The 69,175-nt window shown below is 46.4% G+C and overlaps 2 protein-coding genes across 4 annotated transcripts in view; one reads left to right on the forward strand and one right to left on the reverse strand.

Annotated features, from left to right (window-relative positions):
* The window catches only part of ak3 (adenylate kinase 3), a 21,123-nt gene extending 1,544 nt beyond the window's left edge, over positions 1-19,579 (reverse strand). Inside the window, exons 1-5 of the mRNA XM_078431635.1 lie at positions 18,954-19,579; positions 8,630-8,749; positions 6,283-6,455; positions 4,563-4,681; positions 1-1,446 (exon numbers count right to left, since the gene is read on the reverse strand). The exon at positions 1-1,446 is cut by the window's left edge and continues 1,544 nt beyond it. Coding sequence (XP_078287761.1) covers positions 1,347-1,446; positions 4,563-4,681; positions 6,283-6,455; positions 8,630-8,749; positions 18,954-19,107 — 666 coding nt within the window. The 5' untranslated portion in view covers positions 19,108-19,579 and the 3' untranslated portion in view covers positions 1-1,346. The remainder of the gene's footprint in view (positions 1,447-4,562; positions 4,682-6,282; positions 6,456-8,629; positions 8,750-18,953) is intronic.
* A 6,554-nt stretch (positions 19,580-26,133) lies between these two features.
* On the forward strand, positions 26,134-60,670 carry rcl1 (RNA terminal phosphate cyclase-like 1). Of its 3 annotated transcripts, none has more exons than XM_078431648.1 (9): positions 26,134-26,293; positions 33,750-33,821; positions 39,248-39,423; positions 42,608-42,682; positions 44,291-44,415; positions 47,404-47,529; positions 48,717-48,873; positions 49,956-50,059; positions 54,679-60,670. In XM_078431648.1, the coding sequence occupies exons 1-9, from the start codon at positions 26,275-26,277 to the stop codon at positions 54,824-54,826; spliced, it is 1,002 nt and encodes a 333-aa protein (XP_078287774.1). In that variant the 5' UTR covers positions 26,134-26,274; the 3' UTR covers positions 54,827-60,670. The 3 variants fall into 3 exon arrangements, with proteins under 3 accessions (XP_078287774.1, XP_078287770.1, XP_078287783.1); XM_078431644.1 differs by lacking the exon at positions 26,134-26,293 and adding an exon at positions 26,562-26,729; XM_078431657.1 differs by lacking the exons at positions 26,134-26,293; positions 54,679-60,670 and adding exons at positions 26,562-26,729; positions 54,360-54,626.
* The last annotated feature ends 8,505 nt before the right edge of the window (positions 60,671-69,175 follow it).

Genomic DNA, 69,175 nt, shown 5'->3' on the forward strand with positions numbered 1-69,175 from the left:
CTGTCTTAAAAAATAGGAGCAATGTGCAGCCTCTTGTAAACAGGCAACGAAGAATCGGCGAGTAAAATTACACATGTTCTGATGAAAAAGTGACCTGGAACATAAATTCTGCCTTCCTATCAATGGATTCTACTTAACTGCCTGAATATTTCCAACCTTTCCTATTTGCAATTGCTGGTTCTGATTTTATTCCCAGTTCTCGTTTCTCCTGACGTTCCCTTTTCCAGCATTCCAGCCTTTAATTTGTTTCTTTATCTTTTCCCTGCATCTGCACATCCTTAAAACCTGTTGTATCTCTTTTTCTCCCCAGTTCAGAGCAAAGGTCATCAACTTTTGCAGTGTTAACATTTCTGATTTTAATACTGTGTTTTACTGCCCAACCAAGGGTGTGGGTGCCATAAATTATATCTAAACACCCTCCGACATTCTTTGCTTCAAAAGCTGCGAACAGATCCAAGAACCAGTTTCCATTCCCATTTGACTTCTTTGTCAGGCTGGTGACAATGTTTCAGAGCAGGTCTTCCACATGTCCAGTCTTTCAACCACTCCAGGAAGCCATACTAATCAACATGATTGGGGACACTTCAGAAATCAGTCATCGTACATCTTCCTCTGCGCCTACTGTGTCAGTGACAGGAATCATTGGTCAGTTACTGAAGGACTCAGCTTGGTGTCAACCAGCCGACCAACATGCAGTTCCTGAGCACCAACACTTATGGCCTCAGAGACACGAGGAATTGCAGATGCTGGTTTGCAAAGAAAAACACACAATGTCCTGGAGTAACTCAGCGGGTCAGGCAGCAACTCTGGAGAACATAGGCAGCGGACATTTCGTGTTGGGACCCTTGTTCAGACTGAAGAGTCCTAACCCAAAACGTCACCAATCCATGTTTTCCAGACTTGCTGCCTGACCTGTTGTGTTACTCCAGCACTTTGTCTTTTTTTAAACCACGTATAACCAGTTCTATCCTCATTCGTTTGAAAAAACGCCTCATCCTATCTTTTGTAATAGCCCGTGATAGCGCCCTCGTTCAACTGCACATCACTACAAATTATTGGTCAGTGTGAAATAATTAATACTAGTGCAACACATTGTCAACCTTGTAAACAAAACAGGGATTTTTGTTAGTTCTCAATGCTAACTTTTGTCGTTTAATTAGTTACGAACAACATTTTAAAAATGTTTCCCTAAAATTTCCGCTAAAAATACATAGAAAAATCTATATCAATTCTGTTTAAAATATCAAAAGATAATTTTCACAGCTTTCCCCCTTCTATTAGTTATGCAATCAGCACCAAAGTCATTTTAGGAGTTTGCTTTCTGTCCTGTTGTCAAATTTCTCCAGTTAACACAGCACTGGCAGCTTCCTACTGAGGAAGGCATGGACATGAGGCCAGATCTTGTTGGTTTCTGTTCCCGAGAAGACTTCTAAAACACCTTTCTTCCTATTTAAAAAAAAGCACAAATAGCAGACTTAGAATCACAGAGTAATACAGCACAGAAACACACTCTTAGTCCCATTTGGCCATGTTGGGCTCGTGTCCCTCCAAACCTTCCCTATCCACAAACTTGTCTGTGTCTATTAAATGTTGTAATTGTATCCATTTTCACCACCACCCCTGGCAGCTCGTTCCATATATGCACCATCATCTGTGTTAAAATGAGTTGCCCCTCAGATCTATTTTATATCTTTCCTTTCCTACTTCAAACCGACTGTATGTCCTCTAGTTTTTGATTCCCCTTCCCTGTGTGCGTGTGTGTACATTCATCTCATCTATGCCCCTCATCTATATACTAAAACTCTTGTTTGTTTGTTCCTAAACCACAGCCAAAACTGTACAAGACAGCTCGACAATTTTAGGCCCACCTTATTCACCGTCGTCCCTTTTTGGTGCTAATGGAAGAAGTTTCATTGAAATCGGTGTTATATTTTAAAAGTTATTCACATTTTGAAGTTTAAATCTATCTCTTTGGGAGGGGGGTTGAGGGGCATGGAGGGGAGTGGGGGAGGAGAGGGTGTTGCACCAATGCAGGAGAGGTTTGGGCCCAACGGGTCCACTTGGTCTAGTGATTTTATAAACCTTTATCGGGTCACCCCTCAGTCTCCTACATTCCAAGAAATAAAGTCATATATTCCAACTCGCCCATGTAGACCATGATGTCCATCTAAGCTAGTCCCATTTATCTGCATTTGACCAATATCTCCAAACCATTCCTATCCATGTAGCTGTCCAAATTTAGGCACCTGCCTCAACCACTTCCTCTGGCAGCTTGTTCCATACAAGTACCACGCTGTGCGAAGACACTCTTGTACTGTTAGATGCCTCTGCTCTACAACACTCCCCAAGGCCCTACCGTTTACTGTGAAAGTGCTACCCTGGTTTGACTTCCCAAATGCAACAGCCGGCAATCATGCCTCCTACATTCTCATCCAAACGTTGATTTGGATGACAAATACCAATAGTCCCAGCCTGGCACCAGAGTCCCAGCCTGGCACCAGTAGCCACAGGCCTCCAGTCTGTAAAACACTTTCCACCACCACCACCCTCTAGTTTCCCACCATTAAGCCGATTCTGTATGCAGTATTTCCCCCCACCCCACCCCCACTCCCACTCACCACAATCAGTCTGAAGAAGTGACCTGACCTGAAACGTCACCTACCTATGTTCTGCACAGATGCTGCCTCACCTGCTATGTCAAGACTTGGTGCCGTTCCTGTATACAGTTAGCTAGCTCTCCCTGGATTCCATGTGATCTCGCCTTTCAGTGCAGCCTACCAACTAATCAAAGGCTTGCTGAAGTCCATACAGACCACAATTTGGTAATTTTATGACAGATTTATTTAATTACGTGAATTTAAACTTCCCCACTGTCTAAGATGGTATTCTGGATCAATAATCCAGGCATCGGATTCTTAGTTCTGTAACTTTCACCACTCAGGCTTCAAGTTATTCATCTGTAATTACATCCAGAGAATTAAATTGTTTACTTCCAATTATAGACAATAGGTGCAGGAGTAGGCCATTCGGCCCTTCAAGCCAGCACCACCATTCAATGTGATCATGGCTGATCATTCTCAATCAGTAGCCCGTTCCTGCCTTCTCCCCATACCCCCTGACTCCGCTATCCTTAAGAGCTCTATCTAGCTCTCCCTTGAATGCAATTTGCATTGAAATAATTCTGAATTATTCTCCATTTTACTGCACTTTCCATAAATTGACCCCTCATCTTTTAAGTGTTGTGGAATACTGTAGCTCTAATGTCACCCTCCCCTGGTTCCATCGTAGCATCAAACCCGGCCCCTTCCCCAGTTTTCATCGCTCATAAGACGATATAGTTTGGCACGGTCAATATTATTTAGTCCTCCCATAATGCTGAACAGGGCAATCAGTTCATGTCTTGACCTTTTCTGCAGATAGAACAGGCCATTCGACCCACCCGCTCCATGCCTACCATCGATCACCCATTCACACCAGAGATATTTATTCACAAAATGCTGGAGTAACTCAGCAGGTCAGGCAGCATCTCAGGAGAGAAGGAATGGGTGACGTTTCGGGTCGAGACCCTTCTTCAGACCCTTCTTATCAAGGTATACCCATTCACACCAGTTCTATATTATACTACTTTCGCATCCACTGCCTATACAAGAGAGGACAATTTACAGAGGTCAATTAACCCACAAACCCGCACGTCCTGGGGATGTGAGAGGAAACCAGAGCACACGGAGGAAGCCCAAGTAGTGATGGGGAAAACATGAAAACTCCACACTGACAGCACCTGCCATATTTCACAACATGCACAACCTCTTTAAAAGCTGTTTGGTTAAACTCTAATGTAGTTTGTTGCGAGATACAGCGTAGTCAAGTCAAGTTTATTTGTCACATACACATACAAGATGTGCAGTGAAAGGAAAGGTCACCCACAGTCCAGCAATAGAGCAATAAAAATAAACAATTTCACACACAATCACAAACCAACACAAAACACAAAAAAAAGAAACATCCATCACTGTGAGTCTCCTCCAGTCACCACCTCACTGTGATGGAAGGCCAGAATGTCTTTTCGCTTCCCCTGCCGTCTTCTCCCGCGGTCACGCTGTTGAAGTTGCCACGTTCCAGGCCGCGCCGGACGGTGAAATGTCCGCAGCGGGTCGACCCCAAGCCCCGCGATCCGGGGCGGGCGAAGACGCCACCGCTTCAGTCCACGCCGACCAACGATCACCGATACACTAGTTCCAGCCGACATGCTAGGGGCAATTTGCAGAAGCCAATGAACCAACAAGCCTGCACGTCTTTGGAGTGTGGGGGGAAACCGGAGCACCCGGAGAAAACCCAGTTGGTGACAGGGAGAACGTGCAAACTCCGTACAGGCAGTGCCCGAGGTCAGGAATGAACCAGGGCCTCATCACTTGTGTCATGTGATAATCCAGTCACAACACCACCCGGACCATCTGACCCAAAACAAAATATTTTTGTCAAATATGTTGATTCCATATAAAACCCAATTCAATAAACAGAATTTGCCATTACCAACACTTTAACGCCACTGTTTCTTCACTTACCGATAGTATTCCAGAACTGGCTGGGTTAGTTCTTCATAGGCCTGGAGCCTTAAGGTCACCGTCTCTGGCTTGTCGTCGTCACGCTGAACCAGAGGTTCTCCTGTGAGATCATCAGTCCCCTTGGTTCAGATCAATTCAGAGAATAAAATCAGTGAAGAAAACTAGGTTTCACCACCACCCCCACCATAAGACATCGAGATAGAATTGGGCCATTCGGCCCATTGAGTCACGGATAGGAAAGGTTTGGAGTGATATGGACCAAATACTGGCAGGTGGGACAAGTGTAGCTGGGACATGTTGGCCAGTATGGGCAAGTTGGGCTGAAGGGCCTGTTTCCACACTGCATCACTCTATGACTCTGAGTCTACTCTGCCATTCAAACATGGCTGATCTATTTTTCCCCTCAACCCCATGCCTTCTCCCCATAACCTTTGAGGTCCTTAGTAATCAAGAACCTATCAATCTCACTTACAAATACCCAATGACATGGCCTCCACAGCCACAGATTCACCACCCTCTGGCTACAGAAAATCCTCCTCATCTTCATTCTAAAGGTACGTCCTTTCATTCTGAGCCCTCTGGTTCTGGAGTCTCCCATACTGGAAGCATCATTTCTACGTCCACTCTATCCGGGGTTTTTTTAAAACTGTAAATTAGAGGGATTAAAAACAGGAAACAATACCATATTTCCATTTAAATAAATTTAAGTAACTATTTCCAAACATGAAAACACTCTTAATGACAAGGTTCTGGAATGGAAACAAGCCTCCATGGGTGTATTTTTAGTTTTTAAATGCAGTTTTAAACACCAATTCCTCTACTACCTCAGTAGGATTAGTAAGTTCGGCACTTTCACCGTCCGGCGCGGCCTGGAACGTGGCAACTCCAACAGCCTGACCGCGGGAGAAGACGGCAGGGGAAGAGAAAAGACATTCTGGCCTTCCATCACAGTGAGGAGGGGACTGGAGGAGACGCGCTGTGATGGATGTTTCTTTTTTGTGTGTTGGTTGTGGTTGTGGTTGTGTAATTGCTTATTTTATTGCTCTTATTGTTGGACTGTGGGTGACGAAATCTCGTCCAAAAGACTTGTTTTTTGGATGACAAATAAAGGTAATTCTGATTCTGAATTCTGATTCTGATTACTAAGCCTGCTAAGGTAGTAGAGGCATTGGTCCCCAACAACCCTCACCAACTTCTCAAGCATTTTATCACAGCTTGGTTTGGGAACAGCTCCATCCAAGACCGCAAGAAATTGCAGAAAATCGTGGACGCAGCACAGACCATCACACAAACCAACCTCCCTTCCATTTACACCTCACGCTGCCTCGGCAAGGCCAGCAGCATAAACAAGGACAAGTCGCATCCCGGTCATTCTGTCTTTGCCCCTCTCCCATCGGGCAAAAGGTACAGAAGTGTGGAAACGCACACCTCCACATTCAGGGACAATTTCTCCCCTGCTATTATCAGGCAACTGAACCACCCTACCAACAACCAGAGAATGGTCCTGGTCTACTATCTACTTCATTAGATAACCTCGGACTAACTCTGATCAGACTTTACTGGCTTGTCTTGCACTAATTATCATTCACGTTAATCCCTGTTTCATGTGTCTGTACACTGTGGACGGCTGGGTTGTAATCATGTATTGTCTTTCCGCTGACTGGTTAGCGCGCAACAAAAAGCTCAAGGCTGATGAAGCCATTAATGTGGGATACTCAACTGCCACTTTGGGAGGATTGAAGTTGGTGTTGTAAACTCTCCCGCTGCCAGGGTGGATCCAGCGGGATGTCAGCCGCTCCTTGATGGTGTCAAAGGGAACCTTCAAATTGATGACGGTGTCCAGCTGGTAAACTTTGTGCAGTTCATCTGCCTGTGGGACCGTTCTGGGGAATCCTGGTAAACAATGGCAAGAAGCAAACAATGTGGTGAATGGCGATAAACCGTTTCAAAGCAACATCAAAGGCTTTCCTTCATAATGTTTAACGGAGTTTAATTTTCTAAAATGCAAACAAAGCTGGATGTCGTGAGTTAAAGATGTTGCCCGAGGCTTGTGCGAATGTAGTTGGTTAATGTACAACGGGCACAAAGCGCTGGAGTAACTCAGCGGGTCAGGCAGCATCTATGGATAAGTGACCTTTCAGGTGGAGAAGGGTCTTGACCCAAACCATCTTCTATCCATGTTCTCCAGAGATACTGCCTGACCTGCTAAATTACTCCAGCACTTGTGTCCTTTTGTGTGAATGTTACTTCTTTTATGGGCAGTATGGGTTTTCCTAATCAGATGTGCAGCACTTTGGTCAACGTGGGTTGTTTTTAAATGTGCTATACAAATAAAATTGACTTGACTTGACAGCGGTAGAGTTGCTGCCTTACAGCTCTTGCAGTGCCAGAGGTCCGGGTTCGATTCCGACTACGGGTGCTGTCTGTGCGGAGTTTGTACGTTCTCCCCGTGCCAGCGTGGGTTTTCTCCGAGATCTTTGGTTTCCTCCCACACTCCAAAGATGTACAGGTTTGTAGGTTAATTGGCTTGGGTTAATATACTTAGTATAAGGGTAAATTGTCCCCAGCATGTGTCGGATTGTGTTCATGTGCGGGGGTCGCTGGTCGGTGTCGACCCGGTGGATCGAAGGGCCTGTTTCCGCGCTGTGTCTCTAAACCAAACTAAAACTACATGCTCCACATTAGCAAGAAAACTATCAGTGAAAAATTGGTCATTACTATCTATCATGTTAATTTGTAGAAGTAAATTTAACAAGTCCTTCTGTAGTCACACATAAAAGCACAAGATTGCAAAAGCAAAAGAAAGGTCTCGACCCAAGACGTAACCTGTTTTTCTCCAGAGATGTTGTCTGACTCGCTGAGTCAGTCCAGCATTTTGCGTCTATAAAGATATTGTTTATGAGGCCACAGGGAGCATTAAGTGTTAATCACAAGTCTTTGACTAATAATTAATCTCACAGTACCTCATGCTACTGGAAACAGTTTCACCTTATTTATCTCCACTCTGACTGGTCCTGTGTCTATCACTAACATTGACCCCCACTTAAAATGAAAGTAATCCAGCTTTATTTAAAATGCAAATACTGACTTAAAGGCTAAATTTGTTTGCGAATAAGCCACGTGTAAAAATGTGGTCAAGATTCAAAATAATTTGTATTCAAGCTGAACAAAAAAATAAATAAAACAGAAGGAGGTTAAATTACTTCTACAAGTTAATATGATTGATAGTAATGAACAATTATGCACAGATAGTTTTCTTGCTAGTGTGAAACATCTAGAAGTAACATTCACACAAAAGGGCACAAAGTGCTGGAGTAATTCAGCAGGTCTGACAGCATCTCTGGAGAACATGGGTAGGCGATGGTTTGGGTCAAGACCCTACTCGGCCTGAAAGGTCACTTATCCATTGACGCTGCCTGACCTGCTGAGTTACTCAACCCGAAACGTCACCCATTCCTTCTCTCCCGAGATGCTGCCTGACCTGCTGAGTTACTCCGGCATTTTGTGAATAAATCGATTTGTACCAGCATCTGCAGTTATTTTCTTATATAACATTCACACAAGCCTCAGGCAATATCATTAACTCACGACACTGAGCAGACAGTAGATAGGACTGTTTGGTGCATTGTAACTCTGTCGGCACCAGGCACGTGACAATACTCGTGTACTGCCGAGGATGTCTGCAAAACAAAGCATTTCACTGTACGTACCTAGGTGCATGTGACAATAAGGATCACTCATTCATTCATTCATTGTCGTAACCTGGGAGCTGCCGGCTCACTGTTTCCAGTCTTATCTCTTACAAGCTGGGCTTTACCGATGCAAGCTAACTAAATAAGGGGTTATCTTTAAGGTGTGAATTTGCTGTGTTGTATTGTGTTCTGCTTAGATGTAAACTTGATCTCAAGTAACCAGCCATGATATCTTGCCTTGACTGCAAGACTTCAAACATCAAGATAAGACTTTACACTTGTGTTACACTGATAAAAATTGGTGAGTCAATTACTTCCAAGTACCACACTTCAGTGCATTGTTAGTGCCCAGCCCGAGGTCCGTCAGTGCCTTACCGTCCAGCAGCCAGCTGTACTGATTTATATTCTTTAATTCTTGCAGTATTAGCCGAGTGATCACGTTATCGGGCACCAGTTTCCCTTTGTCAATAAACGACTTGGCAAGCGATCCAACCTCTGCAACACAGGAAACATCCTACTAATATTGTTACAGACACCCGTTACAAATGTACGGTCCCATTTAAGAGAGAGCTGGATAGAGCTCTTAAGGATAGCGGAGTCAGGGGGTATGGGGAGAAGGCAGGAACGGGGTACTGATTGAGAATGATCAGCCATGATCACATTGAATGGCAGTGCTGGCTCGAAGGGCCGAATGGCCTCCTCCTGCACCTATTGTCTATTAACCACCTTGTCCCTCAGATGTGCTGTCTTATGATAAGAGTGTGTAGGAAGGAACTGCAGATGCTGGTTCTACACCGAAGATAGACACTAAATGCTGGAGTAACTCAGCGGGATTTAAGTGTTACCTTGCAGGTGATGTCTATTACGTTCGGCAAAAAAAAAAGTGGTCCGAAGGGCCCATTCCTGTGCTGTACTGTTCTATGTACTGCGTGATTCTGCAGGTAGTTTACTCCATGGTAAATTTGATTATGAAATCAAACACACACGATGAGTCATTATTTCTGACTCTCAGTCTGAAGAAGGATGTCGACCCAAAGCGTCACCTATTCCTTCTCTCCAGAGGTGCTGCCTGACCCGCTGAGTTACTCCAGCCTTTTGTGTCACCCTGCCGTTTGGCCAGGTTGCCGCACGGAATTGGTGAGGGGTTCTGGGGTGGGGAGAGAGAGGCAAACATCACGTGAGGCCCAAGCATTGGCACATCGCAACACTGACAGACTTGCCCCAACCTGCCTAAAGTGAAACAATTACTCCTCGTGTGTGTTGGAAGGAACTGCAGATGTTGGTTTACACCGAAGATAGATACAAAATGCTGGAGTAACTCAGCGGGACAGGCAGCATCTCTGGAGAGAAGGAATGAGTGACGTTTCAGGTCGACTGAGAGTCTGAGAAACTAGTACTCATCATGTGCGGTTGATTTTGTAATCAAATTTCACTTTTCTTCACAAACTGGGTGCATTTTTTAGTAAAAATCAGAAGGCCCCGAGCAAGACATTAAAAATAATCCACTCTGCTGCAGCTCAGCTCAACGTGGTTCATTGCTGCTGAACTTGGGTCATGTTTATTTATTACTAGACCAAGTGGACCCATTGGACCCAAACCTCTCCTGCATTGGCGCAGCAACCTCTCCTCCCCCACTCCCTCCCTCTCCCTCTCCCTCCCCCCCTTCTTCCTCCCCTTCCCCTTCCCCTTCCCCTTCCCATCCCTCCTCCTCCCCCCTCCCTCCGTCCTTCTTCCCTCTTTCGAGTCAAGACCCTTCTTCAGACACACAAGACTCACACATGTGGATAAAGTGCTGGCCAAGTGCATAACTTCACCAATTTACACGGCACGGATGCCATCAACCTATATTTTCCATAATCCCTTACGTCATAGATGGAGATCGTTCAGCCCAACAAGTCCGTTGGCTCAGGTCACAATCCCATTCTCCCACTGTTAGCTATTCTCTTCACATTCTCATCAATCCCTCCCAGATGGAACCATCCACCTGCACAACAGAGGCATTTTACAGCAGCCATCTGATCTACCAAACCAAAGATAGACACAAAAAGCTGGAGTAATTCAGCGGGTCAGAAAGCATCTCTGGAGAAAGGCAATAGGTAACATTTCGGGTCGAGACCCTTCTTCAGACTGAGAAGGATATGTCACCCTTTTGACAATGGAGGCGGCCGAGGGCAGAAAGGACAGTGTGGGAATGGGAGGGGAAGTTGAAGTGTTTCGCCACCGGGAGACCAGATAAGTTTAGGCGAAACGATCGCCGAGCACACTTTACTGCCACGCGAAGCACCCCAGCTACTACTGTTCACAAAGTGACAGGTCCAAGGTTCAACAAACAAGTGATAAAGTATCATGGTTCCACTTCAACAGCAGGCTTTACCCTGTGAATTAACAACCAGCTTTAGATAAGGTTCAGACAGTTCAGACTGTCTAACCAAGCTTTTCTCCTCAAAGTTAGCAGACAATTCTGCAATTGTTGATATGCGAATAATTGATCGCAGTGCTGCATTTTATAGTCTTTAGACTTAAGGGAAACAGCCCGCCGAGTCCGCGCCGACCAGCGATCACCCCGTACACGAACACTATCCAACACACTCGGGACAATTTACAATTTACAGAAGCCAATTAACCTATAAACCTGTCCATCCCCTGGACTGCAGTGCATCGTCCAGAAGGCTCAAACTCTGGGAAGGGAGACTACAGAAATCTGTGGAAGACACTCACACGGCAATCGATCACTCTGAGAAACTCCCACCAGGTTCCGACCAACCGTGGATAACCTGGCGCCCAGTCTCAACAGACTGCGGACAGGCGTGGGGAGGAGCAAAACAAACATGCTGAAGTGGGGATACATTGAAGATGCGGCAGACTGCGAGTGCAGACGGGGCCTCCAGGCTATTGAACATCTCCTGAGCTGTGACATGCTGCATCACACATGTACTGTCAAGGACCTTGCAGAGGCCAACGACGTGGCACTAAAATGTCCTCGCTATTGGCAAACAGCTGTGTGATGGATGGCACGAATAAATAAATAAATAGATACAAAATGCTAGAATAACAGCGGGGACAGGCCAGGCAGCATCTCTGGATAGAAAGAATGGGTGACGTTTCAGGCCGAGACCCTTCGTCAGACCCGACCCGAAGCCTCATCCATTCCATTACTCCAGCATTTTGATTCGATCTTCGATTTAAACCAAAATCTGCAGCTCATTCATACACAACTGTATGGCTTTGTAGTGTGGGAGGAAACCGGAGCACCTGGAGGAAACCCATGCGGTCACAGGGAGCACGTACAAACTCCGTACAAACAGCACCTGTGGTCAGGATCGAACCCGGGTGTCTGGCGCTGTAAGGCAGCAACTCGACTGCTGTGCCACTATGATGTCACTGCATAATTTGATGGAGTGGGTGCCTTGAATTTACTCTGCAGTTATGAAGGGAGAATTGGCTATGGCAGATTGGGAAACACAATTAAAGGTTTTACCTTCGGGAAATAATGGGAGGCAATTTGAAGAAACACTTAACAATTCACAACAAATAGGTTCCACAAAGAAAGGCAAGCTTCATGGAAAAAGTGACCTGTGGTAATTAACCAAAGGAGGCGAGTAAAATTGCCAGGATTAGTAGTAATCCCAAGGATTAGAAGTAATCCCAAGGATTAGAAACCAGTGGATGTCCAAACATTGGTGAGGTGGGACCCGCTGATATTAAAAGGTAAAAAGGAAGTGAGCAGGTACAGTAAACGCCTATTCCTTGCAGGTAAATCTGAGGAAAAAAAACTGCTATGGGTAATAAACAAATGGCCGAGATATTGAGTAAATATTTCTATCACCGTTTTCCTCCACTGATGCTGCTCAACCCGCTGAGTTCTTCCTGCAGCATTTGTTTTGCTCCAGACGCCAGCATCTATGGATTCCTGTGTCTCCTAGATATGTTATATATCTCTTCTCAGTAGAATGCTCACTGGACAATGCACAATGCATATTTTTAAGGCAAAGACAGATAGATTCTTGATTAGTACGGGTGTCAGGGGTTATGGGGAGAAGGCAGGAGAATGGGGTTTGGAGGGAGGGATAGATCAGCCATGATAGAATTGCGGAGTAGACTTGATGGGCCGAGTGGCCTAATTCTGCTCCTATCACTTATGACCTTGGGAACAACACAGTCCAGTCACAGCGGGGAATCAAGTCTTCAATGCAAGTGAGAAACATACCATAAATTAAACTAGGAAAGGGAAAGTACTGGATAATTAAGGTGACACAAATCTGTGAAATCCCTTCACCCTGGCAGGCTGCATTCCAAGATTGTAGAAGAGGCTACATTGGACAGTTTACAAAATGTACCAGAATGTGGGACAAGCCCACATAGTGAGACAAATACAATTTGAATGATAGACACAAAGAGCGGGAGTAACTCAGTGGATCCAACAGCCCGCTGGTTTCCTCCAGGTTTTGTGTCTATCTTCGCTTTAAACCAGCATTTGCAGTTCCTTCCTACACAATTTGAATGATCATCTATTCTCAACTGAGAGCAAAGCAATTGACTAAAGTCCAATCAAGCAACACATATTAACCAACACTCGTTGTGGTCGGGACCCTTCTTCAGACATTAGACATGCAAGTTGTTGCTGCTGCTCTAATAAAGATTTAAAGACCTGAAGAAGGGTCTCGACCCAAAAGGTCACCTATCCACATTCTCGAGGGACGCAGTGAGATACGATAGAATCCCAGGAGGGAAATTGGTCTGACAACAGTCATAAAACACAAGATACATGAAATTAGTGGAAAGTCCAGGATAGGGGATGTGCAAAGATTTGGGAGGGTGTGAAGGGAAGGGGAGTTAGTCAGTCTACCCCACGACAGAAGGAAGAGTTGGACAGTTTGATAGCCACAGGGAAGAAGGATCTCCTGTGGCGTTCTGTGCTGCATCTTGGTGGAACCAGTCTGTTGCTGAAGGTGCTCCTCAGGTTGGCCAGTGTGTCATCTGACACAGTGACCCGCTGACACTGCCTGACCCGCTGAGTTACTCCAGCACTTTGTGTCCTTTTGTGTCGTAACCAGCGTCTGCAGTTCTTTGCTTCTACTTGTTGTGGCTTTTACGGTACAATATAAAATATCCCGGGTGTGGTGATCATATCATATCATATATATATACAGCCGGAAACAGGCCTTTTCGGCCCTCCAAGTCCGTGCCGCCCAGCGATCCCCGCACATTAACACTATCCTACACCCACTAGGGACAATTTTAACATTTACCCAGCCAATTAACCTACATACCTGCACGTCTTTGGAGTGTGGGAGGAAACCGAAGATCTCGGAGAAAACCCACGCAGGTCACGGGGAGAACGTACAAACTCCTTACAGTGCAGCACCCGTCGTCAGGATCGAACCTGAGTCTCCGGCGCTGCATTCGCTGTAAAGCAGCAACTCTACCGCTGCGCTACCGTGCCGATGATACAAAGCTAGGTGGAAAATTGAGCTGGAAAGACGGCGCGGGCTCTGCAAAGGACTACACGACAGTGGGTAAGAAAGTGGCAGATGGAGTGTAATGTGAGAAAGTAGAATTCTGCATTTTGGCAGGAAAAACACAAACATTTCAAATGCTATTCATCTAGATAATAATAGGCGTTGTCCTACACTATCAAAGTGAACAGACTTCAACAGTGCTTCATTTGGACAGCACAGTGGCGCGACGGTAGAGTTGCTGCCTTACTGCACCAGAGACCCAGGTTTGATTCTGACTACGAGCTCTGTCTGTCCGTGTGAAACGTGTACTTTCTCCCTGTGATCGCGTGGGTTTTCTCCGGGTGCTCCGATTTCTTCCCACATCCCACAGAAGTGCCGGTTTGTAGGTTAGTGAGCTTGTAAATTGTCCCTGTTGTGTAGGATAGAACTGGTGCACGGATGACCAGTGGTCGGCACGGATTCGGTGGGCCGAAGGGCCCGTTTCCATGCTGTATCTCCGAACTAACTTTCTGTGCCACGCTTCAGAATGTCCCCAGATCACTCTGCAATTGAAAACTCATTACTCAGCATTTCATATCAGAAAGCTGCAAGATCAGCGAAACAAATGCAGCCTCAATATAGAGACACGAGACACTGCAGATGCTGGAATCCAGCCAAATCAAACAAAATACTGGACGTACTCTGCAGGTCAGGGTCACGCAACATCTGTCAACGGAAATGTACAAACAACGTCTGAAGAAGGGTCTCGATCCGAAACGTCGCCCATTCCTCTCTCCAGGGATGCTGCCTGTCCCGCTGAGTTACTCCAGCATTTTGTGTCTCACAACGTTTCCAGTTGGGTCCCTTCTTCAGACTTTAGAAATGCAAGTTGTTGCCCCTATAATAATGATTTAAAGATCCGAAGAATAGTCTCGACCCAAAAAGTCATCTATTCAAATGTTCTCCAGAGGTGCTGCCTCACCCGCTGAGTTACTCCGGCACTTTGTGTACTTTTACAGGACCTTGTTTACTTTAGTTTAGAGATACAGCGCGGAAACAGGCCCTTCAGCCCACCGAATCCATGTCGACCAATTACCCTTACACTAATTCTATCCTACACATGAGGGGCAATTTACAGAAGCCAATTAACCTACAAACCCTGGAGTGTGGGAAGAAACCGGAGCACTCGGAGGAAACCCACGTGGTCCCAGGGAGAACACGCAAACTCTGTACAGACAACACCCGGAGTCAGGATCGAGCCCGGGTCTCTGGTGTTGTAAGGCAGCAACTCTACCGCTGCACCACTGTGCCTTGCAAAGATCTAAACATATAGTATATAAACCTACCACAATTCACATCAATTGAACGGACACCCACACTGTATGCCACAAAAGGTTAACTGAACTTTTCAATGCTGCATTGATATGGCAGGTTTATTGTTCTAGATACAAAGACCTACTGTTCAGCCAGTTTATGCCTTTCCTTTCCAGAACTGCTGTGCATGCAAAACAGGCCGTAAAGAAGCTGTGCAAAGAATACTCACACGACATATTTTGCAACCCCATCTTTCACGTGGCAATAAACCTCCCAACCACCTATTACAAAAGTCGCAATTAAACATGCACACATTACCTCCTTCTCAAAGATACTAATTATTGCTATTCTTTATTTAAATATAACCCTTCACGTTTACATCAGTCTTAACTAAATTGAAGAGCAAGACTGACACCAATTCTGGGCACCATGTTATTGGAAAGATATTGTCAAGCTTGAAAGGGTTCAAGGTCAAGGTCAGTTTATTGTCACATGTACCGATTAAAGTACAGTGAAATTCGAGAAGAGAAGATTTACGAGGATGGTCTAGAGGTCAGGACTAGAGGTCTGAGCTATATAGGCAGAGGTTGAGATGGCTGGGACTCCATGGTGCACAGGAGGATGAGGGGTGATCTTATTGAGGTGTGTAAAATCATGAGAGGAATAGATTGGGTAGATGCACAGAATCTCTTGCACAGAGTAGGGAAATCGAGGACCAGAAGACATAGGTTCAAGGTGATGGGGCAAAAATTTAATAGGAATTTGAGGGGTAACTTTTTCACACACAGGGTAGTGGGTGTATGGAACAAGCTGACAGAGGAGGTAGTTGAGGCTGGGACTATCCCAGCGTTTAAGAAACAGTTGGACAGCTACATAGATAGGACAAGTTTGGAGAGATATGGACCAAGCGCAGGCAGGTGGTACTAGTGTAGCTGGGACATGCTAAGTTGGGCCGAAGGGCTTGTTTCCATACTGTATCACTCTATGACCCTAAAAAGCTGTCACTCATTCCTTCTCTCCAGAGATGCTGCCTGTCCCGCTGATGTTACTCCAGCATTTTGTGGCTATCTTCGGGTTAAACCAGCGTCTGCAGTTCCTTCCTACACATTTAAACTAGCGGGGGCAATACTAATATTCTAATCCGCAAGGGGAAGATCTGATCAGTTTCCATGAAAATGTTGAACTTGCAATTATTTGGCACCTTTCATAACTTCACCACAACCAAAGTGCTTTGTCACCAGTGAGGTCCTTCTGCAAAGTAATCAACCACTAATGGCATTCAAGGAATGGGTGACGTTTCGGGTCGAGACCCTTCTACTGAAGAAGGGTCTCGACCCGAAACGTCACCCATTCCTTCTCCCCCGAGATGCTGCCTGACCTGCTGAGTTACTCCAGCATTTTGTGAATAAATCGATTTGTACCAGCATCTGCAGTTATTTTCTTATACTAATGGCAGACGGTCTGAAGAAGGGTCTCGACCCGAAACGTCACCCATTCCTTCTCTCCTGAGATGCTGCCTGACCTGCTGAGTTACTCCAGCATTTTGTGAATAAATACCTTCGATTTGTACCAGCATCTGCAGTTATTTTCTTACACAGGCTATGTAGGCCGAGTCAGTGTGTATATATATTTAAGGCAGAGAAAGATTCTTGATTCGTACAGGTGTCGGGGGTTATGGGGAGAAGGCAGGAGAATGGGGTTAGGAATTGTACCAGCATCTGCAGTTATTTTCTTACACTAATGGCAGACAATCTGCAGAAACACACTGCAGACTGACGATGCTTTTTGTCGGCCTTGGTGAAGATTAACTGCTGCAACGTGAGGCTTCCCATAACAAAAAACACTCCACTGTTCGGTTTTGTGCGCGGGAGGGGAGTCTCTCTCCACTTTTGAAATATACTCGGGTCTCCTAAGTGGAGGTTGAGGCTACACTCTTCGGATTCAAAGGCCACAGTGTAAACAACGCCGGGAGGACTTGACACAATGAAAAGATTAGATAGTGAGGCCAATACACAAAGCGCTGGGGGGACTCGGCGTGTCGGGCAAGATGAGTTCATTGACGGGCGTCTAAGGTCGGGACCCCTTCATCAGTCTGAGCCCCGACCCGCTGAGTTCCTCCAGCAGGTTGCTGTTGTTGTTTTGCTCTATGGCTCCAGCACCCGCAGTCTCTGGGTCTCCAAATGAGGCTGGTCCACCGTTAACTGCTGAACTTGTTCAATGCACGGAATGCAGTTTCCTCGCAATGTGGCAACTTGTCCTCTCAGCCCGGGACTCCTGTCTCAATAAACACACCAAGGGCGCTGCCAGCAAGAGAGGCGGTGCGGGTAGGGGGTGGGATGGATGGAGCAGGGAGGATGGAGCAGGGAGGATATTAGCCCAGGGGCAGGGAGATGGATCCCGGAGCGGGATAGGGGGGTAGGGGGAGATAGATCCTGAGGAATGTGCGGGGATAGAGACATAGAAACATAGCCAATAGGTGCAGGAGTAGGCCATTCGGCCCTTCGAGCCTGCAGCGCCATTCAATATGATCAGGGCTGATCATCCAACTCAGTATCCCGTACCTGCCTTCTCTCCATACCCCCTGATCCCTTTAGCCACAAGGGCCACATCTAACTACCTCTTAAATATAGCCAATGAACTGGCCTCAACTACCTTCTGTGGCAGAGAATTCCACAGATTCACCACTCTCTGTGTGAAAAAAAAACTTTCTCATCTCGGTCCTAAAAGACTTCCCCCTTATCCTTAAACTGTGACCCCTTGTTCTGGACTTCCCCAACACCGGGAACAATCTTCCTGCATCTAGCCTGCCCAACCCCTTATGAATTTTGTAAGTTTCTATAAGATCCCCCCTCAATCTTCTAAATTCCAGACCCCGGGGGTAGGGGCGGGGATTGATAACGGGGGTGAGATCCCGGGGGGAGAGAGTCGGGATGGGGATGGAGGGACACCGGGAGTAGGGGATAGAGCCCGGGGGGAGAGAGTCGGGATGGGGATGGAGAGACACTAGGAGTAGGGGATTGAGCCCGAGAGTGGTGGAGAGAGGGGTAGGTGGGGAATAGAGCCCGGGGATGGGAGGGTGAGGCGGGGACTGAGGGGGGTGGGAAATAGAGCCCGGGGGAGAGGGGGTGGATAGAGATGCTGCTCTCCCCTCCCTTTCCCACCCCTTCCTCGTCTCCCTCCCCATCCCACCCCTCCCCTCCATCCCACCCCCATCCCACCCCTCCCCTCCATCCCACCCCCATCCCCTCCTCCATCCCACCCCTCTCCTCCCCTTCCACCCCCTCCCACGTCACCCATTCCTTCTCTCCCGAGATGCTGCCTGACCTGCTGAGTTACTCCAGCATTTTGTGAATAAATACCTTCGATTTGTACCAGCATCTGCAGTTATTTTCTTATACCCCCTTCCTCCCAATCCCCTCCTCCATCCCCTCCCTCCCCTTCCACCCCATCCCTCACCACCCCTCCCTCCCCACATCCCTCCCCTCCTCCATCCCACCCCTCCCCATCCACGCCTCCTCCATCCCACCCCTCCTCCCCCTCCATCCCACCCCTCCCCTCCCTCCCCATCCACCCCTCCCTCCCTACCCATACCCTCACTTCCCTTCCACCCCCTTTCCCATCCCCTTCTTTCCCTCCCCACCCCTCCTCCCTTCCCCTCCCTCCCATCCCCTTCCAACCCCTCCTCCCATCCTACCCCACCCCTCCCATCTCCCTCCCACCCTCTCCATCCCATCCCATCCCCACCCCTTCCCCATCTCCATCCCACTCCTCCCCATCCCACCCCTTCCCAACCTCCTTCATCCCTCCCCATCCCCTTCCTCCAACCCTCCCCTCATGCATCCCTCCACCCTCCCCATCCCTCCCTTACCCCTCCCCTCCATTGCAACCCACTCCCTCCCCTCCTGCATCCCTCCCCCTCCCACCCTCCCCAGGTGGGCTGCTACTACCTGTGTGGTCGCGGATATTGGTGCGCAGTACCTCCCCGCTGGAGAGCTGCTTCAGCCCGAAGCTCTTGGCGATGCGCTCCGACACTGTCCCCTTCCCAGAGCCGGGAGGGCCCATGATGAGCGCACGGAAGAGCGGGCGGGTGGCCATGGCCATGGCCGGTGCTGGTGCTGGTGCAGGTGGTGGTGCAGTGACTGGGGGTGGTCGCTGTCCCGGCGCCAGCCTCTCTCCCCCCGGCAGCAGCAGCAGCAGCAGTAGCAGTAGCAGCAGTGACTGCCACCACCACCACCACTGCCCGGGACGCGTGCACTTCGCACCCTGCAGGAGCCCGGCATCGGCTCACAGCCGCAGGAAGTGACAGTGGAGCAGGGAGGAGGGGTCGTGGGGCGTGAATGCAGCAGGATTCGCTGTGCAGCGGTGCGAGGAACCTGCAACAGACCGTGCATGGGGATCAGGCAAGTGACGCAGGAGATTAGGCAGGTGATCGTACACTGCTTCCTACTGCACCCCATCTAGGCTTGGCTCCTCTGCAGCACTGCACATCTCCCGCACTGCTTCCTACTGCACCCCATCCAGGCTTGGCTCCTCTGCAGCACTGCACATCTCCCGCACTGCTTCCTACTGCACCCCGTCTAGGCTTGGCTCCTCTGCAGCACTGCACATCTCCCGCACTGCTTCCTACTGCACCCCATCTAGGCTTGGCTCCTCTGCAGCACTGCACATCTCCCGCACTGCACATCTCCCGCACTGCTTCCTACTGCACCATCTAGGCTTGGCTCCTCTGCAGCACTGCACATCTCCTGCACTGCTTCCTACTGCACCCCATCCAGGCTTGGCTCCTCTGCAGCACTGCACATCTCCCGCACTGCTTCCTACTGCACCCCATCCAGGCTTGGCTCCTCTGCAGCACTGCACATCTCCTGCACTGCTTCCTACTGCACCCCATCCAGGCTTGGCTCCTCTGCAGCACTGCACGTTTCCCGCACTGCGTCCCTTTTGCACAATCCATGCATTGCTTGCCTGCTTCCCTGCACAATTCCACTCAGTGATGGATCATCAGGTGTGGGTTGTGCAAGAAACGTGCAGTGCAATAGGGGAGCCGTGCAGGCTTTTTGTGCAGTGCGGCAAGGAAAGTATTGCAGGGATTGTACAGAAGGGAAGCAGTGCGCAGTGCTGCAAGCATCGCATAAATTGTACAGCCAATGCATGCGAGAAATGAGCAGACCAGCGGGGAAACAACGCAGGTATTGTGCAGCACAGCAGGGAGGAAATGCAGGGAATGTCCAGTGCAACAGCAGGGAAAGCAGTGCATGGATTGTGCAGCGGAGAAACAGTGGGAAAAGTGTGCAATGCAACAGGGGGGCAATGCCGGGTCAGTGGAGTCCGGCAGGGAAGCAATGCAAGGTTTGTGCAGTGCAGCAAAGGAGAGTATTGCAGGGATCATGCAGTGCCTGGATTATGCAGGAGGGAAGCAGTGCCAGCATTGTGCAGTGCTGCAAGCATTGCATAAACTGTACAGCCAATGCAAGAAATGAGCAGTCCAACTAGGGAAACAATGCAGGTATCGTGCAGCAGGGCAGGGAAGAAATGCAGGGAATGTTCAATGCAGCAAGGAAAGCATTGCGGGAATTGTGCAGGGAAGCAGGCAAGCAATGCATGGATTGTGCAAAAGGGACGCAGTGCAGGAGATGCAGCAGGGATTATGCAGTGCTGTAGAGGAGCCAAGCCTAGATGGTACGGTAGCGCAGCGGTAGAGTTGCTGCTTTACAGCGAATGCAACGCCGGAGACTCAGGTTCGATCCTGACTACGGGTGCTGCACTGTACGGAGTTTGTACGTTCTCCCCGTGACCTGCGTGGGTTTTCTCCGAGATCTTCGGTTTCCTCCCACACTCCAAAGACGTGCAGGTATGTAGGTTAATTGGCTGGGTAAAATGTAAACATTGTCCCTAGTGGGTGTAGGATGGTGTTAATGTACGGGGATCGCTGGGCGGCACGGACTTGGTGGGCCGAGAAGGCCTGTTTCCGGCTGTATATATATGATATGATATGGTGCAGTAGGAAGCAGTGTGGAGAAAGTGTCGCTGTGAAGTAGTGCAAGGATTGTGCAGCGGCGAAACAGTGAGATGTACAAGGTTCAAGGTCTTTTATTGTCACCTGTGCCAATTCAAGTACAGTGATATTCGATTTACCACACAGCCATACTAAAAAAAAACGAGACACGCAACTACTTAACAGTTAACATAAACATCCACCACAGCGGATTCCCCACATTTCTCACTGTGATGGAAGGCAATAAAGTCCAATCTTCTTCCCTCTTTATTCTCCCGCGTTCGGGGCAGTCGAACCATCCGCAGTCGGGGGATCGAAGCACACGCATCGGGGCGGTCGAAGCTCCTGCGGCCTGGAGCTCCCGGTCGATCTCTAACCAGGGACCGCCAGCTCCACGGTGTTAAAGTCCGCAGGCACCCGTGGTTGGAGCTCCGAGGTCGATCCCCGACAGGGACCGCCAGCTCCACAATGTTAAGTCCCCCCACATAAAACAAGCTAAAGATACACTGAAACATACATTTAACACATACTAAAAAAACAACAAAGGAATGGACGAGACAGACTGTTGGCGAGGCAGCCATTGTTGCCACCACCTGGTGGATGTGTGCAGTGCAATAGGGGAGCAACGCAGGGTTTGTGCGGTGCAGCAATCGTGCAGCACAACGGGGAAGCAATGCATGCATGCATTGTGCAGCACTAAAGCAATGTACAGGGAAGCAATGCATGCATTCATTGTGCAGCACCAAAGCAATGTACAGGGAAGCAATGCATGGAATGTGCAGCTGGGAAGCACTGCAGAATTGTGCAGGTGCAGTGCAGCAGGGAACCACTGTATGGATTCAGCCGTGTGGGGAGGTGGGAGCAATGCAGGGAAATGTGAAATCCATTGGGGATACGATCCGGAACACGTGCCATGCATGAGGTAGTTTAGTTTGGAGATACAGTGCGGAAACAGGCTCTTCGTTCCACCGCGTCCACACTGACCAGCGATCCCCGCACACTGACACTATCCTACACACACTAGGGACAATTTTACATTGACACCAAGTCAATTAACCTACAAACCTGTACGGTTTTGGAGTGTGGGAGGGAACTGAAGATCTCGGAGAAAAACCCAAGCAGGTCACAGGGAGAACGTACAAACTCCGTCCAGACAAGCATGATCGAACCCGGGTCTTTGGTGTTGTAAGGCAGCAACTCTACCACTACAGCACCGTGCCGCCCATATAAATAAAATGTAGCAATCTGACAATGCTATTCTGCAGGGCAATATCCAGATGTTAAATTCTTCCACTACCCCTCCACAGATGCTGCCTGATCCGATGAGTTCCTCCAGCACTTTGAATTTTGTTCAAGATTTCAACATCTGCAGCTCCTTGTGTCTTCATCACACTTTGAAATGTTTTTTTTAAGCTTAGGCATCATTTGAGGCCAATAAAGAAAGTGACCATCTTCAACCGGACAAACATCTTTCGTTTCCCGTTGAGTTACTTCAGCATTTTGAGTCTATCTTCAATGTTCCTATCACTGGGTTGTAAGCTACCCAAGCTGAAGATGAGGTGCCGTTCTTCCAATTTGCATGTGGCTGCACTCTGGCAGTGAGGAGGACTGGGGCAGAAGGGTCGGTATGGGGGGGGGGGGGGGGGGGGGGAAGGGGTCTTAGCTTCCGTGCCCTCAAGGTCATCTGCTGGAGGTGTCCATGGGGAACAAGGGCTGAAGAGGGCCAGGCAGGGAGAGGGACGATGGTTCATGGGACGACCGGAATGGAGGTGATGGCTGCAACAGGCCAACTACAGCTGGGACTGGGAAATGGCCCCAGCACCTGGCCACTCTTGAATATGGACTCAGTGAGCTGTTCTGTACTGACCAGGGTGTTTGTACTTATGTACGAGGATAGTCTTGCGAAGCTGGACCTGACCCTGGTCAGTGCAGAACAGCCCACTGAGGCCATATGCAAGAGGCACCGTGACCCAGTCCCAGCTGTAGTTGGCCACAAAGGCCTGTTGCAGTCGTCGCCTCCATTCCAGTCGTCCTGTGAACCGTCGACCCTCTCCTCGCCCGGCCACCTTCAGCCCTTGTTCCCCAGGGGGCCACCTCCCACAGCCAACCTCGAGGGCACGGAAGGTAAGAAGGTTGGGAGGTTGGAGGAAACCGGGGCACCCGGAGAAAACCAAGTGGTAAAAACCCACAGGGAGAATGTGAAAAAACCCACAAATACAGCACCCGAGGTCCGGATCGAACTCTGGTCTCTGACACTGTGAGGCAGCATGTCTGCAGCTGCATAACTGTGTCACACTAAATCAGTTCACTGGTACTATAGTTGTTACAAAAATCTTAATACCAGGAATGGGGTTCGAACCCACGCGGACATGGGTCCATTGTATCTTAAGTCCAACACCCTAACCACTCAGCCATCCTAGTTGGAGATAGCTATCCTGGTGAGAGGTTCTTAACTGATTGAATTCATTTTCATAGTTTTTTTCTTTAATTCTAATCACACTCGTCAAACTGAAGGCATAGATATGTTAACCACCATGGGCCCAAGCTATGCCTGCCTCTTTGCAGGATACGTAACACAATCCTTCTATTAGTCATCTGCCGCTTCCCTCCCTCAGCATTTTCTCTGGTACATTAACGATTGCATTAGACAGACATAAAATGCTGGACTGAAGATAGACACAAAAAGCTGGAGTAACTCTGCGAGACAGGTTGCACCTCTGGAGAAAAGGAATGGGTGATGTCTACAGACTGAATTGAAATGCAACCTATCACTTTTCTCCAGAGATGATGCCTGACCTGGTCATAGCCTCAGAATTAAAGGGCGCTCTTTTAGAAAGGAAGTGAGGAGGAACCTCTTTAGTCAGACGGTAGTTCATCTGTGGAACATCGTTGCAATTTAGTGGATATTTTTAAGGTAGAGATAGTCAAATTCTTGATTAGAACGGTTGTCAAGGGCTATGGGGAGAAGGCAGGAAAATTAGATTAGGTGGCAGAGATCAGCCATGATTGAATGGCGGAGTGGACTCGATGGACTGAATGGTCTAATTCTACTCCTATAACATGTGACCTGTTGAGTTACTCCAGTATTTTGTGTCTATCTTCGGTTGAAACCAGCATCTGCAGTTCCTTCCTACACAATGATTCCACAATGATTCCATTAGTACTGCTTCTGCTTGCATACGGACATCAAAAGTGTCTTGGAGTTTTCTTCAAGTTCTCCCACTTTTTACTTGATCCAGTCAGGACATTTTTCTTTCTTAACTTTGCTAACTGTAGCTCAGGGGATGGGTTAATGCCTAATATCCACCAGAAACCACTGACATTTTGACTACATCTCCTCTAACCTTGCGCGCCCAGTAAGGACTTAATTCAATTCTCCCCGTTTCTCAGTCTGTAGACACAAGGAACTGTAGATACTGGTTTACAAAAAACCCCACAAAATGATGGAGTAACTTCGCGGGTTGGGCAGCAGCTACTGCTTTCGATGTTCTCCTGTACATCGGCAAGACCAAGCATAGACTATGCAACCATTTCACTGAGCACTTGTGCGCAGTCTGCTAAGGCCTGCTGGATCTACCGGTTGCTAACCATTTTACCGCCCCTCCCCATTTCCATACTGACCTTTCTGTCATGGGCCAAAAAAAGTTAAGCTTTCTAGAGATGCTGACTGATCTGCTGAGTTACTCAAGCATTTTGTGTTCTTTTTGTAAATCAGCATCCACAGTTCCTTGTAGTATAAGAAAATAACTGCAGATGCTGGTACAAATCGAAGGTATTTATTCACAAAATGCTGGAGTAACTCAGCAGGTCAGGCAGCATCTCATGAGAGAAGGAATGGGTGAGGTTTCGGGTCGAGACCCTTCTTCAGACTGTTCCTTGTGTTTCGGGTTTAAAACTGATGGGGGAAGGTGCAATAGATGCGGTTTCAGACAGGTAGGTGGGGCTTGAGACGGTGTTGGAATGAACGGCAGATGCTGGTTTAAACAGAAGATGAGACACAAAATGCTGGAGTAACTCAGCGGGTCAGGCAGCATTTCTGGAGAGAAGGAATTGGTGACGTTTCGGGTCGAGACCCTTCTTCGGACCCGAAACTTCGTCCATTCTTTCTCTCCAGAAATGCTGTGTGTTATTCCAGTATTTTGTGTCTATCGGGGGTTTGAGATGGGCGGGCGATGCCTGAAATCAATAGACATGGTCATAGACCAACGGGCGGTGTCTGAGTGTGATGGATATGGCCTGAATCCAATGGGTTGAATCAGAGATAGACACGAAATGCTGGAGTAACTCAGTGGGTCAGGCAGCGTCTCTGGAGAAAACCTGAAAAGACTGTCTGGGTCCTTGGATGGAGTCGAGGTGGGAGGTAAAGGGACAGGTGTTGCATCTCCTGCGGTTGCAGGGGAAAGAACCTGGGGAGGGGGTGGTTTGGGTGGGAAGGGACGAGTTGACCAGGGAGTTGCGGAGGGAACGGCCTCTGCGGAAAACAGAAAGGGGTGGAGATGGGAAGATGTGGCCAGTAGTGGGATACCGTTGGAGGTGGCGAAAGTGTTGGGCGGATTAGATGCTGTATGCGACAGCTGATGGGGTGGAAGGTGAGGACAAGTGGGACTCTTGTCCTTGTTACGAATGGGGGCAGGGGGAGCAAGAGCGAAGCTGCGGGATATCGAGGAGACCCTAATGAGAGCCTCATCTATAATGGAAGAGGGGATTCCCTGGTCCCTAACGAATGAGGACATATCTGGAGAGAAGAACACTTGGTTGCCTGGTTGGACCAGGGACGTGTGGGCAGGACCTGAACACAATGGGCGTGATCAGACACGTGTGGGCGGGATCTCAACATGATGGACGTGGCTGACGTCCAATGGCGGAGGCCTGTGGGCGGGGCCCTAGCGTGATGCACGTGACGTGCAGCCAATGGCCGCGGCAAGAGGGGGCGGGTTCTGTGTAATTGACCAATGGGCCGGAGGAGAGGCCGATGGGCGGGACATGATCGCGATGGATGCGGCCAGGGACCAAAGGCGGTGGGCGGAGCGGCCGAAGGACGGGCTCGAAGTGCGACAGACGTGTCGTGCACCCCAGCCAGGCGGTGGGCGGGCGGGCCAGGTGCGCGTATTATTGGACGTGTGGTACGTACGTCGGCGGTGGGCCGCAGGAGCGGGTTGTCCGTGTTGCGGACGTGTGGCCGGAGAGCGCTGTGGGCGGGACCGCAGCGTGATGGACGCGGCTCACGTCCAATGGCGGGTGACCAAAGGAGGCGGGACAAGAGGACGTGATGGATGTGGCTTCAGACCAATGGTATGAGCGCACGGTGCGGTGGGCGGGCTCGGTGCAATGGACGTGACGTTCATCCAATGGGAGTCGGGGAGGTGGCTGATGGGGCGGGATTTCCGTGTGATGGGCACGGCATGCAGCCAATGGTGGCGTCCGGAGAGCGGGGGGGGCGGGACGTGTGCGCGATACCAGTGACCGGAAAGGGGTGTGGGACATGCGTGTGATTGACGTGTCGTGCAGCCAATGCCGGGAGCGGGCCCTGTGCCGGATGTCCCATGTGCGGCGACAGCACCAGCAGCCTGCTGCAAGATGGCGAGTGGTCGCGGTCACTGTGGTGGACAGGCATTGCGCTGGGACGGTGCCCGCTTCCTCCGGCCGCGGCTCGTCCTGGCCACCCTCAGCGGCCGCTCCGTGCGGATCACCGGGATCAGGGACTCAGAGCTGGAGCCGGGCCTGCGGGGTGAGTGAGTGGCTGATGGAGCCCACAGCCGGCGGACAGGACAGGACAGCAGGGCCCGGGGGGTCGCTCCCTACCTCCCTGCACTCCGGCTGCGGGGGCGTTGGGCCCCTCGCTCGGTGAGGTACCACTCGCGCCGGCAGCGCCAGTGGCCAGAGCAGGGAGGGAGGGCGTGGAGGTCTTTGGTCCCTGGCCGCGTCCATCGCGCTCATGTCCCGCCCATCGGCCTCTCCTCCGGCCCATTGGTCAATTACACAGCGCCGAGGCCATTGACTGCAAGTTACGTTCATCACGCTAGGATCCCACCCACAGGCCTCCGCCATTGGACGTCAGCCACGTCCATCACGCTCAGATCCCGCCCATCTGTCTCTCCGGCCCATTGGTCTTGGGGGAGATGCTGTGACGTGTCCCTTCACCTGTGCTCCAGCATCGCAGGTGGGATGCGGTAAACTGGACCAACGCTCAGTGCTCGGCATCTCCAGAATGGTCGAGGTTTCGGCTGGACACCCACCCTGAGCGGTTGGCAATGGTTTCTGTCCCTTCACCTGCTGTGCTCCAGCATCTCAGGTGGGATGCGGTAAACTGGACCAACACTCAATGCTCAGCATCTCCGGAATGGTTGAAGTTTCAACTCCACACCCTGCATCAGAGCTGGGCGGTTGGGAATGATTTCTATCCCTTCACCCGAGCCGAGGTCCAGCATTGCGGGTGAAGAGAGGTAAACTGTACCAAAACTCAGCACCTCAGTGCTCAGTATCTCAGGGATGGTCGAGGTTTCGGCTGGACACCCACCCTGAGCGGTTGGCAATGGTTTCTGTCCCTTCACCTGAGATCCAACATCGCAGATGAGTTGCGGTAAACTGTACCAACACTCAGCTATTGAGGGAGTGCAGCGTAGGTTCACGAGGTTAATTCCCGGGATGGTGGGACTGTCATATGATGAAAGAATGGAGCGGCTGGGCTTGTATTCACTGGAATTTAGAAGGATGAGAGGGGATCTTACAGAAACATATACAATTATTAAGGGATTGTAGTCGACACGCTAGATGCAGGAAACATGTTCTCAATAACTGTTGGGGGAGTCCAGAACTTGGGGCCACAGTTTAAGAATAAGGGGTAGGCCATTTAGAACTGAGATGAGGAAAAAACTTTTTCACACAGATTTGTGAAATTCTCTGCCACAGAAGGCAGTGGAGGCCAATTCACCGGATGGCTCGTGGAATCAAGGGATATGGGGAGAAGGCAGGAACAGGGTACTGATTGTGGATGCAGCCATGATCACATTGAATGGTGGTGCTGGCTCGAGGGGCTGAATGGCCTACTCCTGCACCTATTGTCTATGTATCAGCACCTCAACAAATCTGCTGCTGGGACTCTGGTGGGGAAATGAATGGTCCAGCTTTCATCTGAACACCTACCCTGCATCAGGGCTGGGTGGCTGGCAATGGTTTCTGTCGGACATTTCTGATGGGGATAAGATTGCAGATGGTGTGACATTTAGTGGTAGTGTTGGTGGAGGAGGATAGGCTGTGCTATAGATTGACATTGATCTGCTGGTAAATTAGGTAGAACTATGGCAAATTGAGGATAGGAAGGTGATAAGGAGGAATTTCTTTAGTCAGAGGATGTTGAATATGTGGAATTCATTGCCAAGTCAATGGATATTTTTAAGGCAGACATAGATTCTTGTTTAATATGGGTATCACGGGTTGTGGGAAGGCAGGAGAATGGGGTTGAGAGGGAAAGATAGATCAGCCATGACTGAATGGTGGAGTAGACTTGATGGGCTGAATGGCCAGATTCTGCTCCGATCACATGAACTTTATTTAATCCTGATAAATATAAAATGATGAATACAGCAATAATAAGGTAACCCATCAGAAGAATGCAAAATAGAACTAGGCCACTCAAGCTTGCTCTGCCATTCAACATGAATATGGTTGATTGATAAAACAACTCTTGCACCAGTTCCCTGTTGCATTTGATCCACTGATCTTTCAAGAATATTTTTACAAAGGTGTAGGAGGTGCACTGTGAATGATAGGATGTTAGGAAGTATTATGGAACAACGGGACCTAGGTGTACAAGTCTATAAATCCATAAACGTAGCAGCACAATTGAAGCATCAAAGAAGGTATGGAACATGACTTTTATTAAACAGGTATAACAATAATAAGAGTCTGGAGGTATTGGTATGTGGGAGTGTTGTATGGATTTCTGGTCACCTAACCTTTGGAAGGATGTGATTGCACTGGGGAATGTGTTGTGAAAATTCGCCAGAATGTTGTCTGGATGAAATATTTCAGTTATGAGAAGTGATTGGATAGACTGGGGTTGTTTTCCCTGGATTTCCCTAACTTTTTAAAGAAGTAACCAACAAAGTTGACGAGTTCCTTCCTACACATCTGCAGTTTCATCCAACAGAATTGGCTTCATGGAAGGAAGCAGAGGGTGATGGCGAAGGTTGTTGTTCTGACTGGAGGCCTGTGATTATTGATCAGGGATCAGTGCTGGGCCATTGCCTTTTTAGGTTTATAGCAACAATTTAGATGAGAATATGCAAGGCATGATTAGTAAATTTGCAGATGATACTGAAGTGGATGTTATCATCGACAGATGGTTATCAAAATTTACAGCAGGATCTTGATCAGCTGGACCAGTGGGCTGAAGAATGGTTGATGTATTCAATTCAGATGAGGTGTTACATTTTGGGAAGTCAAACCAGAGCCGGAACTTCACCGTGAATGGAAGGGCACTGGGGTGTGTTGAACAGAGGGATCTAGGACTCCAGGTACATACTTCCTTGAAAGTGGTGTCACAGATAGATAAGACGATCAAGAAAACCTTTGGTACATTGGCCTTCATTGGTCAGGGTATTTAGTATAGATGTTGGCATGTTATGTTGCTGTTGTACAAGTGAGTTATGTTGCTGAGGCTGCATTTGGAGTATTGTGTTCTATTTTGGTCACTATAGGAAGGATGTTGTTAAGTTGGAAAGAGTGTAAAGAAGATTTACGAGGCTGTTGCTCGGACATGAGTGACTGAGCTGTAGAGAGGTTCGGCATGCAGGGAGAATGTTCCTTGGAGCACAGGTGGATAAGGGATAAACTTATAGAGGTGTATAACATCATGTGGGGAATAGATAGGTAAATACCCACACTTACCCAGAATAGGGAAATCAAGAACTAGAGGGCATAGGTTTCAGATGAGAGGGGAAAGATTTATTAGAAACCTGAGGAGCAACCTTTTCACTCGGAGGGTGGAATGAAATACTTTATTGTCACATGTGACAAGGCACAGTGACATTCTTTGCTTGTACATCCAAACTATACAAATAGCGGCCACCTACGGTGCTGACAAAGTTACAAAGTATGCCGGGTCCTCCTTTGTTCTCTTCCCCCACAGCGGTTTCCCCATGCTGGGTCCTCTATTGTTCTTCCCCCACCCCACGCTCTCACCGACCACAGGTCAACCCGCGAGGCATCTCTGCCGCTATGAGGCTTCACCATCGAGGCCCCACTGTGTACAGTTCTAATCACCCATCTATAGGAAATATTAAGTTGGAAAAGTGCAAAAGAGATTCACCAGGCTTTTAACTGACCAGGCTGGTCAGACTTATTGACGTGTACAAGATGACAAGGGAGGCTGAGAGGTGACCTTACAGAGGTATACCAGAGAATCAGGAGCATGGATAGAGTGGACACTTTTTCCCAAGGTAGATGGTTCTAAAACTAGAAGGCATAGACTTAGGGTGAGAGGAAAGAGATTTAAAACGAACCTCAGGGGGCTACTATTTCACTCGGAGAATTGTTTGAATCAGGAACAAACTGCCAGAGGAGGCTATAGCAGCGGATACAATTATGACTTTAAAAAAACATTTGGAAAAATGTGTGGGTAGGATATATGGATAAAGGGATATCGGTTAAATGCAAGCAAACTAGCCCAGAATGGCAACTTGGTTAGCGTGGACAAAGTTTTAATGCTATGTAGCTCTATGACTGTTTGTTCAGAGCTCTTTGGTCTGTTTGTATCAATTTACCCAGTTGCTTTTACTTGGCAGTATTTTTCAATTATAATGATTTACTGTATCAAAACAAAACATCTCCTGGCTTTTTAGCTGAATAATCTAGCTGTGTTTTTGGGTTACCAACTGTCCTGTTAGACACTTAAATGCTTATGTAGTGTGGGTTCACTAACCCTCTGGGTGAAGAAATATCTTTTCATCTGTCTTGACTGCACTTCATTTCGAGACTCTGACTGCTGGTTCCAGACACAGTAAAGGAAAATAAACTATCATATATCCTGCCAAGTCTTGTCAGAAGCTTTGTCTGTTTCAATTAAATCACTTCACATTCTTCCAAACTCGATGGAATGTATGCCAGTCTGTTTAATCTGCCATCGTAGGATAGTTGGCATACCCCAGGAATGAGCTAATAAACTGTTATTATAGTTCCCATATCACAAGCACATCCATCCTTGAGTTTTTATACACTGCGATGAGTTCACCCCTCATCCTCCTGTGCTACAGGGGAATAAGACCTAATCTGTCCAACGACCCTCTCACTCAAGCCATCAAGTCCTGGTAGCTTCCTTGTCATCTTCTATGTACTCTTTCCATCTTGGGTCATAAAGAATAAGAGTAGAATTAAGCCATTCGGCCATTAAAGTCTACTCCGCCATTCAATCATGGCTGATCTATCTCTCCCACCTAACCCCTCGATGTCACCTTTCCTACAGCAGCGTTAGACTTTAATCCTCTTTATCGAATACTCTGCTCTATATGAGTACTGATAGGATGCCATTTCTTTACTTCAAAACAAAAAGACAGTGGTCATCCAACCATAAGATTATCTTGTTAATATAATTTCTTGATTGCAGACTTGGCTAAAGTATTTCTTTGAAGGAAATCTGCTCTGCCATTGAATTAAATTACAAAAATAATCCATAACAGGAATAATATGCCCATGACCTAATTGATTATAGTTATTCAAGAGATTCAAGATTCAAGATAGCTTTATTTGTCATCCAATATTGGACGAAATTCAGTCACCCATAGTCCAACAATAAAAGCATTAAATAAGCATTAAAATTACACAACCCCAAAAAACCCCCAAAACACAGTCCAACAATAAAAGCATTAAATAGGCATTCAAATTACACAACCCCAAAAACCCCCAAAACACAGTCCAACAATAAAAGCATTAAATAGGCATTCAAATTACACAACCCCCAAAAACACAGTCCAACAATAAAAGCATTAAATAGGCATTCAAATTACCCAACCCCAAAAACACACAAAAAAGAAACATCCATCAAAGAAACATCCATCACAGTGAGTCTCCTCCAGTCCTCTCCTCACTGTGATGGAAGGCCACAATGTCTTTCCCTTCTCCTGCTGTCCTCGCCCGCAGTCAGGTTGTTGTGGTTGCAGGCCGCACCGGATGGTCCACAGCGGGCCAAGCCCAAGGCGAGTCGCAGCCGCTCCCGCAGCCTCCGAAGACGGCCGGCTCCGCCGATGATAAGTCCGATCCGGGGCGGGCGAACACGCTGCTGCTGCCGCTGTTGCTGCACGTCGGGGCGGTCGTGGCTCCCGACATTGAAGCCCCCGCCCAGCAGAGAAATATCCCGCGGCATATCTTAGGCTGCGCCGGACGATGAAATGTCCTCGACCCAAGCCCCGCGATCCGGGGCGGGCGAACCCGCTGCCGCTGCCGGAGCTCCCGATGTCGGCATCCACGCAGCCCGAGCCTAAGGCGAGTCGCAGCCGCTCCCGCAGCCTCCGAAGACGGCCGGCTCCGGTGATGGTAAGTCCGATCCGCGGGCTCTGCGAACCAGAGCCCTGGAGGCCGACAGCTCCAGGAGTTGGGCCGATGGTAGGCCGCAGCAGGAACGGAGACACCACCCAGAAAACAAAGGTCGGGTCTCCGTTCGGAAGGGACACATATTTACAATGTTACAGTTCCCCCCCTCCCCCCCACATACACACATAGTACACAAACACAAAAACACCACATCACAACTACAATTAAGACAAAAAAAACAACAAAAACACAAAGACAAATGGACCGCAGCTGCTAGGGCAGACGATCTTGGCTATTGTCTAAAATCACTTTGTGAAGTCTTGCATCCTGACATATTTGGATTTGTATCTTAGATTTTCCAATGCGGGCAGTGCTATTTGATTCTGGGTTGGGTATGATTTGAAGGTATTTTGGTTTTGCAAACATTCAATAAAACTGCACAAACCATAGGCACATAATTATAATCTGTGATGTTAAATTGTAATTTTGTCTGTAGCAATATAAAAACATAGATGTCACTTGAGTTTAAAGTAGTAATTTTTGAAGCAACTTGTTGAGAGCCTTTGCTGTTCTTGGTGAGAATATTCTGCATTTGTTGCACAACTTGAATTCATCTTTGCGTCCACTAAGGACCCTTGCTTGCAACTGGGGCATTTGAAATCTTAGTATCAGGCCATTCGAAATGTACAGCTAAAGAACCTGAGGCTGATTAGTATTGGTGTTGGAGATCTGGTATGCTCTGAAGATCATGGACCTGAAATACTAATTGTCTACTTTTCTTTTCACATCTGCTGGTTGACTTGCAAACAATTTCCAGCATTCTATCTTTATTCCAGATTTCCAACATCTGCAGTAATTTGTGTTTGATTTTTTTTTCTCGAGGTTTGCAAGGTGCTTATGCATATAATGTTGTAAAATCTGTCTTTCTTTGAGTTGATCAAAGCAGTTGACCGATTTGTAAGCTCCCTTGACTAGGCCAAAATCTCACTAGTAGCTGAGGCCTGTGCAAGAGTTTATTAAACTGGCATGATGTCTTGCATTGCATGCAGTGGGAGCACCGTGTAAACTATGCTACAGGAACACCAGAACATTTTGTCTATAGATTGTATGGAAGCAATATTGGCCGAAAAGCATTTATATAAAAAAGAATACCTGGAATCTAAATTGATGACGTGTTTTATCATAGCCAGGCACCTTTATGTGACTTTCTTTATATTTCCAGATTTTGAAGCAAGCTTTATTCGGTTAATGGACAAAGTGACAAATGGGTCCCGAATCGAAATAAATGAAACTGGTGAGTTCTTTATTCACCATCCTTCGACACGGACTTTAGTTTGAGTGTGTTATGATCAATATGAGCTTATTGTACCCGTAGATCTGATTTGATTTGTGTACATTATAATTTATCAGGAGCAGCAAACCTTCAATATGAAAAACGTAGAATGTGTCAGGCTGGAAAGATGTCCAGTATATTTTGGGATTTTGCTCTCAGTTAACAGCAGTGCAATACTTTCTTTGTTGAAGTATTCTTTCAGTGTGAGCCATCATGATGTTTGACTGGCTATTCACTTTACTGTTCAATGCTGCCATCAATCTGAGTTCTGGGAGAGAACACCCCCTCTGACCAAACCTAACACAATTTAAGATTCTGGCCTTGGCTGGCACATCAGTGCCGAGAGAATGTCGGCTTTTGGACGAGACATGAAATGGGTATCTTAATAATGCATTTTATTTATATAGCGCTTTTCATATACTCAAAGACGCTTTACAGAGATTTAGAGAACATAGGGAAATGAATAAATAGATAAATAAGTAAATAAGTAAATAAGTAAACGAACAGAGAAAGGAGACAGAAGGTGAGGTGACCTTCAGTGGTTGAAGGCGGTACTGAACAGGTGAGACTTCAGCGATGTTTTGAATGTGGTGAGTGTGGAGGAGTCTCTAACGGTTTGGGGTAGTGAGTTCCATAGGGTGGGAGCAGCGATGGAGAAAGCCCTGTCCCCCCAGGATCTGAGTTTGGTCCGGATGTGGGGGGATAGGAGATTGGCAGCAGCAGAGCAGAGGGTGCAGGTGGGAGTGTGCCTGTGGAGGAGGTCGGTCAGGTAGGATGGGGCCAGGTTATGGAGGGCTTTGTAGATTATGAGGAGGATTTTGTACTGGATTCTCTGGGGGATGGGGAGCCAGTGGAGTTTGTAAAGGACGGGGGTGATATGGTCACGGATCGGGGTGTGGGTGAGTAGACGGGCAGCGGAGTTTTGAATGTATTGAAGTTTACTGATGATTTTTGAGGGTGCGCCATAGAGGAGGCTGTTGCAGTAGTCCAGACGGGAGGTGATGAAGGCGTGGATGAGGGTTTCTGCAGCTGTGGAGGAGAGGGATGGACGGAGATGGGCAATGTTTTTGAGGTGGAAGAAGGCTGTCTTTGTGATGTGTTTGATGTGTTTGTCGAAGGAGAGGGTTTGATCAAAGATGATTCCAAGATTCCGGATGTGAGGGGAGGTGGATACTGGGAGACCATCAATGTTGAGGATGAAGTTTTGGGTGGATTTGGTGAGCGTTTTTGGACCAATGATGATGATTTCAGATTTGTTGCAATTGAGTTTGAGGAAATTTGATTGAAGCCAAGATTTTATTTCAGTGATGCAGTTTGTCAGTGTAGAGTGTGTGGTGGGGGAGATTGACTTGGTGGAGATGAGGAGCTGGATATCATCGGCGAAGCAGTGGAATTTGAGACCATGAGGGCGGATTAATTGACCAAGGGGGAACAGGTAGAGGATGAAGAGGAGGGGGCCAAGGACTGAGCCTTGGGGGACACCTTGGGGGAGGGGAGCGGTGGGGGATTTACAGTTGTTAATGGAGACGAACTGGTGTCTGTCAGAGAGGTAAGATTTGAACCAGAATAGGGCTGTGCCGGTGATGTTAAGGGAGGTTTCAAGTCGGGTGAGGAGAATGGAGTGATTTATGGTGTCAAAGGCGACGCTGAGGTCAAGTAGGATGAGGATGTTGAGGTTGCCAGCGTCGGAGGAGAGGAGAATGTCGTTTGTGATTTTGAGGAGCGCAGTTTCAGTACAGTGGTTTGAGCGGAATCCGGATTGGAAAGTTTCATACAGGTTATTGGTAGAGAGGTGGTATTTGAGTTGGGAAGCTACAGCACGTTCCAAAATTTTGGACAGAAAGGGTAGGTTGGAGATTGGTCTGAAGTTGTTTGGGGTGTCAGGGTTTAGACCAGGTTTTTTCAGAATGGGGGTGACAGCAGCGATTTTGAGGGATGGCGGGACGATGCCAGTGGACAGGGAGGAGTTTATTGTTGCAGTGATAAGTGGAGAGAGAGCAGGAAGGCAGGCCTTGACAAAGCTGGAGGGGATGGGGTCCAGAGAGCAGGTGGCAGTTTTTATTCCTGTGAAGAGGTCAGAGAGGTCTTGCCTGCTTCCTCTGCTGGAGGAAGATTTGTGTTGTTTGATTGCTCACCATGTATTGTCCTTGTGTAGGTAATGGTGAGTTGCTGCCTTACATTGCTGCAGTATGATTAGGAAGCCCATGATTAAGAAACAAGTCCATAGCAGTGCAAGAGGTGATCCATAGTGTTCAGTCGCTGGGGTAGCATTCGGAATGTGTAGGTCAATTCAACAACATGATGGTTGCAGGAAGGTAGCTGCCCCTGAACCTGGTTGTGTGAGACTTCAAGCTACTGTACCTCCTGAGAAGAAGGGTATTACCTAAAGAGCATGGATTACTAATGATAAATGCCACCACCTTGAGGTCGCTCCTCCTGTGGATGCTTTTGATGGGGAGCGTTGTTCCTGTGATGGACCAGGCTCAGTCCACCACTCTCAGTCACCTCTTGCATTTGTGTCCGTTGGAGCTGCTATACCAGTCCATGTGCAACTAGTCGGGATACTTTCTGCAGTCCATGTGTAGAATCTCTTTAAACTTGAGTCGCTGCTGTGGCCTTTGATTATATCTACATACTATGCCCAGGACAGGTCATCTTGAGAGCACCCAGGATTTGAAATTCTTCTTAACAGTTGAGTTTTTAGACTAGCAGGAAGGCAAGGCAGTATTTATGGCCATATTGACTTTCAGGAGTTCTATAAATGCTTTCATAGGATAAGCAAAATTTGAAGCTTATGATCTGAAAGAATCTTACCACTTTATCTACTTGAAAAGAGGGCTCTGGAGTTGGATCCCTAGATCCCTCTGTGCAGCACTTCGTTAAGGTCGTCATTAACGTTATACTTTCTCCTTACATTTGATCTCCCAAACTACAGCCCTCACACTTGTTTGGATTAAACCTCATTTGCCATTTCTCTGCCTATGTCTGTGAGTGACCTAAACCTCACTGTCCGCAACTCCACTAATTTTGTTATCTTCAAACATACTGACCAACCCATCCACATTTACGTACAAATTGTTTATTTATATCATAAAAAGCAGAGGTCCAAGCACAGATCCCTGTAAAACACCGGTGGTCACGGACTTCAACCAGAATAACATCCTTTCACCAATGTGTTCTGTGGGTAAATTAGACAATAGACAATAGACAATAGACAATAGGTGCAGGAGTAGGCCATTCAGCCCTTCGAGCCAGCACCGCCATTCAATGCGATCATGGCTGATCACTATCAATCAGTACCCCGTTCCTGCCTTCTCCCCATACCCCCTCACTCCGCTATCCTTAAGAGCTCTATCCAGCTCTCTCTTGAAAGCATCCAACGAACTGGCCTCCACTGCCTTCTGAGGCAGAGAATTCCACACCTTCACCACCCTCTGACTGAAAAAGTTCTTCCTCATCTCCGTTCTAAATGGCCTACCCCTTATTCTCAAACTGTGGCCCCTTGTTCTGGACTCCCCCAACATTGGGAACATGTTATCTGCCTCTAATGTGTCCAATCCCCTAATTATCTTATATGTTTCAATAAGATCCCCCCTCATCCTTCTAAATTCCAGTGTATACAAGCCCAATCGCTCCAGCCTTTCAACATACGACAGTCCCGCCATTCCGGGAATTAATCTAGTGAACCTACGCTGCACGCCCTCCATAGCAAGAATATCCTTCCTCAAATTTGGAGACCAAAACTGCACACAGTACTCCAGGTGCGGTCTCACCAGGGCCCGGTACAACTGTAGAAGGACCTCTTTGCTCCTATACTCAACTCCTCTTGTTACGAAGGCCAACATTCCATTGGCTTTCTTCACTGCCTGCTGAACCTGCATGCTTCCTTTCATTGACTGATGCACTAGGACACCCAGATCTCGTTGAACTCCCCCTCCTCCTAACTTGACACCATTCAGATAATAATCTGCCTTTCTATTCTTACTTCCAAAGTGAATAACCTCACACTTATCTACATTAAACTGCATCTGCCATGTATCCGCCCACTCACACAACCTGTCCAGGTCACCCTGCAGCCTTATTGCATCTTCCTCACAATTCACACTACCCCCCAACTTAGTATCATCTGCAAATTTGCTAATGGTACTTTTAATCCCTCCGTCTAAGTCATTAATGTATATCGTAAATAGCTGGGGTCCCAGCACCGAACCTTGCGGTACCCCACTGGTCACTACCTGCCATTCCGAAAGGGACCCATTTATCCCCACTCTTTGCTTTCTGTCTGTTAACCAATTTTCTATCCATGTCAGTACCCTACCCCCAATACCATGTGCCCTAATTTTGCCCACTAATCTCCTATGTGGGACCTTGTCGAAGGCTTTCTGAAAGTCGAGGTACACCACATCCACTGACTCTCCCTTGTCAATTTTCCTAGTTACATCCTCAAAAAATTCCAGTAGATTTGTCAAGCATGATTTCCCCTTCGTAAATCCATGCTGACTCGGAACGATCCCGTTACTGCTATCCAAATGCTCAGCAATTTCGTCTTTTATAATTGACTCCAGCATTTTCCCCACCACTGATGTCAGACTAACTGGTCTATAATTACCCGTTTTCTCTCTCCCTCCTTTCTTAAAAAGTGGGATAACATTTGCTATCCTCCAATCCACAGGAACTGATCCTGAATCTATAGAACATTGAAAAATGATCTCCAATGCTTCCACTATTTCTAGAGCCACCTCCTTAAGTACTCTGGGATGCAGACCATCAGGCCCTGGGGATTTATCAGCCTTCAGTCCCATCAGTCTACCCAAAACCATTTCCTGCCTAATGTGGATTTCCTAAATTTGAAATTGAACTAGCAAGTCACCATCGCTCTTTATCGTCTGAATCAATCTACCATGAAGGACTTGATCAATTGGCTTATTCAAATCCAAGTAGACAATATCAACTGCACTACCCTCATCAGTCAATTCCTCAACAAAATCAATCCATTTGTCCACCTTCTGTTCCCAAGGATCACTCTACCACTTGCTAGTGCATGTTTTTTCTTCTTTTGTTATTTTATTAAATGCTTGTCCTCTGTAATATTTACAAGTCCCGAGCGAGAGTCCAAAATGGACTGTAATTTTTGTTGTGCCTGACAAACTCTTTAGTTACTGAAGCTCAAGGCAAGTTGTCAAACTTTACCCAGACTGGTAAATTAGCATTTTGATTTGATGGCTAATTTGGGCGGAACAGTCTCAGAATGTTAACCATTTCTCTTTCCATAGATACTGCCTGACTGGCTGAGTTTATCCAGCATTTAAAAATTTCATCGTGCATTGAGCATCCTTTGTTCATTGTTTTCAGTGATTCTTTTTAAGGGGTAACTTTGCTTCTTTCAGGTACCACTCTGTATTACCAACCGGGTCTTCTTCAAGGAGGGACCGTTGAACATGATTGCCATCCTCAACGTTCCATCGGTTATTACCTAGAAGCCCTGCTCTGCCTAGCTCCGTTTTGTAAGAGACCATTGAAAGCCATATTGAAAGGTGTCACCAATGATCAGAAGGATCCTTCCGTAAGATAACATTTAAGAGACATTTCAATTGCTATTTGACCTATTGCCAATAATGATAGTTTGAACATCTTGATCTAAACATTTGCCTTTTTTTAAGTATTGCTGACAAGATCAGCCATTATTGTGCATCCCAACGTGCTCTGAGATGGTTGGTGTTGGCTCTTTACAAACTGCTAGTAATGTTTTGAATAAATGTTGGACTACTTCCTGAGTCAAATATAGACCATTCCATCCCGAAACATCACCCATCCATGCTCTCCAGAGATACTGCCTGACCTGTTAGTTACTCCAGCATTTTATCTTTTTTGTAAACCAGCATCTTCCATACCTAGTGTCTCCCAATATGGACTGTAATAAGATTATGTAATGGTCAGAATGGATAAGGTAGTCTTCGGTGAGGGAAATAACGAACCATTTTACCAACAAGGATAGCTTATTGATAACTCTATATCCAAATTTTCAATGCATTCAAATTATCAAATTGCCATATTTTGATTATAATTTTTCTCTGACCTATGAGCTTGGGTCTTTGGTTTATTTTCTTAGTGAGATGATAATCTATTATACTGCTGTGCCTGGGTTTGATCATGGTATCTGGTTCTTTTAACGGGAAGCTCCTTTTCCATAATCATGCAGGTGTTTATCATTCACATTCCATGATCTCCAGTGGTATCAAAATGAATTTGTGGTAGAGGAATGTATGGTTCTCGATAAAAGTTAAAAATGGGATTTTCGTTTCCCCTTTCTTTGCATTCATACTGGCTTAGACAATGTTATTTTATAGAAGTAGTGCCTTTTGATTTGTTGCTTGTGAACACTGTGAAAAAGCTTCCAACTTTCCCCTTTAATCCACAATTTCCCTCATTTTGTTTCAGGTCTTTTTATTTTACTGCTTTTACTTTAAGTGAAAGAATTCCTGCTCCTTTCTTGTACAGTGTTGCTACATTCAAAATAGCTGGTATGCCTGTTGACATACACTTGTCTCTAAAATGAGAAGTATGCACTATCACAAGTTATAATCTCAAGGCTTGACATATCCCGTATTCTACCTTTAGTGTCAAGTCAGGCGATCAATGGTTGAACAAGTGGGAAAGGGTATGTCGGGAACAGCACCAGAAATGTCTAAAAAAAATGAATCGGTGCCAAACTGGGGAAGCTTCAATACAGGATTACCGGCATGCTAAACAACATGCAAAAGACATCTAAATGAAGTTATAACCAGTGGATTAGGTCAAAGATCTGCAGTCCCAACACATCCAGTTGTGAATAGTGGTGAACAGTTGGTTGAATGAGTGTGGCCACCGCCTCAAGGCTTCAATGACTCGGGTTCAGTCCTTAACACATGGTGCTGATACTCTGGTGTTTGCACGTTCTCCCTGCGACCACATAGGCTTCCACCAGGCTATCCCGTTTCCTTCCACATCTCGAAGATGTAGGATTAATTGGCCACTTTATATTATCCTTGGGATAGATGAGGGGTAGGGGAAATCGAGGAATGCTAATGAGAGAGAAAATAGGTTGCAAAGAAATATGGATAGATGGGATTCTCGAAGTTTAGCCTGGTGCCGAATACAGTAAAACCTCCATAATCCTTGGGACTTGGTGGTGTCAGACATGCACATTTGTTTGGACCATTGGATGGGATGTTGGGCCTATTGCCCCAAATTACTTTTACTTCACTTTTTTAACTGTAATGTAATGGATTTTCTGGCAAACCTGGGGAGTTTTAAAATGATTGGGGAATACTGAGCCCTGGTGAGTTTCAGTTCAGTTTAGTTTATTGTCACATGTACCGAGGTACTGTGAAAAGCTTTTGTTCCGTGCTAACCAGTCAGCAGAAAGACAATACATGATTACAATTGAGCCATTTACAGTGTATGATAACAGATACATGATAAGGGAATAACATTTAGTGCAAGGTAAAGCCAGCAAAGTCCGATCAAGGAAAGTCTGAGGGTCACCAAAGAGGTGGATAGAGGTTCAGCACTGCTCTCTGGTTGTGGTCGGATGATTCAGTTGCCCGATAACAGCTGGGAAGAAACTGTCCCTGAATCTGGCAGTGTGCATTTTCAAACTTCTATACCTTTTGCTTGATGGGAGAGGGATGAAGAGGAAGTGGCCAGGATGCGACTTGTCCTTGATTACGCTGCTGGCCTTGCTGAGGTTAAAGAGATTGGGGAAATATACCCATTGAATTTCAGCTTGACCAATTTCCTGCGTGCCAGTAACATGGACGGGAATGCACGGGACTGTGGATAGCAGGTTCCCTGCATGACCTGGACTTGGTAAAACAATAAGTGAGCTAAATGCCAAACCATCGGGATACTAGATAAACAAATGTTACTGTGGGTGCAGCGGCTCAGGTTTTCCTGAGATCCGTCATCACAGAAATAAATCTCCAGACAGTAATTCAATCTCCATGATATCAAAAAAAGGCTGAGAGTGCAGGATACCGCAAAGGCTATGGGATCAGATGTCAGTCCAGCTGTAGACCTGTATTCCAGAAGTAGCTTCCCTCTGCCCAGCCTCATCCAGTGCGGTTGTAACACTGACATGTAAAAGACAACATGGAAAATTCCCCAGGCATTTCTTATTCGGAGGATGACTCCAGACTCCCACTTAGACTTGTGACTATTGCTGCACTCCTCCCTCTAGCTTCACAATTTACAACTCATTAATCCTTTTGTCTCATAGCATTTCCCCCCCCGCCCCTTTGTTCATTCCTTTGCCTATCAAAAACCCCATCGCCTGTGTTCACCTGCCACGCTTTGTTCTGCCCCTCCTCTCTTCTATCTCCCCCTCTCCCATAAAATCAGTCTGAAGAAAGGTCCTGACCCGAAGCCTGTTTTGACTACTGACAGTCTTGTGAAGCACCAATGAAATTCCACCATGATGGGTGCCATGTAGTTGGGTGATTATTATCTTAACTTTAAATATTTTATTCAATTACCCTGTATTTTTGGTCCATGTTTTACCCCGATGGCCATGATAAAGAAATGAGGCAAAATTACATCAGCTGCTTACACTATAAAATTCAGCTAAAAACATGGGATTTTTTAGTTGTTTATACCATTTGAGTTCCTGATGTGAAGAAAATGTGCCATCTGGGCCATTACTGCATACCAGTATAGTTTATGGTTTTTAAATTTATTTTAATACAGCTATTTTTCATCTGTCTTTTCAGGTAGATACTCTAAAAGCGACAGCACTGCCAATAATGAAAAGGTTTGGTATAGATGGTGAAGGTCTTGAGCTGAAGGTAAGAATAGCTCCTTGATTTGTTTTTTATCAAGGTGGTATAGTTTCTTGTAATTTATTTGTTTGATCTATGATAGATTGGAGCAACAACTGTAAATCATGGAAGGGATAATTTGTTAGCGCAGCTGCAATTAAATATTGTTTAAAAAAATTACTGAAGATACAGTGGTGCAGCGGCTAGAGTCGGTGCCAGAGACCCGGGTTTAATTCAGGCCTCGGATGCTGTCCATGTGGAGTTTGCATGGTCCACTGTGACCTTCCAGGTGTTCCAGTTTCATTGGTTTAGAAATTTTATGAGCAGAATAAGGCCATTTGGCTTATCAAGCCTACTCTGCCATTCAAACATGGCTGATCTATTTTTCCCTCTCAACCCCATTCTCCTACCTCAGTACACGTGGCAATAAACTAATAAACTAAACTAAAAATAAACCTAAACCATAGAAATGTGCAGAATACCATGGGTTATTTCTGCACACCATTTCAGTTAAAAACATCCTTTAAGATAAATTCAATGCATTGGATTAGATATACTCAGAATTTATGGATACTTCACATTGATGCATTGATATTTTAATGCCTGCTTGATTCTGGAAATTGCCATGGTTGCTGTTTTGTGTTGAATAGAAATGGCTGCTTCCTGCAGGACTAAATTTAAACAGCTATGTTGCTGGAGCATTTTGCAGTTGGTTGGACAAGAACTCTCCTTTGGGATGAAGCACTTACATTTCCGTATTATTTAGTTTAATTTAGAGATCCGCACCGACCAGCGATCCCCACACATTAACATTATTCTACACACTGGGACCAATTTTACATTTATACCAAGTCAATTAGCCTAAAACCTGTTTGACTTTGAGTGTGGGAGTAAACCGAAGATCATGGAGAAAACCCACATGGTCACGGGGAGAACATACATACTCCGTACAGACAGCACCCGTACTTGGGATCGAACCCGGGTCTGTGGTGCTGTGAGTTCTATCAGGCAGCAACTCTACTGCTGCTCCACCATGTCACCCTTTACAAACTCAAAAATCAAGAAAGAATATTTACACTAAAATTCACTTGAAAATCATCTAAAGACCCAGTGCGTACTGATTTAGGATTTATGCAAACCATAGTTTCTATAATTGTTGTGTATACCTTACTCTACAAAATGTAATGTCTCCTTTTAAAAATAGTTTCTAGTTATGGGATGTGAAAAATCATGTTGTTCTCTTGATTAAAGTTACCAAAAAGGAGTTGTATTTTCTTATCTTAATTCCCCACATCTCAAAAATCAAAATTGGGCTCAAACTTGATAACTGCCAAAAAACAATCTGCTGGAAGAACTCAGCGGATCGAGCAGTGTTTGTGGAGCAAATTAAATTGTCAACGTTTTGGGTTGAGACCCTGTATCCAGTCATCTTCATAGCTGCCTAAATGGCTAAACAGAACAATATCGCTGCACTGCAAATAAGTGCATTAAATATTGATTCTTTGTGAATGCGACTGTTACAATCCTTAGCTAACTGTAAAGAAGATTAAATGGTGAATGTTTTCTTTTAATTATGTGCAGTTACTTGAGTTGGTTGCAGTGTTATTAAATCTGTGCTTTTGCTTGCTTGAACAGATAGTCCGGAGAGGCATGCCTCCTGGTGGAGGAGGTGAGATTATCTTTTCGTGTCCAGTGCGAAGATTTTTAAAGCCCATTCAGTTGATGGACTCCGGCAAGATAAAACGGATCAGAGGGGTGGCGTATCCTTTGGCAAGGAGACAAACTTGCCCAAAACCTAATTTATTTTTATGGGGCTAAACCTTTGAGGAAGAAGAAGAGGAGGGGAAAATTTGAAATGTAGACTCGTTCATCCTTTAAAGTTGCATTTACACGGCTCTTCAGTTTGTCAGAACATTGCACAATGCTTCCTAACCGGTGTGGTACTTTAAAATGTGAACACTATTTTGGTGTTCTGTTGCGTTTAGGGCAACACGATAGATAGAGTTGCTGCCTTACAGCGCCAGAGACCCAGGTTTGATCCTGACTGGAGGTCAGGTGCTGTCTGTATGGAGTTTATAAGTTCTTCCTATGACCGCATGGATTTTCTCCAGGTGTTCCAGTTTCCTCCCACACTCCAAAGACGTTTGTAGGTTAATTGGCTTCTGTAAATTGAACCTGTTGTGTAGGATAGTGCTAGTGTATGGGATGATCACTGCTTGGCACGGACCTGGTGGGTCGTCGAGCCTGTTTCAGCGTTGTATCTCTAAATTTTAATGTAAAGACAAACATAGCCAATTTGCATTAAACAAGATCATTTCAACTGCACCGATGCAATCCCAGCTGATTATATCCGTCCATACCTCAATGTTATGGTCTCAGTTTAACAATAACGTAATGAAGGCAATTGATAAGATCCCATGTGAAAGCTGGTTCCAAGGGATAGAGCCTGTGGCATCCAAGGCATATTGGATCCAACCTTGGCTTATAGTGGAAGTGACAACTTCGATGTTAATGTGGGAGGTATGATTAGTAAGTTTGCCGATGACGTTAAAAATTGGTGGTGTGATGGTGAGGAGAATAACTTTAGGCCACAGAAAAATATCGATCAATTAGTCAGGTGGCGAGAGGAATGACGGATGGAATTTAATCGTGGTAAATGCAAAGTGATACATTTTGGGATTTTAAATAAAGGTAGCAAGTACACAATGAATGATAGGACCTGAGGGAGATTTGAATTATAGTGACATAGAAATCCACAGATCCTTGAAGGTGGCAGCTCGTGTAGATGGTGTGGGAGGAAGACAGGAGGAATGTTCACTTTCATTACTTGGGTTATATAAAAGAAGGGCAGGAAAGTTATGATGTACAGGAAGGAACCTCTGATGCTGGTTTACACCGAAGATAGACACAAAATGCTGGAGTAAATCAGCAGGACAGGCAGCATCTCTGGGTAGAAAGAATGGGTGACGTTTCTTCAGACTCTTAAGTTTTGATGCAGCTTTGAGGTCACAACTGGAACATTGTGTGCTGTTTGGTCACCTTCATATCAACGTTATGAGATTACGCTGGATGCAGAGGAGGTTCACCAGGATGCAGTGTTTCAGTTCTGGAGAGTGGTTGTAGACGCAAGCGACTGCAGCCAGTGCAGAAGGGTCTCAACCCAAAATGTCACCTATGCATGTTCTCCAGAGATGCTGCCTGACTTGCTGAGTTCCTCCAGCACTTTTTGTCTTTTCGGAAAGATTGAATTTATTCTCCTGGGAGTGGAAAGGATTGGAGGGGGGGTGGGGGGGTGGTTGGGAAGCATAGGTGGGATAGATAGTGGTAAACTTTTCTTCACAGCCAAGGTGTGTATATTCAGAGGTCATATATTTAAGACAAGAAGTAAGAGCCTTATAGGGAAACATTTAAGAAATGTCTAGACGGACACGCATCATCAAGGTTCAGAAGGTTATGGTTCATGTGTGAGTAAATTATATCATTGTAGATGGGTACTAGATGGTTAGCATGGAAGGGGGGGGGGGGGGGGGAGTGATGGGCCTGTTTCTGTTTTTATTATTCGAATACTATTTTTCAAAAGCTCAGCATTGTCAACAATACAGTTTGCTCAGTCTCAGTTCAGCTGACCAAGGTTCGGCCTCTGCTGATGCTTTCAGAGTGATGAGCAAAAAAAAAAAGTTTTGCCTGCAAGCTAAAGCAATGCCTGTCAAACATGTCTAAGGTCCGGCTGCTGAAGTAATTTTACATGGTTCAGTTTGTGATTCTCATTTTTTCCTCCGTCATGATGCTAGTTTTTTTCCACAAGACAGAATTGGAGGTGTTGTTGAGCTGTGATGATGATCCCACTATTTTATTTAACCAGCAGTTTGACAAGTTAGATTTTCTCTCCTCTCTTCGATGTTCCATTATTTTTCTAAATGCACAGTGCATTCCCAATACCACCAATTATACCACCTAATCTAGCAGCCTACGTGCTTCCTTCAGAACCAGTGAATTACTCTTGAAACCTCTCGGGTAAGAAAATTCAGCAATTTCTAATAATGCTTACCAATTTCTACAGATGCACAACAGAAAGCATCCTTTTGGGATACATCACAGCTTGGTTTGGCAACTTGGTACGACGACGTGCCACCTAGTAACTAGTCTAGAAGATTAGATGACATGGAATCCAAGGTAAACTAGCCAATTAGATTCAAATTAACTTGGAGGAAGGAGTCAAGGGGTAGTTATTGAGGGTTGTTTTTCATATTGGAGGCTTGTGACCAGTGAGGTGCCACAGGGCTTGGTGCTGTGTCCGCTGCTGTTTGTTATGTACATTAACGATTTGGATGACGGTGTTAGTAAATCCGCAGGTGACACCAACATTGGTGGTATAGTGGACAGTGAGGAAAGGTATGGAAGTCTGCAACAGGATCTGGATCAGTTGGGAAGGTGGACAAAGGAATGGCAGATAGAATTTAATTGTGGCAAATGTGAGATGTTGCATTTTGGTTTGGTAAAGCAAGGCAAGACATTCACAGTAAATGGAAGAGCCTTGGAGTATTGACGAACAGAGAGATTTGGGAAAGACATGCCTATATACTGTGTACCTGTCCAAGTCTCTTTTGATTGACTTCACTTGCTTACCATCAATTACTTTTGGGATACATATGAGCCTTTTGTTACCCAGAGCGAATCAAAGTAATAATCTCTTCCGGGTTTACTTCAGTGTTTGCTGCCATTTAATTTTCCTTCACTGAGAACTGCAGGTACTGCACCAGAGTATCTCCACAGATGGCCAATAGAATTGTTGATGCAGCCAGAAGCATTTTAAACAAGTTCATACCAGACATCTACATCTACACTGATCACATGAAAGGAGCAAATTCTGGAAAGTGAGTCGATCTGGAGCGGTGAGGACTTGGTCTGACAACCAAGTTTGAATTTTTTTATCTTGTGACTTTTGTTAAAATATAGTGCATGATACAACTCAAATGCTTGCTGATTAGGAGTGCAATTGAAACTTCAAATGGCTTTGGATCTAATACTGAAAATAGCTACGAATATTGGAAGTTTGAGGTGAAAGCAGAAAGTGCTGGCAATAATGAGCAGACTTGATGGCATCCTTGAGCGAGAAATTGAGTTAACACTAGGTCAATGCCCTTTGTGTAGATTCTAATGAAAGGCCATTGAGCTGAAGCATTAAACCTGTTTTCCTCTCACGACACATGTCTGACTTACTAAGTATCTCCAAATCTTCTGTTTTTCATTTGGCTTCATGTGTTATTTTCGTTTACAATGGAATCTTTACCTCATTTTGTTGACGTGATAGATTTAAAAAACTTGGTTATAAATTTGCACATGTTTTATCTGTACTCTGGTAGTATATTACCCAAAATAGGTGGATTATTTTATTGTCTCAGTATATAGGCATTCCCTGTCTTTATTTAATTCTATTGCTTATATGACAACATCTCTTTCATCCAATTTTCACTTCAGAGCCAATTTCTTGATCCTATGGGAAGCAGACTACAACCCAATTTACATGATTTTGCAATTTAAACCTGATTTTATATCTCTTATCAACTTCCAATGCTGCTGGTCTAAAACATTTTTGGTATCCATTTGTCTAGATTGTTAGAATAGTGACATTCGGAGAGGTGGTGGAAATTGAAAACAATCAAATGCAGGATGAAATCCCTGCTGCCTTGCCACATCTGTGTAATGTATATTGGGAGGCTCTAGAAAGCATTTCCGCCTAAGCAGCTTAACATGTCAATGTTGATCGAGGTGAATTTAGAGAGAAGTAGGTTATAAAATTAAACAACTGATTCTCTAACTGGCATTGTCTTCAACTAAGCTACACCTTTAAATTGAGAATGGTATTTGATCATTAATTAATTGGCATGTTCTTGTGACATATCAGAATGATATAATACTCCAACTAATTTGTCGTTTAAAAAAAAACGTTTTTTCTCTCTGGGAACCTCGGAACTGTGTGTGCTTTGTGGTTGAGTTTTCATGTTGACATGTGAAGTGCCATCTGAAACCCCTGACGGGGGTGTGTGCGATTTGTGTTTAGGTCTCCGGGATTTGGCTTGTCTTTGGTGGCAGAAACAACCACTGGGACACTGCTGAGTGCGGAGCTGGCCTCGAACCCTACCGGCCAAGGCTCTCCGCTCCTGCCCGAGGATCTCGGCAAGAACTGTGCAAAGCTGCTTTTAGAGGAAATCTACAGGGTAAGTTCCTGCTAAAGCACTTTGAGGCTTTCAGGATTGCCATTAGCGAGGGGAGTGGGTGCTAAATATTGGAAAGGTAGCAAAGAAAGCAAACTCGATGCAAGCATTTATTTCCAGAGGGCTTACACTCAAACAGGGATGTAATGTTGAGGCTCTATAAGGTGCTGGTAAGGCCATATTTTCAATATTGTGAACAATTATGGGCACCATATCTGAGGTTGGATGTGCTGGCTCTGGAGTGGGTCCAGAGGAGGGGTTTGCAAGAATGATCCCAGGAATGAGTAGATTAACCTATGATGAGCATTTGTCGGCACTGGGCCTGTACTCGCTGGAGTTTAGACGAATGGGGGGGGGGGGTTCCACTAGTGGGAGAGTCTAGGACAAGAGGTCATAGCCTCAGAATTAAAGGATGTTCTTTCAGGAAGAAAATGAGTCAGAGGGTGGAGAATCAGTGGAATTCTTTGCCAGAGAAGGCTATGTAGGCCTTCAGTCTGAAGAAGGATCTCGACCCGAAACATCACCCAATTTCTTCTCTCCTGAGATGCTGCCTGACCTGCTGAGTTACTCCAGCATTTTGTGAATAAATACCTTCGATTTGTACCAGCATCTGCAGTTATTTTCTTACACAGGCTATGTAGGCCAAGTCAGTGTATATATATTTAAGGCAGAGAAAGATTCTTGATCATTCTAATCAGTACCCCATTCCTGCCTTCTCCCATACCTCCTGACTCCGCTATCCTTAAGAGCTCTATCTAGCTCTCTCTTGAAAGCATTCAGAGAATTGGCCTCCACTACCTTCTGAGGCAGAGAATTCCACAGATTTACAACTCTCTGACTGAAAAAGTTTTTCCTCATCTCCGTTCTAAACGGCCTACCCCTTATTTTTAAAGTGTGGCCCCTGGTTCTGGAATGCCGGAAGGGAGAGTCTGTTTTGATGAGCCTTAGTGGGGTTGGTGTCTGTTTTAATGCAGTGTTTTCTGTAGAATCAAGCATGGGATTCTGTGTATGGCTTTGAATTTAGATTTATTTCCAAAGAAACGTTGGTTGTTTGTGACTCACTTTCTTTTTCTCTGTTTGTACAGGGTGGTTGTGTAGATTCAATAAATCAGAGTCTGGCTCTGCTGTACATGGCCCTTGGTCAGCAGGATGTTTCAAAAGTTCAAATGGGTCCATTGTCTCCTTATACGTAAGTGAATGCCTAATAGTGCACAAGCATGACATGGCTGTGTACTTTGTGCAAAAGGTTCAGTTTGCTTCTGTTGTTTTCGTGTCGCGTTGTTTTTCAAAATATTCCATCAGCTGGAGATGGGAAGGTCCAGCAATCTGAACTGTCCTCCTTCAGTTATCATGGTACCGGTGCTGTTTCTTCAAGAGGTACAGTACTGTGATAACTGAAGGGTGACAGTGCCAACACAAGCCTGCTGACCCTGCTGGGTTACTCTACCTGCACCTCAGAATGGAGCCACAATTAAAAGCTTTTGTGGCATGCTATCCAGTCAACTAAAAGACTATACATGATTACAATCAAGCCATCCACCGTGTGCAGATACAGGATAAAGGGTATAACGTTTAGTGCCAGGTAAAGTCCAATTAAAGATAGTCCGAAGGTCTCCAATGCTGTAGATGGGAGGTTAGGACCAGTCCCTAGTTAGTGAGAGGATGGTTCAGTTGCCTGATAACAGCTGGGAAGAAACTGTCCCTGAATCTGGAGGTACGCATTTGCAAACGTCTGTAACTGTTGTCTGATGGGGGAGGGGAGAAGGAGGAGTGACCGGGGTGAGACTGGTCCTTGATTATGCTGGTGAGCATGCCGAGGCAGCTCGAAGTATAGATGGAGTCAATGGAAGGGAGGTTGGTTTGAGTGATGGACAGGATGCAGTTTCTCCTCTCCCTGATTTTTAGATGGCAAAATACACCACATGTATGCCAGTTGCTTTAGGATTTCACACTCATCGTACGCAGTCTGGGGCAACCTCACCGTTGGTTTACCATTTCTGGATCAGGAGCAGAGTTGAGGTGCAGACGTTTTGCCAAAGGTGTGGAGTGTGGGCACACGTTTTCTTAAAAAGCCCGGTCAACTAAACTAAATATTGAGATGCAGTAACCCCCAACGAGAACCAGAGGAGAAATGAGCTGCTTTTTGCAATGAGTTGTTCTGAACAAAAATGTACCACCTGAGAGGGAGATTAAAGTAGGGTCAGTAGTAACTTGCCACAGGGAATTGGATAAATGCTTGAAAAGGAAAGAGTTATGGGGTAAATGGAAAGAAAGGAATGCTCAAAACGATGGTCAATTTTGACACGTGGTTAACTTTTCAAAGAATCAGTTTTGCCACATGCTCTTGATCTGTGCTGTAGGTTTCTTTGATCTTTGTTCCTGTATATTGCTCAAGGCAGTCATATGTAAGATTTGCTGTTAGATCACCTATCGTCCCTCGAGCATTACCAAGAAGTAAATAATTTTCCAGTGCACTTCCAAGTTAAATAAAACCAAAGGTCCATTTGTGTGGAAATCCATATCATTTTACAGTGTTAATCATTGATAAATTCAAACTAAATATTCCGTGCAAATATGGAATTTGTAATCTAGTATCATACATTAATGTTGAACTACCTTGTGTTAGAACATTGAAGTGTCATGCCATTTATTTTACCCGTTAATGTGTCATTAAATATCTTAGTTGATCATACATTTATGCTTTCATTTGCTACATTCATCTAGCTCTTCGTTGGAATGAAGATAGACCAGACTCTACTGCATCATAAAAGAACACATAGCAACCATGTTACACATTTCTTGAGTATCTCAGTAGGTCAGACCGCAACTCTGGAGAACATGGGGAGGCAAAGTTTTGGGTCGAGACCCTTCTTCAGACCCTTAAAGAAGGGTCTCGAGCAAATTCATCACCTATCCATATTCTCCGGCTAAGTTACTCCAGCACATTGTGTCCGTTTGTATCAGAGGTTATGGGGAGAAGGCAGGAGAATGGGTTTAGGAGGGAGAGGTAAATCAGCCATGATTGAATGGCGGAGTAGACTTGATGGGTCGAATGTCCTAATTCTGCTCCTAACACTTATAATCTTATGAACATTGTGAAGAGTGTGTGTCACAGGCACTGGGAACAATCAAATTCTTACTTGCTGCATCTTTACAGGCACAATAACACAACAGCACCGGAAATAAATATACAATAACACAATAAATTGTCAGTTATACCAGGTAACCAGACAATAATGCAAGCCAAAGTATGTGGTCCAGCCTAAACAAAGTCCATAATTTGGTGCTGAAGTTGGGTTGTGGTTAGGATTTTGCAGTGTTTCAAGAGCCTAATGGTTGATAGGAAGAAGCTGTTCTTGAACGTGGAGGTCATGGTTCTCAGACCCCTGTGCCTTCCCAATAGTAGCAGCGAGATGAGAGTGTAGACAGGGTGGTGTGGGTACTTGATATTAGCTGCTGCTTCGAAGCAGCGCTTCCTGTAGATCCCTTCAGTGGTGGGGAGGTCAATACCCATGATGGACTTGGCAACGTCCACCACTTTCTGCACCTCTTTCATTCATGTTTACATTACCAATCCAGGCCGTGATGCAAACAATCAGTACGCTCTCTACCATACACATGTAGAAATTCGATAAGAGTATTCAGCAACATGCTGGGTTTTCTCAAACGTCTGACGAAGTAGAGACATTGATGAGCTTTCTATGTGATCGCATTAGTGTGCTGGGCCCAGGATAGATCATGAGAGATGTGCACACCCAAGAACCTGAAGCTGTTGACACTCTCCACTGTCATCTCACTGATGGAAACAGATTCATGGATCCTCAGTTTTCCCTTCCATAAGTCCTAGGCCCTGCTGATATTGAGAGCAAGATTGTTTAGTTTAGAAATACAGCGTGGAAACAGGCCCACCGGGTCCGCACCGACCAGCGATCCCTGCACATTAATACTACCCTACACACACGGGATCATTTTTACATTTATCAAGCCAATTAACCTGCAAACCTGTACTTCTTTGAAGTATGGGAGGAAACCGAAGATCTCAGAGAAAACCCACGCAGTTTACAGGGAGAGCGTACAAACTCTGTCCAGACAGCACCTGTAGTCAGGATTGAACCCGGATCTCCCACGCTGCAAGCGCTGCAAGGCGGCAACTCTACCGCTGCGCCACCGTGCCACCTTAACGTTGTTCTGGCAACATTCAACCAGAATATCCATCTCCCTCCTGTGTACTGAACTCATTGTTACCCGTTATTCACCCAACCACAGTGGAATTGTCAGCAAATTTGAAGGCGGTGAGTTTGGTTACAGAGTCGGTGCGTCATAGAGCTAAGCAGCACAGAAGCAGGCGGTCATGGGCATGGATGAAGTAGAGCAAGAGTCTGAGCATACAACCTTCAGTTGTTCCCGTGCAGAAAGGTGAGGAGGAATGTTGTTGCCAATTCGTACTGATTGACGACTGATAATGAAGAAATTAATGATCCAGTTACTTAGGGATGTGCTGAGACCAATATATTTTTAAAGTTTGATAAGTTTAGATGGAAGGGCGAGTGTTGAACGCTGAGCTGTAGTTGGTAGACAACAACCTAACGTACATTTTCTTGTTGTCCAACCTTCCCTCTGCTAAGGCCCATGAGGAGGTGACCCTGCTCTCTACTCTGGGTTCAAATGAAAGATTTCCATCTAATGTCAGTCTTTTCCCGCTTTTGCTATCCATGTTGGACTACAAAGTCGCCTTTGTTCTTGGCCAGATGGTTGAGTTCTCATTTCAGGTTCACCACTTGGAAGTGAGAAATTCATTACTTAACAAGCACACTATTTATCCAGAAGTAGAAACAAGGAGCTGCAGATGCTGGCTTATACTAAAGATAGACACAAAGTGCTGCAGTAACCCAGTGGGTCAGGCAGCTGGACTGAAGAAAAAGGATCCTTCTTCAGGCCTTTTAAAAAAAAATCTAGTGATTTATAGCGGTAAACATTTGTGCTGCCTCACAGAGCTGAAATATCTATTTCATTGTGAAAACAGTTTAGTTTTGTTTAGAGATACAGTATGGAAACAGGCCCTTCGGCCCACTGAGTCTACACCAACCGTCGATCCCCATACTCCGTATACAAACACTATCCTTCACACTAGGGACAATTTATAATCTTTACCAAAGCCAATTAACCGACCAACCTTCACGTCTTTGGAATGTGTGAGGAAACCTGAGAAAACAAGACATCAAAGGGCCTTCTATCCAGAGATGCTACCAGTCCCACTGTTATTCCAGCACCTTCGGTTTAAACCAGCATCTGCTGTTCCTTCCTACACATCCATGATCCTACTGACAGTTTAATGCTGGGGATTTGTGGGAACGTGGAGGCGCACCAGGCTCCCAACTAAAGACTGCACCCGGGACCACACTGAAACACAACGTGCGTGTCCTTGCTCTCCGAAATTGTCGATTTCTGTGCAAAAGAAGGTTTGCATAGTTAATTCCGTTTTCTTTTAGCAGATACGATTAAATCAAAGAAGCATTGAACAACTTTGAACATTTAAATATTTGGAAGGGCTGCTTAAAATGTAATGGAGATAGAAGTTTGTTTTTTGAACAGTAAAAGAAGAGAAATTTCTTCCTATTTTGTCTTAATGCATTTATCTTTGCCTTATTGTCCTGCTGACATCCTTACTTGGGATGGTCACTTTTAAATGGTTCTAAAGTTTATACTCATTACCCATCCAACAGGTTAGTTGGGTGAAAAGTTGAGATATATATTCTGTGATTGTATGACAGTGAAGACCTGACAAGTGTAACTCTTAATTTGTTTAAGGATTGAGTTTCTGCGTCATCTGAAGAGCTTCTTCCAAATTATGTTCAAGATTGAAACCCAGTCCATGGAAGAGAGGAAAGGTGGAGACAAAGTGTTAATGACTTGCATTGGAGTTGGCTATTCTAACATCAGCAAGATTGTCACATAGAGGTGACCACTGCCACTTTAGATGCGCTTGGAATGGTTATTTTTACACCAAAACATTGGAAAACCTTCACTCGGAAATATTTTTCTAAAATTTTATATAATTAAAAATCTCTGAAATTGACATTCCTTTTCTATTTGACGTGTGCAAAATGCAAGTGCTCAATACGATATTTTCTAGACAGAAACCGATTTTTTTTAAAGCGGTTAAATCGTAAATGAAGAATGCTTGCATAATGCTGTACTTGCCATTGAGTGAAACCTCTTAAATGTTTGTTTTGATGACACTGGAATGATTACAAATCACTCAAAGGAGACACAGTGACATGTGAAAATGTGAAGCACTGTTTTTGGTAAATTGGAAGTAAACAGAATTGGTTCAAGTAATGGCAATTCTGCCATTTTGTCTGATCCTTTTTCCCCACCAGTCCAAATTTAAAAAAATACAACATGGTGAAAATCAATTAATTTGTTTAAAAAAAAAACTGCCCACCAGCCTTTGTGTAAAAAAAAAGAGAAAAATAAGTTACCCCTCAGGTTCGCATTAAATCTTTCCCCCTCTATTGTCTTCTGGTTCTCTATTTCCGCTACTCTGGGCAAAACTCTCTATTTACCGGATCTATTCCTCTCACGATTTTGTCCACCTGTATAAGATCACCCCTCATTCATCCTGTACTTCAAGGAATAGTCTTAGCCTGTTCAACGTCTCCCTACATCTCGGCTCCTTGTGTCATGGCAACTTCCTCATAAAATTCCTCCTGCCCCCCCCGACTCTATGACCACGTCTTAACCCAGACCCATTACCAGAGCCACATTTGTTTTCCCGTGACTTGCCTGCACCTCCATCTTCTTTCTCGTGGATTCCAGCCCTCCCAGTTTGGACCCAACCTGGACTACAGGTTCCGACGGTTGATCTGCCATTTTTGGTAACGGTTCTCATTCCATGCTCTGTGTTTTACACTGGCTGCGATGCGCCGGCACCAGCGGGCCCTCAGTCTGACTGTCCTGCTGCTCTGGGCCTCAATCACCCAGAACTGCGATGGACCCCAACTGTACTTCATTTGACACCAAATCTATGCCCTCAACAAACCCTTTCCTACTCGGACTCCACTAAGGATCACAAGCTTGCTCGCCTCCAGACCGCTCCTTCCACCGACACTCCTTGACTCGACCGCCCGCAGGCCCGGAGCTCCACCGCCTGCCCGAACACCATGAGGCCAAGACCCGCGGTTCCATTAACGCCACAAGGAGCAACACCAACACTCGCCGCCTCACTGACCCTCGCCACCTTCCCGGCTGATCCCAGGCCCGGACCGCCGAAGCTGATGCCGACGTCAACGTTCACGGCCTCCCCGGGACCACCGCCGCTGCTGCCGACTCCCACCGCCTCCCCGGGACCACAACTACTGCCGCCGCCAACTCTGGCCGCCTCTCCGTTGCCACTGCCACCGCTGACCTTCACCGCCTCCCGCGGTGCCACTGCCGCAGCCAACCTTCAACGCCTCCCCGACCATCCGCCGACCGGGACTACCGACGCTTAATCTGCTGACTCCAGTTCCCCGCGAGCCTCCACCAGCGACTCCGCTGGCCCTTGCAACTCCACCAGCGGGCCACAGCCGTCACCTTACCCGAGTCCCAGATGCTGCACTGGGCCCACAGTCTCCACGATCAGACTCCCACACCATGGGGCCTGACTGTGCTGGGTCTTACTGCTCCCCTCAGGGAACCTCAGTGGGGGTTCCACTGGTTCTTCCCCTTTTAACCAGGTGGCTCCAGCTACTCCACACCCATACAATAGTCCTCACGCCCCCCTCCTCTCTGAACACCTACCACCCCCCCCCACCAGACATTGCCTTGACCTCCATCTACTTACCTGCCCTCCTCTGACCCCAACCTTCACACTTGTCGTATGTTCACCATACCCCCTGACTTCCCCCTTTCTGATACGGAATGGTCTGTCCTAACAGTGGCCTCACCTCTGTTCCCCTCCGCCCCCACCTCAACGGGTTCCGGGTCCGCCGCAACGTAGAGTCCTTCTGTCGTCTCTGCCTCCATGCCTTTTTCTATGGGAAGGAGTCCTCACCACCCAGTAATGACCCATCTCCACTGCTCCCGCTTCCTCTTGGACTCCCCCGGATGGCCCTCCCCTCTTTAGACCTTTTTATTTCTAACTGCGGTGGGACATTGACCGCTTTAACTTTTCCACTCTAACCTCTCTCCCCCTGAACGTACAGCCCTCCGCTCGCTCTGCAGCAATCCCAACATGATAATCAAACCCGCCGACAAGGGAGGTGCCGTGGTAGTCTGGCGCACTGACCTCTACCGGGCTGAGGCCAGGCGACACTCTCAGTCACCTCCTCCTACTATCCTTGGACCACGATCCCACAGACGAGCACCAGGCCTTAATCTCACACCCACCATTTCCGATTTCAGCTCTCTGCCCTCTAAAGCCTCCAACCTTATCGTTCCCCAGCCCTGCACGGTCCAATTTTATCTTCTCCCCAAAATCCACAAATAGAACTGTCCTGGCAGACCCATTGTTTCTGCTTGTTCAAGTTCCACTGAATTAATTTCCACATACCTTGACTCCATCCTATCCCTTGGTCCAATCCCTCCTTACCTATGTCCAAGGCACCTCACACGCTCTTCCTGTCTTCAATGACTTCCGTTTTCCAAGCCCCCACTAACTCGTGTTTACTATGGATGTACAGTCACTCGATACCTCTATCCCCCACCAGGAAGGTCTTAAAGCCCACCATTTCTTCTTCGATTGCAGAACCAGCCAATTTCTGTCTACTAACACTCCTCTGCCTAGCAGAACTAGTCCTTACCCTTAACAACTTCTCCTTCGACTCTTCCCACTTCCTCCAAATCCAAGGCGTAGCTCTGGGCACTCACATGGGCCCCTGCTATGCCTGCCTCTTTGTAGGGTACGTCGTACAATCACTGTTCCAGGTGTGCACCGGACCTATCCCTGATCTCTACCTCCGCCACATTGACGACTGCATCGGTGCTGCCTCCTGCACCCATGCAGAACTCACTGACTTCAATCCAACTTCACGACCAATTTCCATCCTGCACTCAAATTCATTTGGACCATTCCCGACATCTCCCTACCATTTCTAGATCCCACCGTCTCCATCACAGGAAACAGACTATCGACTGACATCTATTACAAACCCACTGACTCCCATAGCTATCTAGACTACACTTCTTCCCACTCTGGTTCCTGTAAAGACTCTATCCCCTACTCCCAAGTCCTCCGTCTATGCCGCATCTGTGCCCAGGATGAGGTTTTCCATACCAGGTCAGCGGCGATGTCCTCATTCTTCAGGGAACGGGAGTTCCCCTCTTACATTATAGATGAGGCTCTCACGAGGGTCTCCTCGATATCCTGCAGCTCCACTCTAACTGCCCCTCCCCCATTCGTAACAAGGACAGAATCCCCCTTGTCCTCACCTTCCACCCCATCAGCTGTCGCATACAACACTCCGACATTTTTGCTACCTCCAACGGGATCCCACTACTCGCCACATCTTCCCATCTTCACCCCTTTCTGCTTTCTGCAGAGATCGTTCCCTCCGCAACTCCCTCATCAACTCGTCCCTTCCCACCCAAACCACCCCCTCCCTAGGTACTTTCCCGTGCAACCGCAGGAGATGCAACACTTGTCCGTTTACCTCCCACCTCAACTCCGGCCAAGGACCCCAACAGTCTTTTTGGGTGAGGCAGAGGTTCACTTGCACCTCCAACTTCATCTACTGTATCCGCTGTTCCAGGAGTCGACTCCTGTATATCGGTGACACCTAGCGCAGGCTCGGCGATGGTTTTGCTGAACACCTCCGCTCAGTCCCCCTAAACCTACCCGGTTGCTCAACACTTTAACCCCCTCCCATTTCCAATCTGACCTTTCTGTCCTGGGCCTCCTCCATTGTCAGAGTGAAGCCCAGCACAAATTGGAGGAACAGCACCTCATATTTCGCTTGTGTAACGTACACCGCAGCGGTATAAACATTGACTTCTCTAACTTCAAGTAGCCCTTCCTTTCCCTCTCTCCATCCCTCTCCCAGTTCTTCCACCAGTCTTACTGTCTCCGACTACATTTTATCTATGTACCGCCCACTCCCCTAACAGTAGTCTGAAGAAAGGTCCTGTCCCGAAACGTCACCCATTCCTTCTCTCCAGAGATGTTGCCTGTTCCGCTGAGTTACCCCAGCATTTTGTGTCTATCTTCGATTTAAACCAGTATCTGCAGTTCTTTCCTACACAAGCTTCCTCATAAATCTCTGCATCCTTTCGAGCTTGGCAATTTCTTTCCCATAACATGTTGTCCAAAACCGAACATAATACTCCAAATAGACACAAAATGCTGGAGTAACTAAGTGGGTCAGGCAGCATCTCGGGAGAGAAAGGATGGGTGATGTTTCCGCTGTTCCAGACGTCAACTTCTCTACATCGGCGAGACCAAGCGCAGGCTCGGCGATCGTTTCGCTGAACACCTCCGCTCAGTCCGTCTCAACCAACCTGATCTCCCGGTGGCTCAGCACGTCAACTCCCCCTCCCATTCCCAATCTGACCTTTCTGTCCTGGGTCTCCTCCATTGTCAGAGTGAGGCCCAGCGCAAATTGGAGGAACAGCACCTCATATTTCGCTTGGGCAGTTTACACCCCAGCGGTTTGAACATTGACTTCTCCCACTTCAGGTAGTCCCTGCTTCCCCTCTCTATCCCCTCCCCCTTCCCAGTTCTCCCATGTCTTCCTGTCTCCGACTACATCCTATCTTTGTCCTGCCCCCGCCCCGACATCAGTCTGAAGAAGGGTCTCGACCTGAAACGTCACCCATTCCTTCTCCTGAAATGCTGCCTGACCTGCTGAGTTACTGTCTCACCAATGTCTTGTATAACTAACATGACCTCCCAACTTCTATAAATTAATACTCCAATGAAGCCCAACGTGCCAAAAAACATTTTTGACCACCCTATCTACCTGTAACGCCACTTTCAACAAACTATGTACCTGTACTCCTTGATCCCTCTGCTCTAGAGCATTCCACAGAGCCCTGCCATTCGTTGTGTAGGTCCTGCCCATGTTAGTCTTTCCAAAATGTAATACCTCTCATTTCTCTGTATTAAAATCCATCAATCATTCTTCAGCCCACCTGCCCAACCGATCAGATCCTGCTGCAAATTTTGACAACCTTCACTATCCACAATACCACCCACTTTAATGTCATCTTCAAACTTGCTAATCAGGCGTTGTACATTCTCCTCCAAATCATTAATATAGATGACAAGGAGCAATGGACCCCAGCACTGAACCCTGTGGCACAGCATTAGTCGCAGTTCACATTTTAATTAAGAACTGGAAAAGTTCCCCAGTACCTGTCTAATATTTATTTTTTATTACCAAAAATAGATTTTCAGATCTCCAAGAAACTGACATGTTCTCAATGTTTTTGGTAGTTTGGGGACTTGAGTTGGGGGGAGTTGCAGAGTTTGCTGTTCCAGATTCCATTTTTCTCACTACTTTGGGAAGAGATTTTTGCTGACATTACTCCCGGTAAGGCCAATTTTATGGTTTCCCTCCTTTTTTCTGAAATTCAGCATTGCATTGAATCTGACGTAAGTGCTTTAATCATCAGATCACCCTTAACTTTCCAACCGCATGCAAATATTAGACACAGTAGAGCCACCTTAACTTAATGTAAACTTGTTAGTCCCAGTATCATTTTGGTAACTACAATCTTTCTGAAGACTTTAGTAAATTGCATAATAAATCATGTTTCAATGTTACTGACTGGTTTAAAAACAAGGTTTGAAGTGTAATAAACTATATAATACTGTCCATTGATAAAGTATGTTTTTGTAATAAAATTCCTGTTTTGTAAATGCTTCAATATTTGATCAAGCAGCTCGGAATGATCTATAAAGGCTCATAATCTGCTGTGGGCTAACTCTGCAGTGTTTCAGACTACGTTCCGATACACACGCCCTTTGTCTCTTCAGTGATTTCTGTTTTCCAGGCCCCCACTCCCTCATCTTTATTATGCACGTTCGGTTACTGCACCTCCATCCCCCACCAGGAAGGCTTTAAAGCCCTCCGCGACTGCAAAAAGCAATCTGAAGAAGGGACTTGACCTGAAACGTCATCCATTCCTTCCCTCCAGACATGTTGCCTATCCCGCTGAGTTACTCCAGCTTTTTGTGTCTATCTTACAAGAAGTCCAAGTTTGGCTTCTTGAAAGCCACAAAGAGACAATTTCAAGCTAGGCTGGAATCGCAGAAGAGTGCTCGAGAGCTGTGGCAGGGCTTGCATGCTGTCTCCTCTTACAAGGCGTAACTGGATAGCATACATGGCAACCGCATCACATCCAGAAGAGGCCAACGCCTTTAATGCAGGCTTTGCTAAGAGAGAATAATGACACACTTGCACAAATCCCCATAGCCCCTGGCGACCTGTGATCTGTCTCTAAGACCAAAGTCAGGGCATCCTTCCAGTGTATGATTTCACACAGTGTCCAGCCTAGATTGGTGAGTACCAATAGACCTGTGCAGACCAACTCACTGGTGTATTTGAGGAAATCTGCAGCCTCGATACCGGAACACCTATGTGAGCAGTGTGAATTGTGAGGAGGATGCTATGAGGCTGCAGGGTGATTTGGATAAGTTGGGTGAGTAGGTTGGGTGAAGCATGGCAGATGCAGTATAATGTTTGTCCTGGAGGTGGCGCCGTACATGGCAGCCGCGCCAACAACCTGTCTCGTCTTTTTCTTTGTTTTGTCTGCATTTGTATGTATTAGTGTACCTTTAGTTGTGTATTATGTGTGGGGGGGGGGGGTTGGGGGAGACCTTTTTTATCTTTCCTCGAAGGAGGTGCGACTTTTTCATCATATCTCTGTCTGCACTGCGGCGTTAACATCGTGGAGCTGGCGGTCCCTTTGTCGGAGATCGACTGCGGGAGCTCCAACCGCAGGAGCTTCGGCCGCCCCGATGCAGGAGCTTCAATCGCCGACTGCGGGAGCTTCGATCGCCCCAACTGCAGATGTTTCGATTGCCCCGACCGTGGGAGAAAAGGAGGAAAGAAGGCATAAGTTATTTGCTTTCCATCACAGTGGGGAAAGTGAGGTCGCCGAAAAAACAAGATGGCTGTGCTGCCTGCACTGGTGAGGACTCGGAGGGAGTGCCGGGAGTGCAGTGATCTCAGTGTTTGCGGGGACATTCATCCATGCGGACATCCCAGAGTCTGGTGCGAGTGTGGACGGTTTTCTGACTGTTCGGGCTGACAGGGACTGCAGAGAGAGTGATAGCGGTTGGTACAACTCTGGTCACATCACGGTGAAGGGCATGTGTGTGGCCCGGACAGTGAACTGATGGCTGTGAATCTCCGCTCATGCTGTGTGCCCTGGGGATTCTCACACGCCGTTGTGGCTGTTTAAGTCTATGTTTAATTTTTCTGTGGTCATGTATCTTGTTGCTTTTTTGTATGACTGTTGCCAAGTCAAATTCCTTGTATGTTTACATACTTAGCAAATAAATTAATTACAATTAAAATTAATTACAATAATGTGGATAAATGTGAGTGTAGGAGCCATTTACGCTTAAATTAGTTACTGTCATTATATTATGGTCATGTTTAATATTTCTAGTTTCTGTCTTTTTTGCATGCTTGTGGGTGTGATTTGATATGTAATGCGGAGTGTCTACATTTGAGGAGGCTAGCGTAGCCACAGAGATTGGGGGTCAGTTTAGTCTCAGAGGATGGAGGGAATACAGTTTTTTACCACAACCACATGGTAACGACCACACAGTCCCAACTGTACTGTTTGAAGAAGAAACAGTTGATAAGAACGAAAAGTTATGAATTACTCTTTTGATTTGAGCTACTTTAATAAAGACCAATTTAATCAAGAAACAGCGTTTGGAAGATTTGTTTTTGTTATCTCAGAGTGCGGTGTGTGCGTAAGCTATACACATCCCCGAGCAGCAATGGCTATCGAAGTTGGACTTTGAGAAGGTATAGAAACTGCCATTACATCTAAGTAAAAAACTATTCTACGAATGGACAAGTTAAATCCGATTCAACAGTGGAACTGAAGAAGAAGCTGAATCTCTGCCAGAGATTAGAGATTAAATCCTGGAACAAAGAATCTGCCGGTCAAAGGCAAATTGACATGGTCTACACCTGGATCATTGAAAGATTGAAGACTTCATTGACCGAGTACCTTGAGTAGTTATGACTGTTTAGTTGTAATTTTAAGCTAAGTTTAAAAACTTAAAAGCCTGTGGGAAAATTCTGCAGAGGCACTGTTTGATACAGGAAGCTTGTTTATGCTACATGAAGATAACCAAACCAAACTCGCAGAGTACGACCTTGAAAATAACAATGTTGTGAACTTCTACAAGATAAGGTATACTCAGCTAGCGATTGTTTACCATTGATACTGGTAGGAAGGCTTTCACAAACGTGAAAATAATGATGTGTTTTGAAGAAATACCTATTCCGTTTTGAATTCTTCTGGTATTTATGGAACATAGCGATAAGCACCAATTCATCATGGATCTTTTGGCAGGTAAGTATGAAGAACTGCCACAGGAGGGAGATGTGGAGCAAGAATCAAGAATACTTCTCCATACTTTGCTCTTACCATCACTCTGATATAAGTTAATCTTTGTCTCATCTGTCCACAAGGCCTTTTTTCCAGAACTGTGGTTGCTCTTTGAAGTATTTCTTGGCAAACTGTAACCTGGCCATCCTATTTTTGTGGCTAACCAGCGGTCTGCATCTTGCAGTGTAGCCTCTGTATTTCTGCTCATGAAGTCTCCTGCAGACAGTGGTCATTGACAAATCCACACCTGACTCCTGAAGAGTTTTTCTGATCGGTCAGACAGGTGTTTGGGGATTTTTCTTTATTATAAAGAGAATTTTTCTGTCATCAGCTGTGGAGGTCTTCCTTGGCCTGCCAGTTCCTTTGCGATTAGTAAGCTCACCAGTGCTCTCTTTCTTCTTAATGATGTTCCAAACAGTTCATTTTGGTAAGCCTAAGGTTTGGCTGATGTCTCTAACAGTTTTATTCTTGTTTCTCAGTCTCATAATGGCTTCTTTGACTTTCATTGGCACAACTTTGGTCCTCATGTTGACAAACAGCAATAAAAGTTTCCAAAGGTGATGGAAAGACTAGGTGCTGAGAGCTCTCTTATTTATACCTGCAGTAAGGAGACAATTAAAAACACCCGTGAAGCCATGTGTCCCAAACATTATGGTGCTCTGAAATGGGGGGGGACTGTGTATAAACACAGCTGTAATTTCTACATGGTGAAACCAAAATGTATAAAAATGGCCTTTATTAAAATCTGACAAAGTGCACTTTAACCATATGTGATTTTTTTTTCTATTACATCTCAAATTGTGGAGGACAGAAACAAATAAATAAATGATGAGTCCTTGTCCCAAACATTTATGGAGGGCACTGTATCTCTGCTTTAAAAATATTTACTGACTTGGCCTCCACAGCCTTCTGTGGCAAAGAATTCCACAGATTAGCCATCCTCTGACCAATAAATTCCTTCTCATCTCCTTCCTGGAGGAACGTCCTTTAATTCTGAGGCTATGACCTCTAGTCCTAGACTGTCCCACTAGGGGTCTCATATCTGCGAGGACATGGATCGGAGATGTTTAGGGTCGGGACCTGTTTTTCAGACTTTGTGTTCTAGTGTGGAGACTATATTAATTCCCCTATTTGTGAAGTTGCAGGATCCTGGTGTAAATTTGTTGCTTGCAGGACCTTGTGTGGCAGCAAATCAAGACGAGTATGTAGCTCAGTGGGAGAGCGCTTGCTTCGCAGATATGAGGCCCCTGGTTCAATCCCCGGCATCTCTACATTGGTGACCATGAATTCTCCATACAGAGAGCAACTCCGGGAGAAATCCAATCCGCCCAGAACTTTGAATGGATTCGGACTTTAAATATCGAAAGGATAAATCGTCCTCACTATTTTAACACAAGGCCTCGAGAGGAACTCGGCATGTAAGGCAGCATTCTGTGTAGGGTCGAGACCCTTCTTCAGTCTGATGTTTCTCGCCCCGAAACCATGTCTAATTTAGTTTCGTTTAGATACAGTGCGGAAACAGGCCCTTCGGCCCACCAAGTCCGCACTGACCAGCGATCCCTGCACATTAACACTATTATACACACACTAGGGATAATTTACATTTTATACCAAGCCAACCAATTAACCTACAAACCAGGTATTTATTCACAAAATGCTGGAGTAATTCAGCAGGTCAGGCAGCATCTCGGGAGAGAAGGAATGGGCGAGGTTTCGGGTCGAGACCCTTCTTCAGACTGATGTCAGGGGAGCGGGACAAAGGAAGGATATAGGTGGAGAGAGGAAGATAGAGGGAGATCTGGGAAGGTGGAGGGGAAGAGAGGGACAGAGGAACTATCTAAAGTTGGAGAAGTCGATGTTCATACCACTGGGCTGCAAGCTGCCCAGGCAAAATATGAGGTGCTGTTCCTCCAATTTCCAGTGGGCCTCACTATGGCACTGGAGGAGGCCCATGACAGAAAGGTCAGACTGGGAGTGGGAGGGGGAGTTGAAGTGCTCGGCCACCGGGAGATCAGTTTGTTTAACGCGGACCGAGCGCAGGTGTTGAGCGAAGCGATCGCCGGGCCTGCGTTTGGTTTCGCCGATGTAAATAAGTTGACATCTGGAGCAGCGGATGCAATAGATGAGGTTGGAGGAGGTGCAGGTGAACCTCTAGCAACCAACAAACCAGGACGTCTTTGGAGTGTGGGAGGAAGCCGAAACCCACGCAGGTCACAGGGAGAACATACAAACTCCGCACAGACAGCACCCATAGTTGGGATTGAACTTGGGACTCTGGCGTTATAAGGCAGCAACTCTACCGCTGCGCCATCCCCAAAGCTCTCCAGGGAAGCTGCCTGACCCGCTGAGTTCCTCCAGCACTGTGTCCCTTTTTGTGCATTATCCAGCATCTGCAGTTTTTTGTTTCCACTCTCCACTATTTCCCCCGCCAATCCCAATCCCTTGCTGTGTGGGCATCTGTTGCTCACAGAACAACAGCGACTGCATACATTTCCAAACATGCTTCTTCGCTCCAGAATGCCTGCAAACCGTGGGGGAGGGGGGTTGGTGCTTCGAGCTTGCACAGCCCACAGCGGCCGTTAGCAGGCGCTGCTGAGTCCAGGTGCCAGCGCCCAGTCCCCACTCTGTTGCCATTTCACTCAAGATGACGCCGAGGTACCTGAGATGTTCGAGCTGCAACATGACCTTTAAATCCCCCACCCTGCTGCAGAAACACCAGGAAAAGTTTTGCATTGGAACCGAGATCGGAAGAGGACTGGTGGCTAACACCCCAGAAAACGTGGCAAGTGACAAATTAGATGTTTATAACGTGTCTTTAAAAAAATATATATAACAGCACATCATTGTATGTCCAGTAACAGCAGAACGCACCGATCTTTCCCATCGTTGCTGAGAGTGAGCACAAGGCATTCACGTTAACACCAACGTGAATTTCCTCGCTGCAAGTTTCTCCTGCTTCGGCAAGTGCAATGTTGATTCTTAAACACAGAGCTTCACTGCTCCATTTGGTTACGAAAATTAAACAACAGAATGTGACATAGAACGTTTCTCTTGTGATTTATACTCTCCCTTGTGTAGTGTTTTAATTGTGCAATCCAAAACCTACGATTGATCCCCAGATTTTTTGTTTTGGCCCGGAATTCATTGCAGGCGATAGTTTCATTGTAAGTTTCTGCATTTCATTGTTTGCTGTTGCATGGTTGGTTGTGCGTTGAATGCCTCGACTCCGAAACCCAGCAACAAAACCGAATGTTTACTACAACTCCTCGACTTGGAACAGTCTCTGTGTGTGTATGTGTGTGTGTATGTACAGCGTTTGGAGAAAGGCTGGTTGCCATGGACGGGCGAATTAGTAAATAAAGCAACATCGACCTTTATTTACCCAGATACTCAACCCATCTTGTTGGATGTTTTGGGGAATCCAAAGGTTTAAGATACATTTTGTTTTTAGTTGGAACAGAAGAGACATGTGTGAATAATTACTTTCCAGCATGCAACTAAAAGGCAGAAAGTGTTGGCTCAAAAAGGGTGTCCAATGACAAAAAAAAGGATGGTGGGTGTGTTATGAAACGAGCTGCCGGAAGAGGTAAACAGAGAAACATAGAAAATAGGTGCAGGAGTAGGCCATTCGGTCTATGATGGCTGATCAACCAGAATCAGTTCACCGTTCCTGCTTTCTCCCCATATCCCTTGATTCCATTGGCCTTAAGAGCTAAATCTACCTCTCTCTTGAATACATCCAGTGAATTGGCCTCCACTGCCTTCGGTGGCAGTGAATTCCACAGATTCACAACTTTCTGGGTGAAGAAGTCTTTCCTCATCTCAGTCCTAAATGGCCTACCCATTATTCTTAAACTGTGACTCCTAGTTCTGGACTCCCCCAACACTGGGAACATTAGTTGAGGTAGTTGAGGCAGGGACTATCAATGTTTAAGAAACATTTGGACAGATACATGGATAGGACAGGTTTAGAGGGATATGGGCCCTCAGTACTGGAGTAACTCAGCAGGTCAGGTAGCATCTCTGGAGAACATGGATAGGTGCACTCTCTCTGTGCAACAACCTGCTAGGCTTTGTCCAGTCCCCACCTCTTTTACAGGTCTCCCCCCACCACTATCAATCAGTGAGATCCAACCCGAAACATTGCCGATTAATGTCTTCCACAGATGCTGCCTGACCCGCTGAGTTACGCCAGCACTTTGTGTTTTGCTCAAGATTCCAGCGTCTGCAGTTTCTTGTGTCTCCACAGTTTGGTGATACCTTGAGCATCTCATGCTCACTCACTCACACACTCACACACCCTCTCACTCACACACTCACTCACTCACTCACTCACTCACTCACTCACTCACTCACTCACTCACTCACTCACTCACTCACTCACTCACTCACTCACTCACTCACTCACTCACTCACACCCTCTCACTCATACACCCTCTCACTCACTCACACCCTCTCACTCACTCACACACTCACACACCCTCTCACTCACACACCCTCACTCACATACCCTCACTCACACACCCTCTCACACACACACTCGCACGCATACACTTACTCACTCACAATCACTCACTCACACACCCTCACACTCACTCACTCTCACACTCTCACTCACACACCCTCTCACTCACACACCCTCACTCACACACCCTCTCACTCATACACCCTCTCACTCACTCACACCCTCTCACTCACTCACTCACACACTCACACACCCTCTCACTCACACACCCTCACTCACACACCCTCACTCACACACCCTCACTCACACACCCTCACACACACACCCTCTCACTCACTCACACCCTCTCACTCACTCACACCCTCTCACTCACTCTCACTCACTCACACCCTCTCACTCACTCACTCACTCACTCACTCACTCACTCACTCACACCCTCTCACTCACACACCCTCTCACTCACTCACACCCTCTCACTCACTCACTCACACCCTCTCACTCACACCCTCTCACTCACTCACTCACACACCCTCTCACACACACACTCACTCGCACGCATACACTCGCACGCATACACTTACTCACAATCACTCACTCACACACCCTCACACTCACTCATACCCTCTCACTCACTCACACCCTCTCACTCACACCCTCTCACACCCTCTCACTCACTCACATACTCACACACTCGCTCACTCACACACCCTCTCACTCACTCACACCCTCTCACTCACACCCTCTCACTCACACACACACTCACTCGCACGCATACACTTACTCACTCACAATCACTCACTCACACACACTTACTCACTCACTCACACACACCCACTTACACACATTCACTCACACACACCCACTTACACACATTCACTCACACACACCCACTTACACACATTCACTCACACACACCCACTTACACACATTCACTCACTCACACACATTCACTCACTCATTCACACACATCCACTCACACATACTCACACCCCTCCTCACCCACTCACTCATACACCCCTTCGCACACTCACACACTCCCTCACTCACGCACACAATATCCCACTCTGAATAATTCCACCTCCTGGCAGAGGCAGCAATTAAAACACTGTTCCAATGAGAGAAATCGTACTTTGAGCATTTCTATACAGTTACTATAAACATTGAAACGAGGGGTCAAGAGTCCTTCAGCCGAACATTCAGCGCCATTATCCCCTCCAGACCTGTTACTGAGCTCGGGGAACTGGGTCTCTGCACACCCATCTGCAAATGGATCCTCAACTTCCT

Source organism: Rhinoraja longicauda, chromosome 3, assembly GCF_053455715.1.
Source record: "Rhinoraja longicauda isolate Sanriku21f chromosome 3, sRhiLon1.1, whole genome shotgun sequence".
Classification (NCBI taxonomy): Eukaryota; Metazoa; Chordata; class Chondrichthyes; order Rajiformes; family Arhynchobatidae; genus Rhinoraja; species Rhinoraja longicauda.

Bases quoted from the DNA above. Each gene is read 5' to 3' on its own strand.
- rcl1 (XM_078431644.1), top strand. From the start codon at position 26,579: ATGGCGAGTGGTCGCGGTCACTGTGGTGGACAGGCATTGCGCTGGGAC. The intron at 42,683-44,290 runs GTAAGAATAGCT...TTGCTTGAACAG, and splicing joins GTGAAGGTCTTGAGCTGAAG to ATAGTCCGGAGAGGCATGCC. The intron at 44,416-47,403 runs GTATCCTTTGGC...TGAGAACTGCAG, and splicing joins AAACGGATCAGAGGGGTGGC to GTACTGCACCAGAGTATCTC.